The sequence below is a fragment of the Anolis sagrei genome, chromosome 1 (genome assembly GCF_037176765.1).
Source record: "Anolis sagrei isolate rAnoSag1 chromosome 1, rAnoSag1.mat, whole genome shotgun sequence".
Classification (NCBI taxonomy): domain Eukaryota; kingdom Metazoa; phylum Chordata; class Lepidosauria; order Squamata; family Dactyloidae; genus Anolis; species Anolis sagrei.
The window spans coordinates 836473-907432 of record NC_090021.1 but is presented as its reverse complement, the minus strand read 5'-3'; the positions used below and the strand labels follow the sequence as shown (position 1 = coordinate 907432).

The 70960-nt window shown below is 45.4% G+C and overlaps 3 protein-coding genes across 3 annotated transcripts in view; 2 read left to right on the top strand and 1 right to left on the bottom strand.

Annotated features, from left to right (window-relative positions):
- SLC30A3 (solute carrier family 30 member 3) overlaps positions 1–473 on the bottom strand; it is a 9102-nt gene extending 8629 nt beyond the window's left edge. The window contains exon 1 of the mRNA XM_067463187.1: positions 382–473. Coding sequence (XP_067319288.1) covers positions 382–473 — 92 coding nt within the window. The remainder of the gene's footprint in view (positions 1–381) is intronic.
- A 17026-nt stretch (positions 474–17499) lies between these two features.
- On the top strand, positions 17500–48112 carry LOC132761738 (uridine-cytidine kinase-like 1). The gene is made up of 15 exons (XM_060754821.2): positions 17500–17583; positions 17685–17860; positions 20983–21089; positions 21235–21405; positions 23908–23979; positions 24570–24759; positions 37378–37439; positions 37736–37752; positions 40231–40329; positions 40475–40568; positions 40692–40754; positions 42504–42626; positions 42729–42836; positions 42974–43130; positions 47491–48112. The coding sequence occupies exons 1-15, from the start codon at positions 17531–17533 to the stop codon at positions 47562–47564; spliced, it is 1566 nt and encodes a 521-aa protein (XP_060610804.2). The 5' UTR covers positions 17500–17530; the 3' UTR covers positions 47565–48112.
- A 3215-nt stretch (positions 48113–51327) lies between these two features.
- Positions 51328–70627, top strand: DNAJC5G (DnaJ heat shock protein family (Hsp40) member C5 gamma). Its single transcript, XM_060754844.2, has 5 exons — positions 51328–51713; positions 64730–64943; positions 65040–65193; positions 66117–66194; positions 69761–70627. Exons 1-4 carry the CDS (start codon positions 51601–51603, stop codon positions 66188–66190), a joined length of 555 nt encoding a protein of 184 aa, XP_060610827.1. The 5' UTR covers positions 51328–51600; the 3' UTR covers positions 66191–66194; positions 69761–70627.
- The last annotated feature ends 333 nt before the right edge of the window (positions 70628–70960 follow it).

Sequence of the window (70960 nt, the reverse complement as noted above, 5' to 3'; positions counted from 1 at the left end):
TCCCCTCATCGGAGCAAGAAGGCGCAGGGAAAGCCCTCCCGGCAGAGGCCCCTCCGCTCCCCTTCAGGACCGGCCTGCGTCACAGAAACCCCCTCCCGCTCCCACAGACCCCCCCTTCCCAGACCCCCCCCCCCATGCAAATGCCTCAGGACCTTCCGCACTGCCTCCCCCCCCCCCCCCACCCCACACAGACAAACACGCGAGTGGAATGGGGAAGAAAGGAAGCCGGTAATCCTCCTCCTCCTCTTCCTCCTCTTCTTCCGCCGCATGGTGAGGGATGGCGGGGGCTGCCGTCGGGGAATCCGCAGCCGCAGAATCCCACGAAGGAATCCCCCCACCCTACCCTACCCCACCCCACTCCCCTCCCCAATGCCCGTTCACCTCTTGAGCCGGATTCCCGGGTCGGAAGGGGCAGAGTCCACCCCTCGAGGGCCGCTGCCCACCAGCCGCAAGGTCTCCGTGGGGCGCGACATGCCTCCGGGGGCGCGTGGGAGGGAGACCCCACTCAAGCGGTGGCGACTGAGGCAAGGCTCGCCATGAGATGAGATCCCTCCCGGGTGGGAGCCGGCGCGGGGGGTGAGCGCTCGGTCCGCGCGTGTCGCGAGGCGTCCCTACGGAGCCGGAACAGGAGGGGAGGGAGGGAGGGAGGGGAGGAGGGAGCCCCCCCTGCACAGGCTCCGCCCCCTGCGTCCTGGGGAGGGGAGGGGGGAGGGGGAGGGATGGAGGACTTCTGGGCTCTCCCCCCCCCCCCCGCAGGACCTGCAGGTGAGGAGGAAGGAAGGAAGGAAGGAAGGGAGACTCTGTCCGTGGGAATGCCTGGTTTCCAGCCCCCTCCCCTCCTGCCTTTCGAGGGTCTCGTGGCCTTAGACATGGTTTGTTTCTGCGTGTTTCTAGCATTGTTCTGAATGCTTTGAGTGATGGTCCTGTGATCCCTGCTGCTGGGGGGAGAGTCTTCTTCTTCATGGCCCTCCTGGGTGGGTTTGGCTCTCCGCCGGACCTACTGCCCCCCCCCCCCCCCGCCCGGAGAGAGAGAGAGATCTCCAGCCAATTGTCCTTGTGGCGAGTATTATTAGGAAGGAAGGAAGGAAGGGAAGAAGAAAGAAGAATGAAAGAAGGAAAGAAAGAAAGAAAGAAGGGAGGAAAGGAAAGGAAAAGAAGGGGACGGGGAAGGAGAAGGAAGGAAGGTAGGAAGGAGAAGAAGGGGAAGGAAAAAAGAAGGAAGGAAAAGAGAAGAAGGAAGGAAGGAAGGAAAAAAGGGAAGAAGGAGAAGGAGAAGGAAGGAACGGAAAGAAGGAAAAAAGGGAAGAAGGAGAAGGAAGGAACGGAAAGAAGGGAAGGGGAAGGGGAAGGAAGGAAGGTAGGAAGGAGAAGAAGGGGAAGGAAAAAAGAAGGAAGGAAAAGAGAAGAAGGAAGGAAGGAAGGAAAAAAGGGAAGAAGGAGAAGGAGAAGGAAGGAACGGAAAGAAGGAAAAAAGGGAAGAAGGAGAAGGAAGGAACGGAAAGAAGGGAAGGGGAAGGGGAAGGAAGGAAGGTAGGAAGGAGAAGAAGGGGAAGGAAGAAAGAAGGAGAAGAAAGGGAGGGAGGGAGGGAGGGAGGAAGGAAGGAAGGAAGGAAGGGAAGAAGGAGAAGGAAAGAAGGAAGAAAGGAAGGAAGGGAGAAGGAGAAGGAGGAGAAGGGGAAGGAGAATGTATTTATTATTTATTTCTATTTCTTTCCCGCCTTTGTCTCGGGCCTTTCTGACCCGGAGGCGACTGAAGGAGAGAGTAATATACAGTTAAAAGCTATTATAACAACAATGGAAAACATTGAAGACGTGAGATAAAAAGTATAGAACCTGTAAAAAGGAAGGGGAAGGAAGGAAGGAAGGAAGGAAGGAAGGAAGGAAGGAAAGATTGATTGATAGATAGAAAGATGGAAGGAAGGAAGGAAAGAAAGATTGATAGATAGAAAGATGGAAGGAAGGAAGGAAGGAAAGATTGATTGATTGATTGATAGATAGAAAGATGGAAGGAAGGAAGGAAGGAAGGAAGGAAGGAAGGAAGGAAGGAAGGAGAAAGAGGAGAAGGGAGAGAGGGAGGGAAGGCGGGCGGGCAGGCGGCGCTTGATGCGGAGTCTTGCCTGGAGCCCACGGGAGGCGCTTGCTGGAGCCCCCCTTCCTTCCTACCTGGCTTCCTTCCTTCTGGGCCGGGCCCCCCGGGAGGAAGGAAGAGGCCGCCTCCCTCGGAGCCAGGCACCCACCACGGGGAAAAGAGGAGGAGGAGGAGGAGGAGGTAATTCGGAAGGAAGGAAGGGAGCCGAGACCTGGTGGAAAGAGTCAGTCGGGCGGGAGGTGGTAGGCGCGTGGGGTGTATTTTGGGGGGGAAGGTTATAATGGGGGGGGCGTCCCTGGCCCCCTTCTTCTTCTTCTACTTAGCAGGGAGGGAGGGGCCCCTCGAAGGGACCCAAGGGCCCAGGGCCATGCTGTCCAGAGGGAGGCGGCCCCGGTTTCGGACCCCATGCGGTGCCCTGGTCAAGACTATTCCCTTCTGGACACCCCTTTCCCTCTCTCTCTTTTTCTTTCTTTCTTTCCTTCCTTCCTTCCTTCCTTCCTTCCTTCCTTCCTTCCTTCCTTCCTTATTTTCTCCCTTCCTCCCTTTTCCTTTCTTCCTTCTCTCCTTCCTTCTTAATTTCCTTCCTTCCTCCCTTCTTTCCTCCCACCCTCCCCCATTTCGTTCCTTCCTTCCCCCTTCCCTGCCTTTTCCTTCCTTCCTTCCTTTCCTTCCATCCATCCTTCCTTCCTTCCTTCCTTCCTTCCTTGCCCCTCTCTCGCTTTTGTTCCGTTCCTGAAAATGGCTCCGTCTCGGGGGGGAAAAAAGAAGAATAATCCGACACAAGGTTTGCCCATCGGATCCCCCCCCCCCGTCCGCAGGGAGGGGGTGGGGGCCGCCCCGACATTACAATAACAACAAAACAACAACAATAATAGTGGACTGTCCCCTCGCTGCTTCCACGCTGCGGGCAGGGCACCACGCGCGGTTAAAAACACAGAGAGAACAACCCCCCCCCCCCCCGCCCAGGGCCACTCGAAACACAGGCAGATCCCACGGCAGGAAGGCCGAAAGGCAACGGAATCAGAGAAGAAGGAGAAGAAGGGGAAGAGGAGGAGGAGGAGGAGGAGGAAGCACCAGCACATTGGAACTCCAATGGGAGAACTTCGACCCTCCCTCCAGATGTTTTGAGGGTTAGGAATGATGAGAGTTGCAGTCCAAAACACCTGGAGGGAGGGAGGGAGGGAGGGAGAGAGGGAGTTGGCCCAGGCCTGCTGCATTAGAATCAATCACGCCATTAATAATAATAATAATAATAATAATAATCATCATCATCATCATCTATATAAATAAAAATGCAAGGTTCATTTGTGTTGATAATAATAATAATAATAATGATAACAATCTATATAAATACAAATGTCATGTTCGTTCGTGGATGAACATAACTCCAAAACCACTGGACGAATTGACACCAAATGTGGACACAAGACCCCTCTCAGGCCCACGAGTGACCATCACTCAGAAAAACACTGAAAAACACAGCAGAAGGGACTTAAAAAGCCCCAAAAAGCTAAATGGGGAAAAGCTAAATGACAATACAGAAAAGAAAGAAAGAAAGAAAGAAAGAGGGAGGGAGGGAGGGAAGGGGAGAAAAGAAAGAAAGAAAGAAAGAGGGAGGGAGGGAAAGAAAGAAGGAAAGGGAGAAGGAAGGAAGGAAAGAGGTAGAGAAGAAAGAAAGGAGAGAAAGAGGGAGGGAAAAGAGGGGGGAGGAAGGAAGGAAAGTTAGAGAAGGAAGGAAGGAGAGAAGAAAAAGGGAAAGAAGGAAGGAAAGAGGGAGCGAAGGAAGGGGGAAGATGTAGAGAAAGAGGGAGGGAAGGAAAGAAGGAAAGAGAGAAGGAAGAAAAGAGAGAAAAAAGAAGAGAAAGAAAAAAGGGAAAGGAAGGAAAGAGATAGAGAAGGAAGGAAGGAGAGAAGGGAAGACCTGAAGGAAGGAAGGAAGGAGGGGAGTGAAGGAAGGAGGGAAAGAAGGAGAGAAAGAGGGAAGCTTGGCCACAGCATCGCCTGGCGGGTACAGCTAGTGTATATAAATAAACATGTAATGTTCGTTTGTGGGATTAACATAACTCAAAAACCACTGGACGAATTGACACCAAATTTGGACACAAGACATTAATCAGGCCAACGAGTGACCATCATCCCTAAACACACTAAAAAAAAAAAACAACAGAAGGGATTTAAAAACAAAAAAAAGCAAAAAATACGTTATAATATATGTGCAAAACTACACATATACACATATACATCAATACACACACACATATACATATGCATACATACAAACACATATACACATAAATACACACACAAAACACATATACACAGACTGGACCAGTCTATATAAATAAAAACAACGAAAGAGACTTAAAAAGCAAAACAAATATTACAAGTCAGGACTTAAAAAGCAAAAAAAAAAGTCATGCACAAAACCACACACATATATACGCAAACACACATATAGACACACAAATATATAAATACACACATATATATACACACACAAAACACATATACACAAACTGGGCCACAGCAAGACTGGCGGGGGAGGGCTAGTTATTATTACAATTGTTGTTGTTGTTGTTGTTGTCCTTTCTCCCCGGCCCTGGCTCCTCTCCCGGTGGCTGGAGGCGGGTGTGTCAGGGCACAGCCAAACACACACACATTGAGAAAATGCCACAAGCACACCTATTCGTTCTACCGAAGAGACACCTCTTAGAAGGTATGCAGCACACGGGACAGAGAGTCAAACGCAGGGCAAGAGAAAAACATTCACACTTCATGTTTACAGTGCTTTTTAATTTTATATTATAGTACTAGCGGTCCCCTGCCAGGCGTTGCTGTGGCCAGTTGGTTGATCTGGAAAATAAAGTCATGAGAAAGTGTTGGTTTGTAATATATGTAATTTCTTTCTGCTTGTGGGTCAACAGCATTTCCTTTTTTTTTTTTTGTCCGTGTTGATGTGGAGAGTGTCTGGTTTGCCCACCCTGGAACATGCAACATATCATTATCCTTCTTTAGGGGTCCCTTTCAAATCTATGACACTATATCTCTCTCTGTGTGTGAATCATATCATCTATCTCTCTATCTCTATGGCTGGATGGCTCTCTGTCAGGAGGGCTTTGATTACGTTTTCTTGCCCTGGTGAAGGGAGTTGGACTGGATGGCCTTGAGTATTTTCTGTTGCTCAGGGGGCTTCTGTGAGGGAAGTTTGCCCCAATTCTATCGTTGGTGGGGTTCAGAATGCTTTTTGATTGTAGGTGAACTATAAATCCCAGCAACTACAACTCACAAATGACAAAATCTATTTTCCAAAACTCCACCAGTGTTCACATTTGGGCATATTGCGTATTCTTGTAGGGTTTGGTCCAGATCCATCCTTGTTTGAGTCCACAGAGCTCCCTGGATGTAGGTGAACTACAACTCCAAAACCAAAGGACACTGCCCACCAAAACCTTTTCTGTTGGTCATGGGAGTCCTGTGTGCCAAGTTTGGTTCAATTCCATCTTTGGTGGGGCTCAGAATATTCCTTGATTGTAGGTGAACTATAAATCCCAGCAACTACAACTCCCAAATGAAGGACATACATTGGGTTGTTAGGTGTCTTCTGTCCAAATTTGGTGTCAATTCGTCCAGTGGTTTTTGAGTTCTGTTAATCCCACAAACAAACATGACATTTTTATTTATATAGAAGATATACGTATATGCGTATTTTATGATCCTTCTGTTGATATAGAATCTGTCTATAGGCAGGCAGTCCCCAAGTTACGAACAAGGGAGATTCTGGAAGTTGGTTCTTAACTTGGATTTCTAAGTCAGAACAGGCACATTTCTCTTAAGTATAGCTCCATTTGTGTGAGTGTATGTGTGCATGTGTGTGTATATATACGTGTGTGTGTGTGTATGTATATAATAAACGTGTGTATGTATGTATGTGTAAATGTGTGCATTTATATAATATGTGCCTGCGTGTGTGTGTGTGTGTGTGTATGGCATATATCTGCACCCTGTGGCGTGTTCTTTGCTGCCTGTGCCTCTGTTTAGAAGATAATACTAATACTAATAATAAGAATAAGAATTGTATTATTTAATAATAATAATAATAATAATAATAATAATAATAATATGTTTAGAAGATTTCCCCTCACGCTCTGTCCCTTCCCTTGGATTTTGAAAAGTTTGGCTTCTTGTGGAAACAAGGATTGGGGAGAAAGCTTCACTGGAGACCCCCTTTCCCCCAGAATAATAATCATAATAATAATCTCTGGGTTGTTGTAGGTTTTTCCTGGCTGTATGGCCATGTTCTAGAGACATTCTCTCCTGACGTTTCGCCTGCATCTGTGGCAAGCATCCTCAGAGTAGTGAGGTCAGTTGAAATATTCCCACCCAGCTCCAGCAGACAAGAGTCCTTTGTCTCACCCTGGTCTTTCCGCAGATATATAAACCCATTTTCCTAGTTCCAACAGACCTCACTACCTCTGAGGATGCTTGCCCTAGATGCAGGCGAAACGTCAGGAGAGAATGCCTCTAGAACATGGCCATATAGCCAGGAAAACATACAACAACCCAGTGATTGTTGTAGGTTTTTCATGGTTTCTTCCTTTCTGTTGAAACATTCACACCTAGCTCCAGCAGACAAGAGTCCTTTGTCCCACCCTGGTCATTCCACAGATATATAAACCCTTTTTCCTAGTTCCAACAGACCTCACTCCCTCTGAGGATGCTTGTCATAGTGGCAGGCGAAACGTCAGGAGAGAATGCCTCTAGAACATGGCCATATAGCCCGAAAAAAACGACAACAACCCAAAATGGGTTTATATACCTGTGGAATGACCAGGGTGGGACAAAGAACTCTTGTCTGCTGGAGCTGGGTGTGAATGTTTCAACTGAACACCTTGATTAGCATTGGATGGCCTGACAGTGCCCTGGTCATTCCACAGATATACTATAAACCCTTTTTCCCAGTTCCAACAGACCTCACTCCCTCTGAGGATGCTTGCCATAGATGCAGGCGAAACGTCAGGAGAAAAATTGCCTCCAGAACATGGCCATATAGCCCGGAAAAACCTACAACAACCCAGTGATTCCGGCCATGAAAGCCTTCGAGAATAATAATCTCTCTTCCAGTAGTGGATTTCCCTCCCTCCCTTCCTTCCCAGGGAGAGATTCCCTTCCCTTCGTATTGTCTCAGCCCCACTGTTCTTAACTAGGAGTCGTTCGTAAGTCGGATGTGTGTAACTCGGGTACGACCTCTACTGAAATACATACACATATCCACACACAGATATTATTTCCACACGCACACATGATATTACAATATAACATTATAATACAATATACTACTACTACTAATAATAATAATACAATATAATAATCATATATTTTATATTACATGTAATATTGCTAATAGTATTACAACATAATGGTAGAATAGAGAATACTGATATTGTACTTTGGTAATAATGTAGTATATAGTATATAGTATATATATATATATTTAATGTGACAGGTAATACTCTACTTATAGTGATACTTCTGCAATATTTAATGTGACAGGTAATGCTCTACTTATATAATCCAATAATATTAATAATAATAATATAGTAATACTTTTGTAATATTTAATGTGACAGGTAATGCTGTACTTATGCAATCCAATTAATAATAATAATAATAATAATAATAGTGATACTTCTGCAATATTTAATGTGACAGTTAATGCTCTTCTTATATAATCCAATAAATAATATTAATAATAATATAGTAATACTTCTGTAATATTTAATGTGACAGGTAATGTGCTTCTTATATAATCCAATAATAATAATAATAATAATAATAATATAGTAATACTTCTGTAGTATTTAATGTGACAGGTAATACTCTACTTATGCAATCCAATAAATAATAATAATATTAATATTAATAACAATAATATAGTAATACTTGTGTAATATTTAATGTGACAGGTAATACTCTACTTATGCAATCCAATAAATAATAATAATAATAATAATAATAATAATAATATAGTGATACTTCTGCAATATTTAATGTGACAGGTCATGCTCTTCTTATATAATCCAATAATATTAATAATAATATAGTAATACTTCTGTAGTATTTAATGTGACAGGTAATACTCTACTTATGCAATCCAATAAATAATAATAATATTAATATTAATAACAATAATATAGTAATACTTGTGTAATATTTAATGTGACAGGTAATACTCTACTTATGCAATCCAATAAATAATAATAATAATAATAATAATAATAATAATAATAATAATAATATAGTGATACTTCTGCAATATTTAATGTGACAGGTCATGCTCTTCTTATATAATCCAATAATATTAATAATAATATAGTAATACTTCTGTAGTATTTAATGTGACAGGTAATGCTCTACTTATGCAATCCAATAAATAATAATAATATTAATATTAATAACAATAATATAGTAATACTTGTGTAATATTTAATGTGACAGGTAATACTCTACTTATGCAATCCAATAAATAATAATAATAATAATAATAATAATAATATAGTGATACTTCTGCAATATTTAATGTGACAGGTCATGCTCTTCTTATATAATCCAATAATATTAATAATAATATAGTAATACTTCTGTAGTATTTAATGTGACAGGTAATACTCTACTTATGCAATCCAATAAATAATAATAATATTAAAATTAATAACAATAATATAGTAATACTTGTGTAATATTTAATGTGACAGGTAATACTCTACTTATGCAATCCAATAAATAATAATAATAATAATAATAATAATAATATAGTGATACTTCTGCAATATTTAATGTGACAGGTCATGCTCTTCTTATATAATCCAATAATATTAATAATAATATAGTAATACTTCTGTAGTATTTAATGTGACAGGTAATACTCTACTTATGCAATCCAATAAATAATAATAATATTAATATTAATAACAATAATATAGTAATACTTGTGTAATATTTAATGTGACAGGTAATACTCTACTTATGCAATCCAATAAATAATAATAATAATAATAATAATAATAATATAGTGATACTTCTGCAATATTTAATGTGACAGGTCATGCTCTTCTTATATAATCCAATAATATTAATAATAATATAGTAATACTTCTGTAGTATTTAATGTGACAGGTAATGCTCTACTTATGCAATCCAATAAATAATAATAATATTAATATTAATAACAATAATATAGTAATACTTGTGTAATATTTAATGTGACAGGTAATACTCTACTTATGCAATCCAATAAATAATAATAATAATAATAATAATAATAATATAGTGATACTTCTGCAATATTTAATGTGACAGGTCATGCTCTTCTTATATAATCCAATAATATTAATAATAATATAGTAATACTTCTGTAGTATTTAATGTGACAGGTAATACTCTACTTATGCAATCCAATAAATAATAATAATATTAAAATTAATAACAATAATATAGTAATACTTGTGTAATATTTAATGTGACAGGTAATACTCTACTTATGCAATCCAATAAATAATAATAATAATAATAATAATAATAATATAGTGATACTTCTGCAATATTTAATGTGACAGGTCATGCTCTTCTTATATAATCCAATAATATTAATAATAATATAGTAATACTTCTGTAGTATTTAATGTGACAGGTAATACTCTACTTATGCAATCCAATAAATAATAATAATATTAATATTAATAACAATAATATAGTAATACTTGTGTAATATTTAATGTGACAGGTAATACTCTACTTATGCAATCCAATAAATAATAATAATAATAATAATAATAATAATAATATAGTGATACTTCTGCAATATTTAATGTGACAGGTCATGCTCTTCTTATATAATCCAATAATATTAATAATAATATAGTAATACTTCTGTAGTATTTAATGTGACAGGTAATACTCTACTTATGCAATCCAATTAATAACAACAACAACAACAACAACAATATAGCAATACTTCTGTAATATTTAATGTGACAGGTAGGACTCTACCTATGCAATCCAATATTATTAATAATAATAATGTAGTAATACTTCTGTTATATCTATCTATCTATCTATCTATCTATCTACCTATCTATCTATTTACGGGTTTTCTAACCCTAACCCTCTCCCACCCCGAAGGGGACTCAGAGCGGCTTACAAGATAGATATCTATCTATCTATCTATCTATCTATCTATCTATCTATCTATCTATCTATCTATCTATCTATCTAATCTATCTATCTATCTAATCTATCTATCTATCTATCTATCTATCTATCTATCTATCTATCTATCTATCTTCGGGGTGGGAGAGGGTTAGGGTTAGAAATGCCGTCAATAGGTAAACAAACCAACAGACATCCTCTCATCATCATATAGAGACATAGACATGGAAAGAGAGAGAGAGTTGGGGGGGGGGCGTGGGATGAGTCTTACCTGCTCCGGGGCCAGCCTCACCTGGGCGCCTCCCCACCTCCCTGGAGACCCCCCCCCCGGGACCCTTGGTTTCCTTCCTTCCTTGGGGATGAGGCTGAGAGAGCGCGGCTTCCGGCCCTGGCCGCCCCACTGACGAAGGACCCCAACGGCCCCTCCCACGCGCAGGACACGCGCCCTTTGGCCACGGGGGGGGGGGGGAGGGAGGGAAGGAGGGAGGGGCTGCCGCGGGAGGAAGAGGAGGAGGACGCTTCTCACTCAAAGCCGAGTAGATCCAGCCACCGGCCCCTCGAGGCCATCCAGTCCGACCCCCTTCTGCCGAGGAGGGCACCACTCGATCCCTCTCGGCAGGTGGCCACCCAGGCCCCCCTTCTTAAAGACCCTCAGAGAAGGAAGAGACCCCCTCCGCCCCAGCCAGACAGTTCTATTCTCAGTTTATGGATCCCTCCCCCACCTTTGCTGTCCAGGTGACAGGGAATCCTCTACTTATGCCATCCAACAATAGTAATCATAACAGAGTCATATTTCTGTAATTAATATCATTATAATTATATTATTCTGTAATATTATGGTGACCAGTAATATTCTCCTTATGCAGTCCAATAAAATAGTAATAATACAGTGATGTTGTTGTTGTTCATTCGTTCAGTCGCCTCCGACTCTTCGTGACCTCATGGACCAGCCCACGCCAGAGCTCCCTGTCGGCCGTCACCACCCCCAGCTCCCTTAAGGTCAGTCTGGTCACTTCAAGGATGCCATCCATCCATCTTGCCCTTGGTCGGCCCCTTTTCCTTTTGCCTTCCACTTTCCCCAGCATCATTGTCTTTTCTAGTTGACCTCATGGACCAGCCCAGGCCAGAGCTCCCTGTCGGCCGTCACCACCCCCAGGGTCTCCTTCAAGGTCAGTCCAGTCCCTTCAAGGATGCCATCCATCCATCTTGCCCTTGGTCGGCCCCTCTTCCTTTTGCCTTCCACTTTCCCCAGCATCATTGTCTTCTCCAGGCTTTCCTGTCTGTCCAATATAGTGATACTTCTGCAATATATAATGTGACAGGTAATACTCTACTTATGTAATCCAATAATATTAATAACTAGCTGTCCCCTGCCATGCGTTGCTGTGGCCCACATGGCTATTCTGTGTGGGAGTTTTGGCCCAATTCTATCGTTGGTGGGGTTCAGAATGCTCTGTGATTGTTTGTGAACTATAAATCCCAGGAACTACAACTCCCAAATATCAAGATTATATTTTCCACAAACTCCACCAGTGTTCACATTTGGGCATATTGAGTATTGGTGTAGAGTTTGGTCCAGATCCGTCATTGTTTGAGTCTACAGTGATCTCTGGATGTAGGTGAACTACAACTCCAAAACCAATGGACACTGCCCACCAAACCCTTCCAGTATTTTCTGTTGGTCATGGGAGAACTGTGTGCCAAGTTTGGTTCAATTCCATCGTTGGTGAGGTTCAGAATGCTCTTTGATTTTAAGTGAACTATAAATCCCAGCAACTACAACTCCCAAATATCAATATTATATTTTCCCCAAACTCCACCAGTGTTCACATTTGGGCATATTGAGTATTCGTGTGGAGTTTGGTCCAGATCTATCACTGTTTCAGTCCACAGTGCTCTCTGGGTGTAGGTGAACTACAACTCCAAAACCAAAGGACGCTGCCCACCAAACCCTTCTAGTATTTTCTGTTGGTCATGGGAGTTCTGTGTGCCAAGTTTTTTTTCAATTCCCACGTTGGTGGGGTTCAGAATGCTCTTTGATTGTAGGTGAACTATAAATCCCAGCAACTACAACTCCCAAATGACAAAATCAATATTTTTTTGAGTGAAGGGCATACATTGGACTGTTAGGTGCCTTGTGTCCAAATTTGGTGTCAATTCGTCCAGTCGTATTTGAGTTCTGTTAATCCCACAAACGAACATTATATTTGTATTTATATAGATAACATAGCAATTCTTCTGTATTATTATGGTGACACATTACACAAACCAATAAAATAACAATAATGTAGTAATATTTCTGTAATATTATGGTGACGAGTAATATTCTACTTATACAATCCAATAAAAAAGTAATAATATAGTAATACTTCTGCAATATTTAATGTGAAAGACAATACTTGTCTTATACAATCCAATAATAGTAATAATAATAGAGCAATACTTCTGTAATATTACGTTGACACCTTACACAAACCAATAAAATAACAATAATGTAGTAATACTTCTGTAATATTATGGAGACAAGTAGTATTCTACTTATACAAAACTATAAAATAATAAGAATAACAATAACAACAATAATATAGTAATACTTGTGTAGTTTTTAATGTGACAGGTAATGCTCTTCTTATACAATCCAATAATAGTAATAATAATATACCAATACGTCTGTAATATAATAGTGACGTATTATACAATCCAATAAAACAACAATAATGTATTAATACTTCTGTAATATTATGGTGACAACTAATATTCTGGGTTGTTGTAGTTTTTTTTCCGGGCTATATGGCCATGTTCTAGAAGCACTCTCTCCTGACGTTTTGCCTGCATCTGTGGCAAGCATCCTCAGAGGTAGTGAGGTCTGTTGGAAGTAGGAAAAAGGGCACCTGATGAACCAACCTGGACACAGCATATTATTATTTGAGAACACAGAAATGCTGGACCACTCTCACAACCACCATGTCAGACTACACAGGGAAGCCACTGAAATCCACCAGAAGCAGGTGGACAATTTCAACAGAAAGGAGGAAACCATGAAAATGAACAAAATCTGGCTACCAGTATTAAAAAACTCTAAAATTAGAACAGCACAACAACAGAGAGGAAACAAAAAAGGACATCTAATCACCTCTCAACGAAAGATTGCCCCAGGCACTGCCAGGCCATTATATGCTAATGAAGGTGGTCAGCTGAAATATTCCCACCTAGCTCCAGCAGACAAGAGTCCTTTGTCCCACCCTGGTAATTATTCCACAGATATATAAACCCATTTTCCTAGTTCCAACAGACCTCACTACCTCTGAGGATGCTTGCCATAGATGCAGGCGAAACGTCAGGAGAGAATGCCTCTAGAACATGGCCATAGAGCCCGAAAAAACCCACAAGAACCTAGTGAATCCAGCCATGAAAGCCTTCAACAATACAATGTAGTAATACTTCTGTAATATTTAATAGGACAGGCAATACTCATGCAATCCTATAAATAATATTATTAATAATAATATAGTAACACTTCTGTAATATTTAATGTGACAAGTCATACTTTACTTATGCAATCCAATAAAAATAGTAATAATAATAATATATAAAATATAATAATATATATATACTTATGTACTATTATAGGGACACATTATATAATCAAATAAAACAACAAAAATATAATAATACTTCAATTATTTTATTGAGACAAGTAATATTCTACTTATACAATCCTATAAAATAATAATAACAATGATGATGATAATATAGTAATACTTCTGTAATATTTAATATGACACGTAAGACTCTACTTATACAATCCAATAATAGTAAAAAGAATAATATATAATAATATATATACTTATGTACTATTATGGGAACACGTTATACAATCCAATAAAACAACAATAATATGGTAATACTTCAATTATATTATGGAGACAAGTAGTATTATACAATCCTATAAAGTAGTAATAATACAGTAATACTGTATATATATATATAATATTACAGATAATACTCTACTTATACAATCCAATAAAAACAATAATAACATAGTAATACTTCAATTATATTATGGAGACAAGCAATATTCTATTTATACAATCCTATATAATAATAATAATAATAATAATAATATAGTAATACTTCTGTAATATTTAATGTGACAGGTAATAATAACAACAACAACAATAATAATAATATATTACTTCAATAAATATTATGGAAACAAGCAATATTCTATTTATACAATCCTATATAATAATAATAATTATAATGTAGTAATACTTCTGTAATATTTAATGTGACAGGTAATACTCTACTTATACAATCTTATATAATAATATTAATAATAATAATAATAATAATAATAATAATAATAATAATAATAATGTAATACTTCAATTACATTCTGGAGACAAGCAATGTTCTACTTATACAATCCTATATAATAATAATAGTAATAATAATAAAATTGTAATTGTTGTTGTTGTTCATTCGTTCAGTCGTCTTCGTGACCTCATGGACCAGTCCACACCAGAGCTCCCTGTCGGCTGTCACTACCCCAGCTCCTTCAAGGTCAGTCCAGTCACTTCAAGGATGCCAACCATCCCTCTTGCCCTTGGTCGGCCCCTCTTCCTTTTGCCTTCTGTTTTCCCCAGCATAATTGTCTTCTCTAGGCTTTGCTGTCTCCTCATGATGTGGCCAAAGGACTTCCACTTTGCCTCTCGTCTCCTTCCCTCCAGTGAGCAGCCGGGCTTTATTTCCTGGAGGATGGACTGGTTGGATCTTCTCGCAGTCCAAGGCACTCTCAGCACTTTCCTCCAACACCACAGCTCAAAAGCATCTCTCTTCCTTGGCTCAGCCTTCCCGAAGGTCCAGCTCTCACATCCGTAGGTGACTACAGGGAAGACCATGGCTTGGACTAGGCAATGGATCTTGGTTGCCAGTCTGATGTCTCTGCTCTTGACTATTTTGTCGAGACTGGACATGGCTCTCCTCCCAAGAAGGAAGCGTCTCCTGATTTCCTGGCCACAGTCTGCGTCTGCACTCATCTTCCCACCTAGAAATACAAACCCTGTCACGGCCTCCACGTTTTCTCCCTCTATTTTCCAGTTGTCAATCATTCTTGTTGCCATAATCTTGTTTTTTTTGACGTTGAGCTGCAACCCGGCTTTTGCGCTTTCTTCTTTCACTTTGATGAGAAGGCTCCTCAGCTCCTCCTCGCTTTCGGCCATCAGAGTGGTGTCATCTGCATATCTGAGGTTGTTAATGTTTCTTTCAGCAACAATATAATAATACTTCAATAATATTATGGTGACTAGTAGTATTCTGCTTATACAATCTTATGAAATAACAACAACAATATAGTGATACTTCTGTAATATTTAATATGACAGGTAATACATTACTTATACAATCCAATAATAGTAAAAATAACAATATATAATAATATATATACTTATGTACTATTATGGCGACACGTTATACAATCCAATAAAAGAACAATAATGTAGTAATACTTCTGTAATATTATGGAGACAAGTAATATTCTACTGATACAATCCTATAAAATAGTAATAAAATCATAATACTTCTGTAATATTTAACGTGACAGGAAATACTCTACTTATACAATCCAATAATAGTAATAATAATAATATATAATTATATATATAATGTGATGGGTAATGCTCTATTTATACAATCTGATAAAATAGTAATAATATAGTAATACTACTGTAATATTTAATGTGACAGGTAAGACTCTACTTATGCAATCCAAGAATAGTAAAAATAATAATATCTAATAATATATATACTTATGTACTATTATGGGGACACATTATACAATCCAATAAAAGAACAATAATATAGTAATATTTCAATTATATTATGGAGATGAGGAATATTCTACTTATACAATCCTATATAATAATAATAGTAATAATATAGTAATACTTCTGTAATATTTAATGTGACAGAAAATACTGTACTTTATCAATCCAATAATAACAATAATTTGGTAATACTTCAATTATATTATGGAGACAAGCAATATTCTACTTATACAATCCTATATAATAATAATAATAATAATATAGTAATAGTTCTGTAATATTTAACGTGACAGGCAATACTAATAATAATAATATAGTTATACTTCTGTAATATTTAATGTAACAGGTAAGACTCTACTTATGCAATCCAACAATAACAATAATAATATAGTAATAATTATATTCTGGAGACAAGCAATATTCTGCTTATACAATCCTATAAAATAGTAATAATATAGTAATAATGTATTGTCGAAGGCTTTCATGGCTGGAATCACTAGGTTCTTGTGGGTTTTTTCGGGCTATATGGCCATGTTCTAGAGGCATTCTCTCCTGACGTTTCGCCTGCATCTGTGGCAAGCTTCCTCAGAGGGAGTGAGGTGATATAGTAATACTCTTTATATATAATGTGACAGGCAATACTTTACTTATACAATCCGATAATAATAATAATAATATAGTAATACTTCAATTATATTATGGAAACAAGCAATACTCTACCTATACAATCCAATAATAATAATAATAATAATATAGTAATACTTCTGTAATATTTAAAGTGACAGGCAAGACTCTACTTATGCAATCCAATAAATAAATAAATAAATAATAATAATATAGTACTACTTCAATTATATTATGGAAACAAGCAATATTCTACTTATACAATCCTATAAAATAGTAATAATACAGTAATATTATATATATATATATATATATATATATATATATATATATATATAATGTGACAGGCAATACTCTACTTATACAATCCTATATAATAATTATAATAACAGTATTATTTCTGTAATATCTAAATTGACAGGCAAGAGTCTACTTTATGCAATCCAATAATAATAACAATAACAACCATAATAGTCGCAATGGGAGAGAGTGACAATGAGGAGAAGGCGAAAGGCCTGGTGGAAACTCCATTTCCCAGGGTGTTTTGCCCTTTTGTGTATTTTTTGGGCCCATTTTTCCTTGGACTCCGCTCCGGGCTGCAGTCCGAACTATGAAAGCGGGCGAGAGGGGTCCCTGTCACTTGCCTCGCGCGCGGTGGCTGACGGGAGCCGGAGCCCAGTGGGCGGGGAAAAGGGGGCGTGGCTGCTGTGGCGACGAATGGCACGTGCGCATTCCCCTGGGCCACGCCCCTTTCCCCTTCCCGTCATGCTCCACGCGCGACAAGATGGCGGCTCCTGAGGAGAAAGAGCGGCTGGCTCCGGTCCTGAGGCGCGGAAGGTAAGCGAAGGAGGGAAGGAAGGAGGCAGGGAAAGGAGGCCTTTCTCTCTCTCTCTCCCTTCACCCACCCCGTCCTCCCTTCTCCTTTCTCTCCCGGGCAGCCGCCTCCTGCCTCCTCCTCTGCCGTCTCCCTCTCCATCTCCTCGGAAGCGGACGACGAGCCAGTCCAAGACGGAGCCGCCGCTACTGCGCACGCGCAAGAGGACCATCTACACCGCCGGCAGGCCCCCCTGGTACGACGAGGCCGGAACCCCCTCCAAGGAGGCCTTCGTCATCGGTGAGCCCTGACTACAACTCCCACAATCCCCCACCACCGCTAGGCTCCTGGGAAGTGTGGGACTTGGAGTCCAAAACACATGCAAGGAGGGAAGGAGGGAGGACCCAAGTTGGGCCATGTCTGCCCTTCCAAAGAGGGGACAAATAATAATAATAATAATAATAATAATAATAATAATCTGTCACAAGCCAGTCAAGGGGGTCCCAGTGGTGACTGGCACACTGGGTGGGCTTCCAAAGGGGAGAATTTTTGTTAAAAAACTCAAAAATTACAACAGCAAAACAACAGAGAGTAAACCATCAGGCACTTCAAATCACTCTAAACAAAAGATTCCCCCCAGGCACTATTTTATTTATTTATCGTGTCATCCGCAACCAGAACATTGTATTACATTTCTAACAGAACAAAACAAACAAACAGATTAAAAAAAACCCACAAAGTTTGCAAGCTTGGTAGTTGATTAAATGTCCTTTGACCAGGATCTGGCCCCTTGGAGTGCCTCTGGTGTTGCCGCAAGAAGGTCCTCCATTGTGTAACAAACAAACAAACCAACCAACCAACAAACAGACAAAACATGAAGTTTGCAAGCTTGGCATTCTATTAAATGTCCTTTGAGCAGTATCTGGCCCCTTGGAGTGCCTCTGGAGTTACTAGAAGAAGGTCCTCCCTGATGCATCATGTGGCAGGGCTCAGGGTGCATTGCATCAGGTGGTCAGTGGTTTGCTCCTCTCCGCACTCGCATGTCAAGGTTTCAACTTTGTTGCCCCATTTCTTGAGCTTGGCTCTGCATCTCGTGGAGCCAGAGCGGAGCCTGTTCAGCGCCTTCCAAGTCACCCAGTCTTCTTCGTGTCCAGGGGGGAGTCTCTCATTTGGTATCAGCCATTGGTTGAGGTTCTGGGTTTGAGCCTGCCACTTTTGGACTCTCGCTTGCTGAGGTGTTCCAGTGAGTGTCTCTGTAGATCTTAGAAAACTATTTCTTGATTTAAGTCGTTGACGTGCTGGCTGATACCCAAACAGAGGATGAGCTGGAGATGTCTCTGCCTTGGTCCTTTCACTATTGGCTGTTACTTCCCGGCAGATGTCAGGTGGTGCAATACTGGCTAAACAGTGCAATTTCTCCAGTGGTGTAGGGCGCAGGCACCCCGTGATAATGCAGCATGTTTCATTCAGAGCCACATCCCCTGTTTTAGTGTGGTGAGATGTGTTCCACACTGGACATGCGTACTCAGCAGCAGAGTAGCATAGCGCAAGGGCAGATGTCTTCGCTGTGTCTGGTTGTGAATCCCAGGTTGTGCCAGTCAGCTTTCATATGATATTGTTTCTAGCACCCACTTTTTGCTTGATGTTCAGGCAGTGCTTCTTGTAGGTCAGAGCACTGTCCAGAGTGACTCCCAGGGATTTGGGTGCGCTGCAATGCTCCCGTGGGATTCCTTCCCAGGTAATCATCCTCAGAGCTTGGGATGCTTGTCTGAAAGGTGAAAGGCACGTGTCTGTGTTTTAGATAGAGTAGGGATCAGTTGGTTTTCCCTGTAATAGGCAGATAGAGCACATAGAGCTTCGGAGAGCTTCTGTTCACCCAAATAATAATAAGAAATATATTATTAATTTTATGGTCTTGGTACCAACTGTAAACCGTCCCGAGTCGCCTGTGGGCTGAGAGGGATGGTATATAAATGCAATAAGTTAGTAAATAAATAATAATGCAATCCCAGGTTCATGAAATGTATAGGCTAATTCACTAAATGAGGGGAGAAATAATAATAATAATAATAATAATAACAACAACAACAACAATAATCTATATAAATATGGGACTTGGAGTCCAAAACACCTGCAGAGAGGCAGGTAGAGAGGGAGGGCCCAAACTAGGCCATGTCTGAGCTTCCAAAGAGGGGAGATATAATAATAATAATAATAATAATAATAATAATAATAATAATAATCTATATAAATAAAATGTAATGTCTGATTGTGGGATTAACAGAACTCAAAAACTCCCTGCAAGTGTATCATGACTCCAAAACTCCACTCTTCCCTTGAGAAAAGGAGCCCAAAGTGTGCAGAATCCTCCTTTCCCAGAGCAGGTCTGACGCTCTCCATGGTGCACGACCTCTCTCCTTCCCAATGAAGCAGAGCATAGCATGTGAACAGTGTCTCTGTCACAAGTTTTGGAATGTTAGAAGATCTCTTATATAACAATATTTCTTCGGATGCTGTCCCAAAGTTGTAAATTCCTGACAGGTTGTTTGGCCAACTAAAACATCCTTGCTCCGTCTCAGTTTCCTGGACCAATGTTGACTCTTTTTTATTGGTGTTGATAACGCAAGGCTTGTGTTGACTTCCTTCTTAACATTGTAAACATTTCCTTAAGTTAAAGAGCTATTGTATTGTTGAAGGCTTTCATGGCTGGTATCACTGGGTTGTTGTAGGTTTTTTTGGGCTATATAGCCATGTTCTAGAGGCATTCTCTCGTGACATTTCGCCTGCATCTATGGCAAGCGTCCTCAGAGATAATGAGGTCACTACCTGTGAGGATGCTTGCCATAGATGCAGGCGAAACGTCAGGAGAGAATGCCTCTAGAACAGTGGTTCTCAACCTGTGGGTCCCCAGGTGTTTTGACCTACAACTCCCAGAAATCGCAGTCAGTTTACCAGCTGTTAGGATTTCTGGGAGTTGAAGGCCAAAACATCTGGGGACCCACAGGTTGAGAACCACTGCTCTAGAACATGGCCATATAGCCCGAAAAAACCTACAACAACCTTAAAGAGCTATTGTCTCAGATTAATGTAAACATGCTGTTTCCCCCCAAAAGTTCAACAGTTAATCATTTGTCACAGTTCTTATCAATGTTTGCAGTTTACTATGGCAGGTCAACCATTTCAGTTCTCATTAGCAACTTTTAATTACAGTTCCAGCAAGCAGGTAATTTTTCATTGCAGGCCTTAATATTTTAGAATGGTGTCTCCAAAATTATTAGCTCACATTCATTCATCTTTCATACAATTCCATTCAAACCGTATATCTTATTCACATTTATCAAATCTGCACATCCTATTTTAATGTGACATCTGTTCAGAAGGGTAAATGATACACCTGCCCATTTCCTCCTCCCCCCATCCAGGTTTGTGTGGGGGCAGTGCGTCCGGCAAGACCACAGTGGCCAACAAGATTATTGAGGCGCTGGACGTTCCCTGGGTGGTGCTCCTGTCCATGGACAGCTTCTACAAGGTGGGGCCAGGGTTGCTGTCCACTCCCAGGGAGGTGCAGTGGGGTGGGGGAGGGGTGCAGTGGCCATCCTGAGCAGGCCCCTTCCCGCCGGTCCCTGGGGGCCCTCTTCATCCTTTCTCCCCCCCCCCTCCCAAATTCCTCCCAGGTGCTGAACAAAGAGCAACAAGAGGCAGCCGCTCGCAACGAGTACAACTTTGACCACCCAGATGCCTTTGACTTTGACCTCCTGATCAGCGTCCTGCGGAGGCTCAAGGAGGGCAAGAGCGTCAAAGTCCCCGTCTACGACTTCACAACACACAGCCGGCGCAAGGAATGGGTGCGTCAGGAGGGGAAAAGGGGGGCTGCATGCATGCATATAAGGGTTTTGTTCCTTGGAAGCCCAAAGGGAGCTGGCCTTTCCTGGACGTCCTAGAGAATCACACTTGGACCAGGAGGAAGGGCTCAGCAACTGTGTGGGCACCTGGAGTCTGCTTTGGTTAGAGTCTGCCTGGAAATGATGCTGTGTCCAGTTCTGGACAAAGCACTTCAAGATAGGGATCTTCTTGGGAAGGCGGAAGGCATCCTCTGAGGCTTCAGGCTCCTGCCTGCACCAGCCTCGCTCAGCCTTCTTTGAGGATTGCCTTCACGACACAGTTCTCTGAAGGGAGAAGGTCTAGGCAGGAATTCACAACTAAGCTTTCTCTCCTTCCACTGTTTAAAGGGCAGGCGGGGGGGGGGGGGGATTTGCCCACTCCACCTCTGTTGAAGGGCATCCAAAGAAAGGAGATCTTCAACAACAACAACAACACTTTGTTTATATTATGCCCTTTCTATCTCCCCGGGGACTCAACATTCAATAAGGCAAACCTTCAATACCTCATGAAAACAAACAAGTACAGATATAATAATCTCAAATAAGCCCACCTGTTGCAACTCAGGGTAGTTTTTACCTTGCTCCAGACACGACCACACCAAAGCTGTAGGCTTTGTAGTTTATTGAGGAAAAGGCAAAATCAAAACAGAGTAGATGAAATGCATAAAATCCATAGGCAGATCAAAGGCTTAAATGCAAGGACACAGTTCCCAAGATCCAAAGGCAAAAACCTGAAGCATAATCCTTTAGCAATGGTCAAACTAGAGTCCATGGAAAACAGTTGAAAACAAGGCCCAAATCCCAGACTCAGGGAGACAGAAGCGTGCTGCTAAAAGCCAAAGTTAATCCACAGAAGTTTTCATGAGAAGAGCTATGTTGGACTGACAGCCCCTGCTTTGTCAGCTACAAGGCTAAATACCCTTCGCAGACATGAACGCATTGCGTTGACCCTTGGCCCCCTTGGCTTCTCGTTTGCTGGCCAAACGAGAGCATCTCTGGAACCTTAATTGTAGATGATCTTGCCTGCTCATTAATTCATTATCTTCAAGGCTATGTAACCCCTTATCTTGGCCCAGCTGGACCGGATCACTGAGAAGGCAAAGACGTCTCCACCTGGCCGTGTGGGAATTCACTCTCGTTATCAGTCTCACTAACATTCTTTTCCCCTGGGAACTGACTTGCTATTTCCCCTTCAGCAGCCCCACCATCAGTCCTGTCTGAAACATGTACAGAAATCTGTAACCCATCATCTCCCTCATCATCCTGTAGGAATTCTGGCTCACAGAGCTCAGCTTCAGACTCAGTCAAGCTGAGTCGCAACACCGCCTATGAAAACAACATTAAAGCCCAACATCAATAAATTAAACAAAACATAATCAAACAAAAATTGTATAATGACATAAATTATATCGTGACAAGGCAGTCCATAGAATCATAGTTCTGTCTTCTACTCTTAAGTTCTCTTACCGTAAAAAAGTAGCTACTCATAATGTTTACAAGGAATCCTTTTTTTGTATTGTCGAAGGCTTTCATGGCCGGAATCACTGGGTTGTTGTAGGTTTTTTCGGGCTATATGGCCATGTTCTAGAGGCATTCTCTCCTGACGTTTCGCCTGCATCTATGGCAAGCATCCTCAGAGGTAGTGAGGTCTGTTGGAATTAGGAAAAAGGGTTTATATATCTGTGGAATGACCAGGGTGGGACAAAGGACTCTTGTCTGATGAACCAACCTGGACACAGCATTTTATTTGAGAACACAGAAATGCTGGACCACTCTCACAACCACCATGTCAGACTACACAGAGAAGCCACTGAAATCCACAAGAAGCAGATGGACAATTTCAACAGAAAGGAGGAAACCATGAAAATGAACAAAATCTGGCTACCAGTATTAAAAAACTCTAAAATTGCAACAGCACAACAACAGAGGGGAAACAATCAGGAACATCTAATCACCTCTCAACAAAAGTTTGCCCCAGGCACAGTCAGGCCATCGTATGCTAATCAAGGTGGTCAGTTGAAACAATACCACCTAGCTCCAGCAGACAAGAGTCCTTTGTCCCACCCTGGTCATTCTACAGATATATAAACCCTTTTTCCTACTTCCAAGAGACCTCACTACCTCAGAGGATGCTTGCCACAGATGCAGGCAAAACGTCAGGAGAGAATGCCTCTAGACCATGGCCATATAGCCCGGAAAAACGTAGAACAACCCAATCCTTTTTTTCCTTCTAAATTGACTCCACTGCTTCGTTTCCTGGTTTCATAAAATAAGCTCCTTCCACTTTTGTGACCCTTCAGATATTTAAGGGTTGTGCCATTTGTGGGGAGACAAAGGGTCAGCCTTCCTCTCTTGAGCCTGGCCTCTCTGGTGGGCTGTGTGTGTTCCTTTGGGGGGTGGGGGTGGGGTGGGGCGTGGAGGACCTCTCCAAGGTGCTGATTCTTCCTTCCCTCTCTCCTTTCCCAGAAAATCATCTACGGGGCCAACGTCATTGTCTTTGAAGGGATCCTGGCCTTTGCCAACAAGGAGCTCCTGCAGGTATGGAGCAGGCAAAGCGGGGGAGCCTTGTGTTTGGAGAAGGGCTTGGCAGGGTGGACCCCCCCCCCTCCACCTTCAGAGGAACTATGGGGAACTGGCCTTGCGCTTTGGCTTGATTTGGGGTTGGGAGGGGGGTTGTTTCAGGCTCCGGCTATCTGGAAGACCCCCCCCCCATCCCACCCCATTCTCTCCCTCATATTTATTTATTTATTTATTTACTTACTTACTTACTTTATTTGTATACCGCTCTTCTCAGCCCTTAGGCGACTCAGAGCGGTTTACAACAATTTAGGTATACACTTTTCCTATTTCTATCTCACCTATGGTTTCAACATTTTAGCATTTTATCCCGTGCGCCCGCCCCGCCCTTTGTGTTTGATTTTTATTATGTCATTCTGCACTGTTTATTTTATTTTGTTATTTTATGTATTTTGTCACGATATAGTTTTTCTGTTGTTTTGTGTCTAATTATGCTGCATTATTTTTGGGCTCGGCCTCATGTTAGCCGCCCTGAGTCCCCTTCGGGGAGATTGTGGCAGATTATAAATAAAGTTTATTATTATGATTATTTATTAATTATTGCCTGGTAGCTCCTGGACATGAAAGTGTTTGTGGACACCGACTCAGACATCCGCCTGGTGCGGCGGCTGAAGCGGGACATCATGGAGCGTGGCCGGGACGTGGCCGGTGTCATCAAGCAGTACAGCATGTTTGTGAAGCCCTCCTTTGAGCAGTACATCGAGCCCACGGTGCAGGCGGCGGACATCGTGGTGCCCAGAGGTGAGTGGAAGAACGGAAGGGTCAGGCAGGAGGGTCACTGGCTTTGTGTGCCTCTGAAGGGCAGTGTCTTGGCAGGGGGGGTGGGCATGTGTCTGTCTTGCTGAGCTGCAAGGAAGACCAGCTTGGATCAAAAGGGAAGGTTGGACTCAATCCCCGTTGCTTGCCTTTGCTTTGGGTTGGCCAGCAGTGACTGTGTGCCTTGTGGCTGGCCTTTGACAGGAGGTTTATGGAAGGATTGAGCTGGGCGGGACCTCAAGGGTGCAACCCTCTGCCATCCAGGAACATGCAGCTAAAGAACTAGGGAGGTTGGGTGGGGTGAGGGGGGTGAATATGAGTTTTCAAGGCTGTTTGAGTGTATTTGCTGTATCTGTCACTATTTAATTATTTTTTAACTTTTGCACCTTTGTAACTTGTCTAGTGTGGAAAGTTAGACGCCTTGAGTCTAAGGCAGGGTATACATAGACAATAATAATAATAATAATAATAATAATAATAATAATAATAATAATAATGGCCACCACTCTCTTGGTTCGAGCTCACCTGGAAATAATGCTGTGTCCTGAGAAGGGCCACCAATTTAGTCCAAGGCCTGGTAGCCAAGGCCTGTGAGGAACATCTAAGAGCGCTGGGTATGTTTAGCTTGGAGAAGGCTTGGGAGGGATAGCCAATAGTCCAGAGGACAGGAGCAGAATTCAAAACGATCTTGACAGATTAGAGAGATGGGCCAAAACTAACAAAATGAAGTTCAACAGTGACAAATGCAAGATACTCCACTTTAATTTCAATAGGTACTGCTCTGGCGGGAAGGTAATTGCGCTCCATTCAGTCATGCTGGCCACCCCTCTGCCACCCAGGAACATGCAGCTAAAGAACTAGGGAGGTTGGGTGGGGTGAAGGGGGGGGGGTATGATTTTTCAAGGCCATTTGAGTGTATTTGCTGTATTTTAAATCTGTTTTTATCACACTTGTCACTATTTAATTATTTTTTAACTTTTGCATCTTTTCAACATGTTTAGTGTGGAATGTTAGATGGCTTGAGTCCCCACAGGGAGAAATATATAATGTAATATAATATATTGTATATTCATATAGTTTTTATAATATTATAATATAATGCAATATAATAATAATATGATATTATAATTATATATTCATATTATATGTAATATTGCTAATAATATTACAATATAATGGTATAATACAATTTAGTAATATTTAATACTGATATTGTACTATGCTAATAATATAATATGTTGTATGTATATATATCTTGTAAGCCGCTCTGAGTCTCTTTCGGGGTGAAAAGGGCGGCATATAAATGTCGGAAATAAATAAATAAATAAAAATAAACAATAATAATCACAGGGAAAGCCACCACACTCTTTTGCTTTGGTTCGAGCTCTCCTGGAAATAATGCTGTGTCCAGTTCTGGGCAAATTCCTTCAAGATATGCATCTTGGAAAGGTGGAAGGTGTCCTGAGAAGGGCCACCAAAGTAGTCCAGGGCCTGGTTGCCAAGGCCTATGAGGAACATCTAAGAGCATTGGGTATGTTTAGCTTGGAGGAGAGAAGGCTGATATGATAGCCTAGGTTAAACACTTGACAGGATGTCCCATTGAGAAGGAGGGGGCAGGCTTGTTTTCTAGGACCAGGACACAGTGGAGCCATAGATTCAAATGGCAGGCAAAAAGATTCCACCTAAACATTTGGAATAATAATAATAATAATATCATCATCATCATCTTTATTTATACCCCGCCACCATCTCCCCTGACGGGGACTCGGAACGGCTTACGTGGGGCCAAGCCCGAACAACAAATTACAATACAAAAAGTACAAATTGCAATAAAATAAGCAACATAACATTATTTATAAAACATCAAAGCATATAAACAATATACACAGAACATAGAGATCAGACATAATGACAGAGTAAGAGATGTTCAAAGGTGGAATCTGCTTCTGCCTGGGAGTCCAGTGGAGTCTGCTTCTCAGGATGTTCTGGAACAGGCTGGATGGACATCTGTCTGGAGGGCTTGGGTTATACCTTCCTTCATGCCAGAAGGGGTCCTGGCCCAGCGTACCTGTCCAAACGTTATCTCCCCCTATGAGCCATCTCAGAGATTAAGATCGCCCTGCTCTCGGTCCCACCTTCTTTGCAAGTGTGGTTGGTGGGGATGAGAGACAGGGCCTTCCTTCTCAGTGGTGGCCCCTTGGTTGTGGAACTCCCTCCCTAGTGATATCAGGGCAGCCCCCTCCCTCCTAGTGTTTAGAAAAAGAGTCAAAATCTGGCTCTGGGAGCAGGCGTTTGGAAAATAGAGCAGTGCAGGAATGTTAGTATGGAATAGGTGCCATTTGACCACGGATTGGCCTTTACACTATGACTCTGGATTATGTCATAGCAATTCCATATTCATTGGAATTTATTTATTTACTAGCCGCGCCCTGCCACGCGTTGCTGTGGCCCACTCTGTGTATATGTGTTTGTGTGTATATATGTGCATTTATTTATTTATTTATTATTTATTTATTACTGCCGTTTCTCAGCCTAAATTGGCGACTCAGCGCGGTTTACAACACTACAACAATCAACAATATTCAGTTTAAAAAGCATAAAAAACAACATACACAATACACAATATTGGGCCACCAATAACAATCCAATGCATCTCTTAACTAGAACCGCAATCCAATTTCATCGTCCATGATTACCAATCCTTAATCATCAAATACATTGCACCAATATATATTTGTGTATATGCGTATATATGTGGTTTTGCGCATGTATTGTAATGTATTTTTTGCTTTTTTGGCTTTTTAAGTCTCCTTCGCTGTGTTTTTCAGTGTTTTTCTGAGTGATGGTCACTCGTTGGCCTGAGAAGTGTCTTGAGTCCAAATTTTGTGTTGATTTGTCCAGTGGTTTTTGAGTTATGTTAATCCCATAAACAAACATTGCATTTTTATTTATATAGACTAGCCGTCCCCTGCCATGCCTTGCTGTGGCCCACTCTGGTGGTCATGGGGGTTTTGTGTGGGAGGTTTGGCCCAATTCTATTGTTGGTGGGGTTCAGAATGCTCTGTGATTGTAGGTGAACTATAAATCCCAGCAACTACAACTCCCAAATGTCAAGATTCTATTTCCCCCAAACTCCCCCAGTGTTCACATTTGGGCATATTGAGTATTTGTGTAGAATTTGGTGCAAATCCATCATTGTTTGAGTCCACAGTGATCTCTGGATGTAGGTGAACTACAACTCCAAAACCAAAGGACACTGCCCACCAAATCCTTCCAGTGTTTTCTCTTGGTCATGGGAGAACTGTGTGCCAAATTTGGTTCAATTCCATTGTTGATGGGGTTGAGAATGCTCTTTGATTGTAGGTGAACTATAAATCTACAACTCCCAAATGACAAATGAACTCCCAAATGACAAAATCAATTTTTTGGAGTGAAGGACATACATGGGGTTGTTAGGTGTCTTGTGTCCAAATTTGGTGTCAATTTGTCCAGTGGTTTCTGAGTTCCGTTAATCCCACAAACAAACATTTCCTTTTTATTTATATAGATTTATTATATACTGCATTTTTCAGCCCAGGGACGACTCTGGGTGGTTCACAATTGGCAACAATTCCATGCCACAACAATTATAACGATTAAAACAATCATAAAATAGTGTTAAAAACATTATGCTTATTATGTTTTAATGTTCAACTTATATTTTAATGTGTGGTATGCTTTATTTATATTTTGATGATGTGGTATGCTTTAAGGCAGGATAGAAATATTTCTCTTGAATGGTGCTGCCTGGATCTGGAGGCAGTTCCACTTCATTCTGGTTTGGATTGTATTCTGACTTAAGAGTTTCTACCGTGACAGATTGCAACCTTCATTCTTCAAGTTTTGAATGTGCTTGTTTCCCCCTTTTGCTTCAGAGTTTCTGTCAGCAGACAAGATGTCCTCAGAATGCAAACTGTGAACAGTTTGTCTTCCGTGGCATCTTGTGAATTTGGAAAAAAAAAAGGTTGCAGTGAACATTCCCTCCAAATGTGGCATTGTGATCGGTTCCATCAAATGCTGTCTGATGCCAAATGTTGGAAAACAGTCCCTCTGTTTAAGTATGACACTCATCATGTCAGGTGGACCAGTCTATTTTTTTTTTGCTGTAATACTTACAATCCTAGAATCCTAGAGTGGGAGGAGACCTGGTGGGCCATCATCTAGTCCAACCCCATTCTGCTTTGAAGCAGGAAAATCGCATTCAAAGCACCTCTAACAGGTGGCCATCCAGCCTCTGTTTCAAAGCTTCCAAAGAAGGAGCCTCCACCACACTCCCTCTGGGGCAGAGAGTTCCACTGCTGAACGGCTCTCACAGTCAGGAAGTTCTTCCTCATGTTCAGGTGGAATCTCCTCTCTTGGAGTTTGAAGCCATGGCTCCATTGTGTCCTAGTCTCCAGGGAAGCAGAAAGGAAGCCTGCTCCCTCCTCCCTATGATGTCCCCTCACATATTTATACATGGTGATCATGTCTCCTCTCCGCCTTCTCTTCTTCAGGCTAAACATGCCCAGCTCTTTAAACGGTTCTGGCCCAGTTTACTTGTCTGAACATATCCCACTGCACTCCACCCAGGGCCTTAAGATCATCTGGGGAGACCCTGCTCGCTGTCCCCCCATTGTCGCAATCGTGTTTGGTGGGGACAATAATAATAATAAATAATAAAACTTTATTTATACCCCGCTACCATCTCCCCAAGGGACTCGGTGCGGCTTACATGAGGCCGAGCCCACAATACAACAATACAAGCAATAACAGACCCAATACAAAGTAGTTAAAATAAATTTCATACACAAATAGCATAAACATTAAACAAGGTACAGTGCACATTTAAAATCTATGGTTGGGCCAAATGTACGTAATTGAAGTTTAAAAAATAATGCTAGGCATGAACAAGATAGAGGAGGTGGGGCGTTGAAGGAGATATACAAGCAGTCCTAAATTGACATAAAGTGCTTTTGGAGGACATAATGCTAAGGGTTCATTATTCTGGGAAGGCACACTGGAATAACCATGTTTTCAAGCTCCTCCGGAAGACTGCCAGAGATGGGGCATGCCTGATATCTTTAGGGAGTGAGTTCCAGAGTCGAGGGGCCACCACCGAGAAGGCCCTCTCTCTCGTCCCCACCAATCGTGCTTGCGATGCAGGTGGGAGCGTGAGAAGGGCCTCTCCAGATGATCGAAGAGACCATGTGGGTTCGTACACAGAAGTGCGGTCACGCAGATAGGCAGGTCCCAAACTGTTCAGGGCTTTGTAGGGTCCGGAAAATGGACGGCAGCCAATGGAGCTCCTTGAACAGGAGGGTTGACAGCTCCCTGTAAGGAGCCCCAGTTAACAACCTGGCTGCCGCCCATTGGATCATCTGAAATTTCCGGGCCGTTTTCAAGGGGAGCCCCACGTAGAGCGCATTACAGGAGTCCAATCTGGAGGTGACTAAGGCATGAACCACCCTGACCAGATCCGCCTTCATGAGGTATGGTCACAGTTGGCGCACGAGTCTTAATTGTGCAAAGGCCCTCCTGGCCACCACCAATGCCTGAGCCTCAAGCGTAAGTGATGAGTCCAGGAGGACACCCAAACTGTGACAAGGGACAGGGCCTTTTCTGTGGTGGCCCCTCGGCTATGGAAATTAGATCAGCTGCATCCCTCTTGTCCTTCCGGAAACAAGTCAAACCCTGGCTATGGAATCAGACTTTTGGCGAGTAGGCTGACTTCCTAATGTACTGACCTATATAGAATGGATGGACTGCCCCTGGATAATGTTTAACTCGGTGACCGCTGACTGTTGCCTGTTTTTATACTGCTTTTATATTGTTTATATGGTTCTATACTGTTTATACTGCTTATATTGCTGTTTTATTATATTGTTGTTAAATTGTAGATTCATGTTTTGATGTGGGTGCCATGGGTGCCGTCCTGAGTCCCTCTGCGAAGTTTGAGATAGGATGGGATAGAAAAGCCCTAAATAAATAAATAAATAACAAACCGCTCCTCATGGGGCTTGTTCTCCAGACCCTTGATCATTTTAGTTGCCCTCCTCTGAATCCTAGAATCCTAGAGTTGGAAGAGCCCTCCTGGGCCATCCTCCAGTCCAACCCCATTCTGCCAAGAAGCAGGAATATTGCATTCAAATCACCCCTGACAGATGGCCATCCAGCCTCTGTTTCAAAGCTTCCAAAGAAGGAGCCTCCACCACACTCCCTCCGGGGCAGAGAGTTCCACTGCTGAACGGCTCTCACAGTCATAGAATCCTAGAAGAGTGGGAAGAAACCTCCTGGGCCATCATCCAGTCCAACCCCATTCTGCCAATAAGCAGGAATATTGCATTCAAAGCACCCCTGACAGATGGCCATCCAGCCTCTGTTTCAAAACTTCCAAAGAAGGAGCCTCCACCACACTCCCTCCAGGGCAGAGAGTTCCACTGCTGAACGGCTCTCACAGTCATAGAATCCTAGAAGAGTGGGAAGAGACCTCGTGGGCCATCATCCAGTCCAACCCCATTCTGCCAAGAAGCAGGAATATTGCATTCAAAGCACCCCTGACAGATGGCCGTCCAGCCTCTGTTTAAAAGCTTCCAAAGAAGGAGCCTCCACCACACTCCCTCCAGGGAAGGCAGAGAGTTCCACTGCTGAACGGCTCTCACAGTCAGGAAGTTCTTCCTCATGTTCAGATGGACACATTCCAGCTTAGAGTCAACATCTCCCTTCAATTGTAATCCACTCTTTACCTAAAGATCTCAGGGGAAGTGCATTACATTGCATTTTAGGAAGGAAAAAGTTAAGCAGTTTAGATGCATCTTGTGTCATTAGACATGTTCAAACGGCATGAATGTGGGGAAATTGGGCCCAACAGCCGGCGCGGCTTGTGAGGGAGCAGATGGGCCCCGGCTGTTCTCTGTCTCCCGGGCTGAGGAGCGTTGGCGTTGCGGAGGAGGAGGTGCCAGCAGGGAAAGGCTGCGCGCACAGCTTGCCTCTGTCACAAACAACACCCACAAACGGAGAGGGAGCCCAGGCAGAAGCCTCCCTCCAGGACGGCAGTCTTAGAAAACGGGGATCCCAAGGGCCATCTAGTCCAACCCCCTTCTGCCACCCAGGGATTACTTACTTACTTAGGCAATACCTCGTAGTCCAAGGATGATGGTCCTCCAGGGTGGGTCCGTACGTGACTGTGGAGCCCTATTCTTTTTTTTAAAGTAATTTCTATTAAGTATTTTATATAGTTACAAGGAAAGTGGGAGAATATTTGCAAGGAGATAGAAAAGTAGGAAATAGTAACATAAAATAAAGAGAAAAAAGAAAAAAAAGGGCAGTATATGTATACTTAAGAGTTAAGTTAAAATATATATATTCTAAAAGTTAAAAATAAAAATAAAAAAGTGAAAAATCATCTGGATGGAGGTGTCTTCCTTTTCTCTTTCTTCTATTTTTCTTTATTTGAAAAACTCTCTCTCCTTCTATCATATGAGGTTTTGTTTCAGTTATTTTAGATTATTGTCTTATAATTCTTCCCTTTTAAATAGTCTGTTACTTTCGTCCAGTTTGTTTCTTTTATCAGCGTGTCTTTGTAACTATCTAGATCAGGGGTCCTCAAACTTTTTAAACCAGGGGCCAGTTTACTGTCCCTCAGACCGATGAAGGGCCGGACTATAGTTTTTTTAAAAAAAATCAATTAAAAGATTCCTATGCACATTGCACATATCTTATTTTGCTGTGTGGAAGGACCCTTCGAGGGGGTTCTTTCTAGACCTCTTTAGGCAGTAATTCCAGGAGCAGAGAATGGGAAATCTTCCTATTTCTAGTCTGAACAAAATCTAAAATTATAACTGTAAATAAAGAACAACACTCAAACACAGGGGAACTCCAGACAAGAAACAATCAGGGCCAGCTAATCATCTCTCAACAAAGGATTCTCCCTAAAAACTGTCAGGCTATGAAATGGCAATCAAGATGGCCAATTGAAACATTCATACCTACCTCCAACAGACAAGAGTTCTTTCTCCCACCCTGGATCTTCCAAGATTTTCCTGGTTAAAGGTTTTCCTCTGACATGAAGTCCAGTCGTGTCTGACTCTGGGGTGTGGTGTTCATCTGGATTTCTAAGTCGAAGAGCCAGCGTTGTCCGTAGACACCTCCAAGGTCATGTGGCCAGCATGACTGCATGGAGCACCAGGGCAGCCTCCCTTGGACAGCGTGAGCCTGCCAAGGGAGGAGCAGGCCCGCGCAGCTTACTTGCGAGTAAAGCACCTCGCGAGGTGCTTTACGCGCAAGTAGACCGCGCAGCGCAGCCTCCCTTGGCTGGCTCAGGCTGTCCATCAGACCCGATGGACAACGTGAGCCTGCCAAGGGAGGAGCAGGCCCATGTGGCCTACTTGCGAGTAAAGCACCTCGCGAGGTACTTTACGCGCAAGTAGACCACGCGGAGCAGCCTCCCTTGGCTGGCTCAGGCTGTCCATCAGCGTGATGGACAGCGTGAGCCTGCCAAGGGAGGAGCAGGCCCGCGCGGCTTACTTGCGAGTAAGGGAGGCTGCTCCGCGTGGTCTACTTGCGTGTAAAGCACCTCGCGAGGTACTTTACGTGCAAGTAGACCACGCGGAGCAGGCTCCCTTGGCTGGCTCAGGCCCGATGGACAGCGCAAGCCTGCCAAGGGAGGAGCAGGCCCGCGCGGCTTACTTGCGAGTAAAGCACCTCGCGAGGTGCTTTACGCGCAAGTAGACCATGCGGAGCAGCCTCCCTTGGCTGGCTCGCGCTGTCCATTGGGCCTGACGGATAGCGTGAGCCAGCCAAGGGAGGGGCACTGTGTGTGGGGGGGGGGCGCTCCTCCTCCACGGGCCGGATCAGGGCCCTTGGCGGGCCGGAAGTGGCCCGCGGGCCGTAGTTTGGGACCCCTGATCTAGATAGTAGATATGTAAGTCTGTCCATGTTTCTAGTGTCGACTACTTTTTGTTACCAATCTTCTATTTCTGGTATTTTCTCTAGTTTCCATAATTTAGCATAGCAAATTCTCACCACTGTTGTTAGCAAAAACAATAATTTGTCCGTATTTTTTTCTGTTTTTGGTTTCATCATGCCCAGAAAGAATAATTCCGGTATTAATTCCTCTGCAGCAGAGTAGTATAGCGCAAGGGCAGATGTCTTCACTGTGCCTGGTTGTGATCCCCAGGTTGTGCCAGTCAGCTTTCGTATGATATTGTTTCTAGCACCCACTTTTTGCTTGATATTCAAGCAGTGCTTCTTGTTTGTCTCCCTTATTTGGAGTCTTTTAAGCAGAGGTTGGATAGCCATCTGTCGGGGAAGCTTTTATTGTGCCTTTCTGTGTGGCAGAAGTTGGACTGCATGGCCCCTGGGAGTCGCTTCCAACTCTAGAATCGTTTTTTTGTTTTTGTTTTTGCAATTTGAATGCATTAGGTCTTTGTCCTGCTCTTGAGTAGCAGCAAACTATTTTCCGCATGGCCTCCACAGTCTCATTGTGGGGCTGAGGTCTGAGCTATGAAGGTAGAAGCCAAAGCCAAAGCCACATCAGCCTGGGATGTTGGCCTGCAAAGGGATCTTGTCGCACCTTGAGACTAATGGGAAGGATTACCTTGGCTGCAGCCCCTTCTTTCTGAGGGCAGCCTGGATAAAGCCCCCGCTCGTCATTGCTAGTTGCAAGGGGACGAGGGTGGCTCATCCTTTGCCAGCTGACATGCCCCACGTGGCCCACCCACAACAGCTTGTCTTGAACAAAGGAAGCTTTCAGAACATTTTTTTTTAAAGTAAACACTTGTGAAAAGCATCCCTGGTCCAAAGCAGAATACGCCAAGCACAGCCTGGGGAGTCAGGAGTGGGGCTTCCCTCCTTCTGGAGCAACCCGTTTACTCCCCAAAGCCTGTCTGCATACATGGGGTGCTTGCCTGCTGGCTGAATGAGGGCGAGGTGGGGCGGGGGTCTCCCAAGAGACCCCTAACTTCAGTGCCCTTGTGCCTCCCATGGGGTGCTGGGCCCAGGAAGAACCTCATCGTGTGAGGAAGGGCAGTGTCTCAAGCCATCTTCCCAGGCCTTCCTGGTTGCGCTGGAGGGCTGGAAACACAAAGCCCTCTAAGAGTCATTGAGGAAGCAGGCGATGTTTTGCTGGGAGAAGAGAAGGCTGAGGGGAGACAGGACAGTCATGTTTACGTATTACAGGTTTAACCCAGTGTTGCAGTGGGTAAAACCGCTGAGCTGCTGAACTTACTGACCGAAAGCTTGGTGGCTTGAATCTAGGGAGTGGGGTGAGCTCCTGCTGTTCGGCCCAGCTTCTGCTAATCTAGCAATTCGAAAATATGCAAATGTGAGTAGATCAATAGGTACAATTCTATTTTGACGACCTCCCCAGTGTAATTATATGATTGTATTTTAGTATTTTAATATTTTAGTGTATTATGGGATGTGAATGTTTTTAAACGCTTGTCTGTGATACTGTTGTTGTGAACCGGCCTGAGTCCCTCTGCGGAGGTGAGAAGACCGGTATATAAAAGTTCTAAATAAATAAATACTGCTCTGGCGGTATGGTAAATGCACTCCATGCAGTCATGCTGGCCACCTGACCTTGGAGGTGTCTACAGACAACGCCGGCTCTTTGGCTTAGAAATGGAGATGAGCACCAAGGTCCCAGAGTCGGACACGATTGGACTTAATGTGGTGAATGAGGCAGGCTTTTTTTGTGGCTCTTGGGACACAATGGAGCAGTGGACTCGAATTGCAGGGAAAGAGATACCACCTAAACATTAGGAAGAACTTCCTGGAGGTCCCATCTCTTTGGGAGTGGAATGGCCCTTGAGTTGAGTCTTCTTCTCTGGAGATTTTGAAGCAGAGGCTAGGTGGCCGTCTGTCTGGAGGGCTTTGCTTGTGCTTGTCCTGCCTGACAGAGCAAAGGGAGTTGGGCTGGATGGCCCTCACAGTCCCTTCCACCACCACCTTGGTTCTCTGAATGGCTCGCCTTCTTTCTCAAGGAAAGGAGGGTGTGGTGGTGTATTGAAGCCTGTGGCGCGCTGGGCCTGGGAGCAGAACACAAGAGGAGGAAGCGTGAGGAAGCAGGCCTGCATGGTCTGCTGAAGAGAAGATGGGGGGCGTGGTGGTGGTGTCATGAGGCCCTCTTTCAATAAATATCTCTGTCAGGGCTTCTGGAGAGAGGCATCGATAGGCCTCTAGTGCTCAAAGAGGAGGACCGGGTCTCCTGCTTTTGACCGATGGAGCCTTGGAAGAAGCTTCCCAACAGGGAGAGTCGTTCAGCTGTTGAAGGTGTTGCTTAGAGAACCGCAATGAGTCGCCGTTTTAGGCTGAGATATTAGCGGTATACAAGTGTACTAAATAAATAAATAAATAAAATAGAGAAGTGGCAGGTCTCCTTCCCTGGACGTCTCTCCAAAGCGGTTGGATAGAGCTCTGTTGCTGGAGTTAGTTGCTCTTGGGGGAGGGAGGTGGGCCCTGTGCTGCTCAGGGGGTGGACCTGATGGCCTCTGGGGACCCCTTCCAGCTCTAGGCTTTTATGGGGCAACCAGTGCCTCTGGTTCTGAAGCTGCCTCCTTCAAGGGTGCCTCTTCCCAAAGGGGGAAATAACTCCATGGCCACCTCAGCAAAATTCTACCTGTCTGCCAGACTGGCATTGTTTTGGAGTCCTTGCAAGGCACCTGGGGCACATCGTGCCATTGCAGTTGCATATGGTGTCAGGGACACAGGATGAGCCATACAGCTTGATATTATTATTATTATTACTAATAATAATTATTTATACCCTGACTCCATCTCCCCCAAGGGGACTGGGGGGGGGGGGCTTACATAAGGCCATGCCCATCACTTTAGTAGAACTAAGACTGCTGCACACCGCACACTGCACTTACTTTATAATCCTGCATATCTCCTACCACATCAGCACTTTTAATCTTGTACCCATTACTCTGGCCCGGCCCAGTTTTATAGTGTCTCGATGTTATTGTTTATTGTTTATTGTTTATATTGCTTAATCTGTTTTTAATTTTGATTTTGCTTTAGGTGTTCATTGTTGTGTTTTGAGGCCTTGGCCTATGTAAGCCGCATCGAGTCCTTTGGGAGATGCTGTTGTTGTTGTTGTTCATTCGTTCAGTCGTCTCCGACTCTTTGTGACCTCATGGGCCAGCCCACGCCAGAGCTCCCTGTCGGCCGTCACCACCCCCAGGGTCTCCTTCAAGGTTAGTCCAGTCACTTCAAGGATGCCATCCATCCACCTTGCCCTTGGTCGGCCCCTCTTCCTTTTGCCTTCCACTTTCCCCAGCATCATTGTCTTCTCTAGGCTTTCCTGTCTCCTCATGATGTGGCCAAAGGACTTCCACTTTGTCTCTAGTATCCTTTGGGAGATGCTAGCGGGGTACAAATAAAGTAATAATAATAATAATAATAATAATAATAATAATAATACAGTAGAACACAATATAAACACAAAAAACACAACAAAAATCAGAAAATAAAGTACATAAAATGCAAAGCCAATATAAGTAAACGACACAGCAGCATAAAATCAAACAATAAACCACAATTAATCACACTGGGCGCCTGTCTCCCTCCCTCTTTTTCTTCCAGGAGGAGAGAACTTTGTGGCCTTGGACCTGATTGTTCAGCACGTCCACAGCCAGCTGGAGAAGGTGAGCGAGGGGAGGGCTTCCTTGGCACCCCCACTGACCTCCCAGAAGCGGAGCCGGTAGGCTCGGTGCCTCGGAGTTCCCAGCCTGGCTTTGGCCTCTTCTTCCTGCCTCTCTCTCTGGATTGGGAGGAAGCAGGCTGGGGCAGGGGGAGGCAGACCCCACCCCACAGGCAGGTTGGAGCCCTGGCAGTGACTCTCTCTTTCCTTCCTCCCCACTTCTTGCCCTGACAATGGCCTTGCTTCCTCCTGGCTGCACGGGCTCCTCCTCTGCTCCTCCTTCCTTCCTTTCTTTTGCAGCGGGAAATCACCGTCAGGTATGTTGTTCCATTTATTTATCATGTCAGGAGTGAACCAAACAGTTGTATTGTATGTAAAAAAAATACACACACATACACAAAGTTTGCAGACTTGGTATTCCATTAAATGTCCTTTGACCAGTATCTGGCCCCTTGGGGTGCCTCTGGTGTTGCTGCAAGAAGGTCCTCCCTTGTGCATCATGTGGCAGGGCTCAGGGTACATTGCAGTGGTTTGCTCTTCTCCACACGCGCATGTTGTGGACTCCACTTTGTAGCCCCATTTCTGAAGGTTGGCTCCGCATCTCGTAGGTGCAGCCTGTTCAATACCTTCCCTGCAGATAACTTGCTCCTATTTTTATCTCATTGGAGTCTTTGAATTGTTTTTATCCTGTACATGTGGCCCGCCCATTGTTATTGTGGTTGTGCTTGTTGGAATGTTATTTTATGACTGTGTTTATAATGTTTTTTCTTGATGTAATTTGATGATGTTGTTTATTGTTTATGCTCTGGTTTTATCTTGTAATTTGTTGTCCGGGCTTGGCCTCATGTAAGCCACTCCGAGTCCCCATCGGGGAGATGGTGGCGGGGTATAAATAAAGTTGTTATTATTATTATTATTATTATTATTATTATTATTATTATTATTATTATTCCAAGTTGCCCAGTCCTCTGTGTGCCCAGGAGGAAGTCTCTCATTTGGTATCAGCCATGGATTGAGGTTCTGGGTTTGAGCCTGCCACTTTTGGACTCTTGCTTGCTGAGGTGTTCCAGCAAGTGTCTCTGTAGATGTTAGAAAACTATTTCTTGATTAGGTTCTTGTGGGTTTTTTTCGGGCTATAGGGACATGTTCTAGAGGCATTTTTTCCTGACGTTTCGCCTGCATCTATGGCAAGCATCCTCAGAGGTAGTGAGGTGATTTAAGTCGTTGGCGTGCTGGCTGATACCCAAACAGAGGATGGGTTGGAGATGTCACTGTTCCCTTGAGGAAGAGAGACTGCATCTCCTCACTTGTTCCTCCCTCCAGGCTTTTCTTGCCAGGCCTCAGGTCAGGACAGCAGGAGAGCGGCAGAGCTGATCTGCAGGCAGAGTAGGGAACCTGGCGGCACTTGCTAGGCTGAAGGAGGGGGAGGCAGCAGGTCTCTTGGGTGCCCAGTGCATTGCAACCTTGTGTGGGAGGCTGGAGGAATGCACTTGGTCTCCTTTGGGTCTTCCCTGGTGTCCCCTTCCCCACTCTTTCTCTGTGTGTATGTGTACATGGAGGGGGGAGCAGTGCTATTTGCGTACACACACGTGCACACAGAGTTGTAGGTGGGCGAGGAGCAGAGGAACTCCCCTCCTCTCTCTCTCTCTCTCTCTCTCTCTCTCTCTGTTCCTTCAATGTGCCCAGGGGTGTGTCAGGCCAGCCTTGGGCCAATTAGGGTCCAGAGAAAAAGCACATCTGCCCAATTAGTCCAACCATTTGTGCTCTGCTGTCGAACCAAGGCATCCGCACTCCATCATATTTGTGCAAGGTGGAGGTCAGATAGTTGGGAGTAGGAATTTTTTGATTTTAATGTTGAATTATGTGATTTTAAGGTTATATTAAGATGCTTTTAATTCTATGTTTTAATTGTTTAAAATGTCTGTTTATCTTCTCTGGTTAATATGATTTTAATGGTTTAATATATAGTTACGTTATCTTGTGAGTTATTATGCTTTGGTTTTGTATCTATGTTGCCATTGAATTTTGCCATTACTCGATGTACACCTCTTGGAGTCCCCCCAAGGGTGAAAATAGCCATATATAAATGCAGTAAAGAAATAGTAAATACATAAATAAATATTTGGTTTCTATAGCAGAGCAGTGTGGCATAGCCAGTGCTCTACATGAGTGTATGGCAGGAAATACCCAGGATGCCCTGGTTTTAAGAAAAACAAAAGCTCACTTGCATTGTTGCAGGTAATACATCTCAGAGAAAAGCAAAGATCCATAGACAGAACTTGGGTTGAAGAGTCCCTAAGGCTGCTTCTCATGCCTTGAAGCAAAGAGGGGGCCCGGTGGTGTTCCCTTCTCAAATAAACAAAGCACTAAAGAAAGAGGAAGTGCCTCCTACATACAGACAGGAAGCAAGACACCTTGAGTGACGTAGATCTAGGGAATAGAAGGGTCAAGCAAGGCAGGGGGCCTCCAAGACAGAGCCTCCTCTCTCCCTAATGGCTCTATTATAGGCTTGGGCCAACTAGGTGTTTTGGACTTCAACTCCCACCATTCCTCAGGCCCCTTCCTTTTCCCTCTCAGCCGCTTAAGCTCAGGAAAGGGCCTGAGGCTGTGAGGAAGTATGGGAGTTGGAGTCCAAAACACACCTGGAGGAGGGCCCAAGTTGGCCCAGGCCTGATCTATAGTCAAGTGTTGACACTTCTTTACTTCCCACAGTCAGGAGGGGGATGGTGTTGGTGGGTGTTGGTAGCCCCTCCCTCTTGTGAACCCCTCCTCTTCTCCCCCCCTCCCCCCCGCAGAGCAGCCCTGGCCTCCGCCCACCAGGGCCAGCCCTTGCCAAAGACCCTGAGCGTCCTGGAGAGCACCCCGCAGGTCCGGGGGATGCACACCATCATCAGGTAGGAAGCGGCAGGGCTGGGCTGGGTGGGGAGAGAGAGGCGGTCAACCTGGCAGCCGTCTCGGGGGTGTGGTGGGTGGGGGGCAGCGACTCTGAGGAAGCCACGTGTGCCCTTTGGGTGCCCTCTCCCTCTGCCTGCCCCACAGGAACAAGGACACCAGTCGGGACGAGTTCATCTTCTACTCCAAGCGCCTGATGCGCCTCCTGATTGAGCACGCCCTCTCCTTCCTGCCCCTCAAGGTCAGCGCTGACCACTTCATATTTGGGGGGGGGGGAATATTGGGAGGCAGAAGCAGCGTCTCCTCCTCCCCCCAACCCTGAGCCTTTGCCCCCTCTTTCCCTCCCTCTCTCGCTCCTTTGCAGCCGGTGACCGTGGAAACGCCACAGGGGACAGTCTACGAGGGGAAGCGCTTCCACCGGCAGCGGGTGAGCAGAGCTGGGTTCCCCAAAGGCCCATGTGGAGGGGGGGCTTCCCTGGACTGCGCACAGGCCCCTCTTAATAATAACAATAATAATAATATTAAAAACTTTATTTATATTCTACTCTGTCTCCCCAAAGGGACTCAGGGCAGATTCCAATCATTAAAAGGCAAACATTCACATCAATACATCCATACTAACAAAACTTATACAACCCAACATAATAATAATAATAATAATAATAATAATAATAATAATATAAAAAAAACTTTATTTATATTCTACTTTATCTCTCCAAAGGGACTCAAGACGGATTCCAAACATAAAAGGCCAACATTCACATCAATACATCCATACTAACAAAACTTATACAACCCAACATAATAATAATAATAATAATAATAATAATAATAATAATAAAACTTTATTTATATTCCGCTCTATCTCCCCAAAGGGACTCAGGATGTATTCCAAACATAAAAGGCCAACATTCACAACAATACATCCATACTAACAAAACTTATACAACCCAACATAATAATAATAATAATAATAATAATAATAATAATAATAATAATGCATTATTTATACCCCGCCACCATCTCCCCAAGGGGACTCGGAGCGGCTTACATGAGGCCAAGCCCAACAACACATCAATACAACAAAACACAATTATCAAAAACAATACAATTAATATAACTCACATATAAACAGTAACACACAAGGATTTTAAAAACCTATGGAAGAGTGCCTCATTCATGGTTTCTGGCCTGGAGTAGTAATAGTAATAGTAGTAGTAGTCCTAATTATTATTATTGTGCTATTGTCAATGTTTATTGCTTATTTTTGTTTATGAGATTTATTTTAACTATTTTGTACTGTTGTTTGTTATTGCTTTTATTATTGATGTATTGAGGGCTCGGCCTCATGTAAGCCGCACTGAATCCCTTGGGGAGATGGTAGTGGGGTATAAATAAAGTATTATTATTATTATTATTATTATTATTATTATATAAAACTTTATTTATACCCCGCCACCATCTCCCCAAGGGGACTTGGAGCGGCTTACATGAGGCCAAGCCCAACAACACATCAATAAAAACAAAAAAGCAATAAGCAAATACAACAATACAATTAATATAACTCACATATAGACAATAACACGCAGAGATTTAAAAACATGCCTCAAGTCTTCTGTGCCTGCCACCCAGGTCACTTGGCTCGGGGTGTCCAAGCGATCCTGGCTTGGGGTGGGGCCCTTTGCAAAGGGACTTGCCTGAACCACACAGAGCGGATACTAAAAAGAAAACGGGTTCCTTAGAACTAGGAGACCCCGGTGGCACAGTGGGTTAAACTGCTGAGCTGCTGAACTTGCTGACCAAAAGGTCACAGGTTTGAATCTGGGGAGTGGCATGAGCTCCCTCTGTTAGCCCAAGCTTCTGCCAACTCAGCAGTTCCAAAACATGGAAATATGAGTAGATCAATAGGTATTGCTTCTGTGGGAAGGTAATGGCACTCCATGCAGTCATGCCGGCCACATGACCTAGGAGGTGTGTAGGGATGCCAGCTCTTCGGCTTAGAAATGGAGATGAGCACCAGAGTCCCAGAGTCAGACATGACTGGACTTAATGTCAGGGGAAAAAACGTTGCCTTTACCTAGAACTAGGAAGACCAGTGTTTACTAATGGCATCCCTGGGATGGACGGGTGGGCAGGTGGGCTGTGTGGCTAAGACCCTCCCTCTGCCGCCGGTCAGATCACGGGCGTCTCCATCCTGCGTGCTGGGGAGACCATGGAGCAGGCCCTGACCGCCGTCTGCAAGGACATCCGCCTGGGCAAGATCCTCATCCAGACCAACCATGACACTGGAGAGCCGGAGGTGAGAGTCGAGGTGGGGGGGCTTGCATGGGGAGGAGGCTTTGAGGGCAAGGAAGAGAACAAGTTGACCTCTTCCTCCTTTTCCTCCCCTCCCTCCTGCCAGCTGCACTACCTCCGGCTGCCCAAGGAGATTGGCGAGGACTATGTCATTCTGATGGACAGCACGGTCTCCACGGGGGCCGCCGCCATGATGGCCATCCGTGTGCTGCTGGTGCGTTGAGGCTTCTTCTTGGGTCTGGACAAGGGGCAGTGAGGGATTGGCGTTTGGGCTGACAGGGCACGGGGAGGAGGCTGCTGCCCCCTGCCCTCTGGCTGACCCCTCTCACAGGGGTGTCATCCCTTTGGCAGGACCACGAGGTGCAGGAGGACAAGATCTTCCTGCTCTCCCTGCTGATGGCGGAGATGGGGGTGCACTCGGTGGCCTACGCCTTCCCCCGCGTGCGCATCATCACCACCGCCGTGGACAAAAGGGTCAACGAGGAGTTCCACATCGTTCCTGGCATCGGTGAGTCTGGAGAAGAAGGGGATTCTGGGACTCTGAATAATTATCGTGTCATTGTGCATCTTCCCAAGAAATTAAATGCCAGCCCCAATCACATTACGGATTTCATAGAATGCTAGAATCCCAGCCATCGGTTTTTAATTTCTTGTGTGTTATGGTCTACCTGTGAGTTATACTAACTGTATAGCCATGGCTTCAAACTACAATTTATTTATTTATTTGCTTTATTTTTATACCGCATTTTTCAGCCTAACTTGGCGACTCAGTGCGGTTGAGTCGCCGAGTTACAAGAGAGGAGATTCCACCTGAACATGAGGAAGAGCTTCCTGACTGTGAGAGCCGTTCAGCAGTGGAACTCTCTGCCCCGGAGGGAGTGTGGTGGAGGCTCCTTCTTTTGAAGCTTTTAAGCAGAGGCTGGATGGCCATTTGTCAGGGGTGATTTGAATGCAATATTCCTGCTTCTTGGCAGAATGGGGTTGGACTGGATGATGGCCCATGAGGTCTCTTCCAACTCTAGGATTCTAGGATTCTAAGAACTTCCTGACTGTGAGATCCGTTCAGCAGTGGAACTCTCTGCCCCAGAGGGAGTGTGGTGGAGGCTCCTTCTTTGGAGGCTTTTAAACAGGCTGGATGGCCATCTGTCAGGGGTGCTTTGATTGCAATATTCCTGCTTCTTGGCAGAATGGGGTTGGGCTGGATGATGGCCCATGAGGTCTCTTCCAACTCTTTGATTCTAGGATTCTATGATTCTATTGTTTATTTTTGTTTACTACTTGTTGTTTTCATTATTGCTTGTTGTTTTTGATGTATTGTTGGGCTTGGCCTCATGTAAGCCACTCCGAGTCCCTTGGGGAGATGGTGGCAGGGTGTAAATAAAGTATTATTATTAGTATTATGATTATTATTATTATTAGAATCCTAGAGTTGGAAGAGACCTGGTAGGCCATCCAGTCTAACCCCGTTCTGCCAAGAAGCAGGAATATTGCATTCAGATCACCCCTGACAGATGGTCATCCAGCCTCTGTTTAAAAGCCTCCAAAGAAGGAGCCTCCACCATACTCCGCGGCAGAGAGTTCCACTGCTGAACAGCTCTGCCAGTCAGGAAGTTCTTCTTCATGTTCAGATGGAATCTCCTTTCTTGTAGTTTGAAGCCATGGCTCCCTTGCGCAGATGGTCATCCAGCCTCTGTTTCAAAGCTTCCAGAGAAGGAGCCTCTACCACACTTTGGGGCAGAGAGTTCCACTGCTGAACAGTTCTCCCAGTCAGGAAGTTCTTCCTCATGTTCAGATGGAACCTCCTTTCTTCTAGTTTGAAGCCATGGCTCCCTTGCACAGATGGCCATCCAGCCTCTGTTTCAAAGCTTCCAAAGAAGGAGCCTCTACCACACTCCGCGGCAGAGAGTTCCACTGCTGAACAGCTCTCATAGTCAGAAAGTTCTTCCTAATGTTGAGATGGAATCTCCTTTCTTGTAGTTTAAAGCCACTTTTCCATTGCGCCCTAATAATTATAATAATAATAATAATAATAATAATAATAATAATAATAATACTTTGTTTATATACCACTCCATCTCCCCGAGGGGACTCAGAGCGTTTCCCAGGTAACATCACAAAACATACAAAGTAAAAACAACATAACCATAAGTTTAACAAAACAAAATATCAGCATAAAAATTGTCGCCATAAGACACATATATTAAAAGTGTCCTAGTCTCCAGGGCAGCAGAAAGGAAGTTCAGTCCCTCCCTCCTTTATTTATTTATTTATATTTACTTAGAATTGCAAAAGAAAGCAAACGTCCTTCCGCATTCTAATCATTATTACACAACCTCGGTGTGAAACCTGTTGGGCGAGTGGGCTTGTTGACAAAAGACTCTCTCCATGAATACATAGCAGAGGAACTTATTAGCAGCAGCGTGAACCCGCACAAGTTGCCCAGAGGGATGCAGAGAACACACAGACCAATGTGATCTCTTCCATGGAAGGCTTTTCTTTGGAGTAAAATAATATAGTTGCACTATTTACAGGAATAGCTTGACTCTGAAGGAGCTGGGGAAGGTGACGGCCAACAGGGAGCTCTGCGTGGGCTGGTCCATGAGGTCACGAAGAGTTGGAAATGACTGAACGTATGAACAACAACAAATTTACAGGAACTAGGTTTCCATAACACCAATAACAACAACAACAACAACAACAACAACAATCTTTATTTATACCCCGCCACCATCATCTGCCCAAAGGGGACTCGGAGCAGCTTACATGAGGCCAAGCCCAACAATATAAAATATAAACAACACAATAACATCACAATAAAATAAATAAACCAATGAAGTAAAATAAACAGTACAAAATAACATAATAGAAAATCAAACCCAGTGGGCGGGCCAAATGCACGACATAAAATGATAAAACTCTGGATGAGATAGCAATGAAAAGGGACACAAATATAAACACACACATAGTAGCTTTACACACAGCAGCCTTCACACTGGAGCTTTCTCACACGAGGCTTCTCTCACACAGGTTTGCCTCACTCCTCAGGATGAAACTAGCTTTGGCCCACTGACTCTTAATAGGCTTCAGCCTTCTCACTCAGTGCTTGACTCACACTTTTGTAATCAAAAATACCCAGTTAATTTTTAATATTTCTGACAAAGCCACAGAGTTCAATATAGCCAGAGATCTGGGTAAAAGCTCATTCTCAGCCTATTGGTTCTTGTTAATAATAATAATAATAATAATAATAATAGTAATAATGATAATAATAATAATATTGATATACTGCTCTATCTCCCCGAGGGGACTCAGAGCGGTTCCAAAGTAACATCATCAATACATACAAAGTAAACAACATAAACATAAAATTAACAAGGCAATATAAGCATAAAAAATGACAAGAGCACATATATATTTGAAATAATCCTGCCTGTTCAAGGCCATTTAAAAGGCCGGGCCGAGGCTAGTGCGATTTTAGAGGGCCCGGGAAAGTAGGTAGAGTCTATGGCTGTTCATTTCCAGGGTCTGATAGGAGGAAGTGACCTGGGTAATTGGTAGAAAAAAGATTTGGCCGTATTCAAGAGTATCTGGGGCAGAGCTAGAACTAGTTGTTCTCGAAGGCTTGTTGAAACCTTTCTTATGAAAGGAGAGGAGGGATGGGGCCTGTCTTATTTCTCCAGGAAGGGCGTTCCTGTCCTGTTTTGCTCTTAAAAAACAGCCTCAACACAAAATGGAAAGTAAAAGAAAAATGCTCTACTCCAGCAAACAAAACAAGGAAATGCAATTGGAAAAGAAAACAAGGAAGTCTTACTACAGACACCGATGAAAGCCTTTTGCAAAAGTCCCAGCAAAATCAGCAGACAAGAAGGCACAGATCACAAATTTATTTATTTATTTATTTATTTATTTATTTGGGGTTCTTTTACCCCGCCCTTCTCACCCCGAAGGGGACTCAGGGCGGCTTACAACTACCTCTGAGGATGCTTGCCATAGATGCAGGCGAAACGTCAGGAGAAATGCCTCTAGAACATGGCTCTATAGCCCGAAAAAACCCACAAGAACTTAGGATTGATTGATTTGCACGTCTTATCCCCTCTGAAAATTTCCATCCCAATTATATCCTACCTAGCTCATGCCCAGCATTATTTTTAAAATTTTTAATTTTACATTTGGCCTAGCCTTAGGTTTTAAATGCTTGTTGTGTTACTGTACTGCTTATATTTTATTTATTTTTGTTTATGAGATGTATTTTAACTGGTTTTGTATTGTTTGTTTGCTATTGTTTTATTATTGATGTGTTGTGGGCTCGGCCTCATGTAAGCCACACCGAGTCCCTTGGGGAGATGGTAGCGGGATATAAATAAAGTTTATTATTATTATTATCTTAAAGTATCATCCTATGCCATGGAGCCCCTGTGGCGCAGTGGGTTAAACCCTTGTGCCGGCAGGACTGCTGACCAAAAGGTTGGTGATTCAAACCTGGGGAGTGGGGTGACCTCCTGTCTGTCCTATACCATCTGCCAGAGGGTAACAAATAAAAAAAATGAATATCCAGAGTGAGATGGATCCTTGAGAATATTCTGGGAATGATGAAGTCCTTCCAAAGAGGGGACGGAGAGGGCAATCCATCATTCTCTGGGCAGTCGGTCACCCTGTGGAGCACCTTCCTTATTGTTATTGTTATTGTTATTGTTATTCCTATATGCTTCTGTGCAATTAGCAAACACTATGCAGATGCAAACCATAATGCAGGGTGTATGTGTGTGTGTGTGGGGGGGGGGGGCTGGCCTGGCCCCAGTCACACTCAGGCCCCCGGAGAAGATCCGGGCTTCACCTGGGACTAACGCGGCTCCTGTCTTTCTCCCCAGGTAACTTTGGGGACAGATACTTTGGCACCGACAGCACCTTGCCCTGGTACGACAGCGAGAGCATGGACTGCTGACTTGGCCCCGCTGGGAGGGGCCTCCCTCTTGGCCGGACATGGGGGGCTGTGACGATGCGGGGGGGAGGGGGTCTCCCCCAGGCCAAGCCTCCCCAGCCCCAAAGCAACGGACAGATGGACGGATGGATGGACGGACCCCTCCTGCTGCGCACGTGTCCTGCCAGGGGCCGGGAGGAAGTGTGCCAGTCCCTCCTCAAAGCCACTCCTGGTATTTATGGGTATTTATGGGGAGGGGGTTCCTCTGGTGGTGCTCTGGAGGGAGAGAGTGGTCCTCCTGGGGTCCCTCTTGCTCCGTGGGGCTCTGGGCTTCCCTCCGGCCGAGCCATTCCTGGGAGCCTGGACCACTTCCAGTTGCCCTGACCGCAAGGGGCTTCCCTCCAGACATCCAGAGAGACGGACACTCGGCCCTGCCCATGGTTGGGTTTTGGGGGTCCTCTTGATGCCTCCACCCTTTGGGAGCAAGGCCCTCCCCCCGGCCTCTTTCTCAGTACTGTACTCACCCGCCTTCCCTGCTTTTGTACGAAGAAATAAATTCCCAACCGCGCCTCCCCCGGACTCCATCTGTGCAGGACACACCGCTCTGGTTTGCGCACTCTGCCCGTCTCTGTGTGTGCAAGGGACTCACCACTGATATTTCCCTCTGTCCTGGGTGGACTTCAGCACACCTCCTGGCCCTTTTGTGGGGAGAGTCAGTGGTGGGGGGGGGGGGCGATTATTTATTTATTTATTCCTTTCCCTTTCCCCTTCCTTTCTGTTTAAGCAGCTGAGGAGGAAATGAAAGGGGCCTGGGGGGTGAGCAATGGTGGGAGTTGCACCCCAAACACCTGGAGGGAGGGAGGGCGGGCCCAAGTTTGCCCATGCCAGGACTGGAGACTTAGATATACAATCAGGTAGCAGACTCTCAGGGGCGGAGGCCTTTGTGGGGAGGGACATGAAAGCACAGGCATCTCCTTAAGGGCTGCCTACATTGAAGAGACACCCCCTCGTCCCTGTCCCGGGCAGCAAACAGGAGCAGGACCGGACTCTCCTGGTCAAGAGGAAAAGCAGGGTCTAAATAAACATAAGCTCCCCTGTGTTGTCGAAAGCTTTCATGGCCAAAATGAATGGGTTGCTGTGAATTTTCTGAGCTGTATGGCGACGTTCCCTCGGGTCCCTCAACCTCTGAGGATGGCTGCCACAGATGTGGGCGAAACGGCAGGAGAGAATGCTTCTGGAACAGATCCAGGCAGCCCGGAAAACTCGGCAGCCCATAATGTCCTTTTCAATTATCTGCATGGAGGCTAGAAGCGGTCGCTAGAAAGAGAAGGATAGTCCATTGTGCAGGTGGGGAGGGTGAGTTGAAAGAGAGAAACCATTTCCCCCCTTTGTCATTCCCCTCACCTGTGTCCCCCATCCCAGAAACAACACTCCTTTATTGGGTTGTTGTAGGTTTTTTTGGGCTATATGGCCATGTTCTAGAGCAGTGGTTCTCAACCTGGGGTCCCCAGATGTTTTTGGCCTACAATTCCCAGAAATCATAACAGCTGGTAAACTGGCTGAGATTTCTGGGAGTTGTAGGCCAAAAACATCTGGGGACCCCAGGTTGAGAACCACTGTTCTAGAGGCATTCTCTCCTGATGTTATGCCTGCATCTATGGCAAGCATCCTCAGAGGTAGGTGTCACCTTACTGCCTCTGAGGATGCTTGCCATAGATGTAGGTGAAACGTCAGGAGAGAATGCCTCTAGAACATGGCCATATAGCCCGAAAAAACCTACACTAACACTCCTTTATGATATGGGAAAAGGTGGGAGGGATCACCAGCAAAAACTAGGGAAACCATAGAGTTGGAAGAGACCCGGTGGGCCATCCAGTCCAACCCCATTCAGCCGAGAAGAAGGAAAACCGCATTCAAAGCACCCCCGACAGATGACCATTCAGCCTCTGCTTCAAAGCCTATAAAGAAGGAGCTTCCTCCACACTCCGGGGCAGAGAGTTCCACTGCTGAACAGCTCTGAGAGAAAATTCAGGTGGAATCTCCCTTCCTGTAGTTTGAAGCTATGGCTCCATTGCGTCCTAGTCTCCAGGGAAGCAGTAAACAAGCTTGCTCCCTCCTCCTCCCTGTGGCTTCCTCTCACATATTTATACATGGCTCTCATCATATCTCATCTCAGACTGCTCCCTCCTCCCTAGGACTTCCCTTGGCCTCTTGATCCATGGTCCTCATCATGTCTCCTCTCATCCTTCTCTTCTTCAAGCTAAACATGCCCAGCTCTTTAAGCCACTCCTCATAGGGCTTATTCTCCAGACCCTGGATCATTTTAGCTGCCCTCCTCTGGACACATTCCAGCTTAGTTAGAGTCCACGTCTCCCTTCAATTGTGTTGCCCAGAATTGGACCCAGTGGGATTCCAGGTGTGGTCTAACCAAAGCAGAATACAGCATGGGGAGCAGGACTTCCCTCGATCTAGACACTGAACTCCTCTTGATGCAGGCCAAAATCCCATTGGCTTTTTTGCCACCACATCACATTTTTGCCACCACATGGTTTCCTGGCTCATGTTTAACTTCCTCCCCATGAGGACTCCAAGATCTTTTCCCCACATCCTGCTCTCGAGCCAGGTCTCATTGTCCCCCATTCTGTCTCTTTGCATTTCCTTTTTTTCTGCCTAAGTGGAGTCTCTTGCATTTGTCTCCATTGGACTTCATTGTGTCAGTTTTGGCCCATCATCTCTCTCATCTGTGAAGATGATAATAATAATAATAATAATCATCATCATCATCATCTTTATTTATACCCCGCAACCATCTCCCCAATGGGGACTCGTAGTGGCTTACATGGTAACATATTACAGCAAAAATAAAACCAAAACATAAACAACAAACAACATCATCAAAATTACAAAAAATACATTTAAAAGATCCCATTGAATTCTGTTCTAGAATATTGACTATCCCTCCCAGTTTGGTTTGTTGTTCATTCGTTCAGTCATCTCCGACTCTTCGTGACCTCATGGACCAGGCCACGCCAGAGCTCCCTGTTGGCCGTCACCACCCCCAGCTCCTTCAAGGTTTGGTATCCCAGTTTGGTATCATCTGCAAACTTGATGATCCCGCCTCCATGTTTTCCTCCTTCAAACCCCCCAACCTTCCATTTAATGAAGTATCCTTCTCTGTCTCTGACGCCCAGGTAATGGAACAGTTCCAAACATCAGAATAATAATTATGGGAGTTGCAGTCCTACCTGTGTGCATCCGCATTAGCAATGCACTGGTTTGCCAATGAGACTAAGGGCAGGCCTGGGCCAACTTTGGCCCTCCCTCCAGGTGTTTTGGACTGCAACTCCCACCATTCCTAACAGCTGGTACCAAAACACCTGGAGGGAGGGCCAAAGTTGGCCCAGGACTGGTCTATGGATTGTCCCATTCACCCCATTAAGCCTATTGCTCTGGGACCCAAACCTGCAATGGGAGTGTGTACTGTTGTCCCATTTACACCATTGAGCCTATTGTTCTGGGGTTAGGTGTGTACAATGGGGGTGTGTACTGGAAATCTCCCTCCCTCCCTCCAAAAAATAGGAAGAGGGCGTGTCTTCCCATTGGCTCCGCCTCCAGGGCAGGAGGCTGATTGTTGACATTCTTATCCTCCACTGCCTGCCATTCCCCCTCCGGCCGCGTGGCGTCGCCATAACCCTCGGCGGGGAATGCGGAAGTGGGGCCCCGCTTTGCTGCCTTCTTTCCCCCTAGGTCCTCGTTGCGCATGCTCCTGGAGTCTTAGGCCCTCACTGCGCATGCCTCATGGTTGACATTATCCTCCACAGCCTGCCATTCCTCCTCCGGCCGCGTGGTGTCGCCCTAACCATCGCGGGGAATGCGGAAGTGGTGTGCCGCTTTGGTTCCCTCCTTCCCCTTAATCCCTCACTGCGCATGCCTGGTAGCTGGGTTGGGCCTGGGCCGCTCCTTCTGCGCGTGCGCACTCTCACTGAGGCAGAGGAGTCGAGTGGAAGCAGGCCCGGCCCTTCTCCCTTCCTTCTCCCCTTCCTTCCTTGTGTAGGGCGCGATGGCGGAGGGCGGTCGGCCCCAGCGGAAGATGTCCCGCGCCGGAGAGAGCCTCTACCGGGTGCTGGGCGTGGAGAAGGGCGCCTCCTCAGAGGACCTCAAGCGGGCCTACCGGTGGGTCAAGCGCTCCTCACTCGAGGGCAGGCCGCGGCCTACCTGGGCCCTCACTCACTCGAGATGTTTGGGACTACAACTCCCACAATTCCGGGAGGCTGCTAGGAATTGTGGGAGTTGGAGTCCAAAACACTTGGAGGGAGGTCCCAAGCTGGCCCAGGCCTGCTCTAGGATTGACGTTCCTGTGCAGAGTGTAATGATGTATTGTTTTGTTGGGTTGTTGTAGGTTTTTCCGGGTTATATGGCCATGGTCTAGAGGCATTTTCTCCTGACGTTTCGCCTGCATCTATGGCAAGCATCCTCAGAGGTAGTGAGGTCTGTTGGAACTAGGAAAATGGGATTATATATCTGTGGAATGATGACCAGGGTGGGACAAAGGACTCTTGTCTGCTGGAGCTAGGTGGGAATGTTTCAGCTGATCACCTTGATTTGCATTCAATGGCTTGGAAGGCCTGGGAGGAATCTTTCATTGAGAGTGATTTCATGTGCCTGTTTGTTTCCCCTCTGTTGTTTTGCTGATGTAATTTTTGATGTAATTTGAGAACACAGAAGTGCTGGACCACTCTCACAACCACCATGTCAGACTACACAGAGAAGCCACTGAAATCCACAAGCATGTGGACAATTTCAACAGAAAGGAAGAAACCATGAAAATGAACAAAATCTGGCTATCAGTATTAAAAAAACTCAAAAATTACATCAGCAAAACAACAGAGGGGAAACAAACAGGCTGTGGCCCACATGAGGGGATTCTGTGTGGGAGGTTTGGCCCAACTCTATCGCTGGTAGGGTTCAGAATGTTCTGTGATTGTTGGTGAACTATAAATCCCAGCAACTACAACTCCCAAATGTCTAGATTCTGTATTGTCGAAGGCTTTCATGGCCGAAACCACTGGGTTGTTGTAGGTTTTTTCGGGCTATATGACCATGGTCTAGAGGCATTCTCTCCTGATGTTTCGCCTACATCTATGGCAAGCATTGGGTCTTCTTTGAGGCCTAAAGATGGGCTCAAAGCCAACCTTAAAATCTCTGGCATAGACACTGAGAACTGGGAAGCCCTGGCCCTTGAGCGCTCCAGCTGGAGGTCAGCTGTGACCAGCAGTGCTGCAGAATTTGAAGAGGCACGAATGGAGGGTGAAAGGGAGAAACGTGCCAAGAGGAAGAAGGCGCGTCAAGCCAACCCCGACCGGGACCGCCTTCCACCTGGAAACCAATGCCCACAATGTGGAAGAAGGTGCAGAGCAAGAATAGGGCTCCACAGCCACATGCGGACCCACAAGGAAACCCATAATGGAAGACCATCTTACTCGTCCAATGAGGTATCGCCTAAGAAGAAGAAGATGGCAAGCATCCTCAGAGGTAGTGAGGTCTGTTGGAAGTAGGAAAATGGGTTTATATATCTGTGGAATAATGACCAGGGTGGGACAAAGGACTCTTGTCTGCTGGAGCTAGGTGTGAATGTTTCAACTGACCACCTTAATTAGTTGGCTGTTGTAGGTTTTTCGGGCTATGTGGCCATGTTCTAGAGGCATTCTCTCCTGACGTTTCACCTGTATCTATGGCAAGCATCCTCAGAGGTAGTGAGGTCTGTTGGAACTAGGGAAAAGGGTTTATATATCCGTGGAATGACCAGGGTGGGGCAAAGAACTCTTGTCTGCTGGAGCTAGGTGTGAATGTTTCAACTGACCACCTTAATTATTTGGCTGTTGTAGGTTTTTCGGGCTATGTGGCCATGTTCTAGAGGCATTCTCTCCTGACGTTTCACCTGTATCTATGGCAAGCATCCTCAGAGGTAGTGAGGTCTGTTGAAACTAGGGAAAAGGGTTTATATATCTGTGGAATAATGACCAGGGTGGGACAAAGGACTCTTGTCTGCTGGAGCTAGGGGGTGAATGTTTCAACTGACCACCTTCATTAGCATTTAATGGCTTGGAAGTGCCTGGGGGGAATCTTTTGTTGAGAGTGATTTGATGTGCCTGATTGTTTACTCTTTGTTGTTTTGCTGTTGTAATTTTAGAGTTTTTTAATACTGGGAGCCAGATTTTGTTCATTTTCATGGTCTCTTCCTTTCTGTTGAAATTGTCCACATGCTTGTGGATTTCACTGGCTTCTCTGTGTAGTCTGACATGGTGGTTGTTGGTGTGGTCCAGCATTTCTGTGTTCTCCAATAATATGCTGTGTCCAGGTTGGTTCCTCAGGTGCTCTGCTATGGCTGACTTCTCTGGTTGAAGGAGTCTGCAGTGTCTTTCCTGTTCCTTGATTCTGGGCAATGCGGCTGCGTTTGGTGGTCCCTCTGTAGACTTGTCCACAGCTGCATGGTATCCGGTAGACTCCTGCAGAAGTGAGAGGATCCCTCTTGTCCTTTGCTGAACGGAACATTTGTTGGATTTTCTTGGTGGGTCTGTAAGTGGTTTGTATGTTGTGTTTCCTCATCAGCTTCCCTCTGCGGTCAGTGGTTCCTTTGACATGATGGTTGCTACGTTCTTGCTACGTCCAAGTATGTCCTTTGCTACCACCAAACGCAGCGCCCAAACACGAATCAAGGAACATGATTGGTGCACAGCCCTGTGGTTTCCCAGTGTTATTTACCTGCCAGAGACACTCAGCGCACAGAAGGTGTGTCACTAGCGGGGCTTTCCTTGGAATGCCTCCTTCCCTCCCTCCCTCCCTTCCTGGTGTTTGTGCCAAGGGAGGATGCTCTCAGGGCAAGGCCAAGGCCAAGGCAGGCACCCCACCCTTCGGTCCCAGCCCAGCTCCAAGTGTAAAGGTCAGCTGGTACAGGATTGTGTCGTCAAAGGCTTTAATGGCCGGAATCACTGGGTTGCTGTGAGTTTTCTGGGCTGTATGGCCATGTTCTAGAAGCATTCTCTCCTGGTGTTTCGCCCACATCAATGAGAGGCATCCTCAGAGTTTGTGAGGTCTGTTGGAAACTAGGCAAGTGGGTTTTACTCATGTATGTCTATCTATATAAAAATGCTCTGTGCATAATGAGTTCCTTAAAAACGAAAGAACCAATGAACGAAATCACACCAAATTTGGCAACAAAACGTCTCACAACACAAGGAGTGACCATCATTTGGTCATTTGGGAGTTGTAGTTGCTAGGATTTATAGTTCACCTATAATCAAAGAGCATTCTGGACTCCACCAACGATGGAATTGAACCAAACTTGGCACACCGTTCTCCCATGACCAACAGAAAACACTGGAAGGTTTTGGTGGGCAGTGTCCTTTGGTTTTGGAGTTGTAGTTTACCTACATCCAGAGATCACTGTGGACTCAAACAATGATGGATCGGGACCAAACTTGGCACAAATACTCAATATGCCCAAATGTGAACACTGGTGGAGTTTGGGGAAAATAGAATCTTGACATTTGGGAGATGTAGTTGCTGGGATTTGTAGTTCATATACAATCACAGAGCATTCTGAACCCCAACAACGATGGAATTGAACCAAACTTGGCACACAGTTCTCCCATGACCAACAGAAAACACTGGAAGGTTTTGGTGGGCAATGTCCTTTGGTGTGGGAGTTGTAGTTCACCTACATCCAGGTAGAGCACTGTGGACTCAAACAATGATGGATCTGGACCAAACTCTACACAAATACTCAATATGCCCAAATGTGAACACTGGTGGAGTTTGGGGGAAATAGAATCTTGACATTTGTGAGTTGTACTTGCCAGGATTTATAGTTCACCCACAATCACAGAGCATTCTGAACCCCACCAATGATAGAATTGAGCTACACCTCCCACACAGAACCCCCATGTGGGCCACAGCAACGTGTGGCAGGGGACGGCTAGTATATATATAATTCAGTAGACTCCCAGTTAACCCATATTACCCATGGAGATTGGTATGCGTAAGATAATGATGATGATGATATACAGTAGCTAGGCCAGCTAATCACATCCCAAAAACATTTTTCCCCAGGCTGTAAGAAGCCAGACTTTGAAACTATTAGACCATTAAATGCTAATCGAGCTGGTAAACTGCAACATTCACACCTACCTCAAACAGACAAGAGATCTTTCTCCCACTCTGGACATTCCACAGATAGATAAACCCTATTTTCCTAATTTCCAACAGACTTCACAACCTCTGAGGATTCCTATCTATCTATCTATCTATATATCAGTAGACTTCCAGCTAACCCATATTTCCCCATGGAGATTGGTAATAACAACAACAACAACAACATACAGTAGCTGAGCCACCTAATCACCTCCCAACAAAGGATTCCCCCAGGCAGTAAGAAGCCATACCTTGAAATTGTTAGGCCATTAAATGCTAATCAAGAAATGCTAATTAAGAAAGTGAATTGAAGTAATCAAGGTGGCCAATTTAAACATTCCCACCTACCTCCAACAGACAAGAGTTCTTTCTCCCACCCTGGACATCATTCCACTGGGATATCTATAAACCCCACTTGCCTAGTTTCCAACAGAACTCACAGCCTCTGAGGCTGCCTGCCATAGATGCAGGTGAAACATCAGAAGAGAATGCTTCTGGAAATGGCTAGGTAGCCTGAAAAACTTATAGCAACCTTATGCAGGATTTTGCCTTGGGGGGAGATCATAGAATCCTAGAATGCTAGAGTTAGAAGAGACCTCCTGGGCCATCACCCAGTCCAACCCCATTCTGCCAAGAAGCAGGAATATTGCATTCAAATCACCCCTGACAGATGGCCATCCAGCCTCTGTTTAAAAGCTTCCAAAGAAGGAGCCTCCACCACACTCTGGGGCAGAGAGTTCCACTGCTGAACAGCTCTCACAGTCAGGAAGTTCATCCTAGAGTTGGAAGAGACCTCCTGGGCCATCATCCAGTCCAACCTCATTCTGCCAAGAAGCAGGAATATTGCATTCAAATCACCCCTGACAGATGGCCACCCAGCCTCTGTTTCAAAGCTGTTTGTCCTCTCTGAGCAGAAGGGGTTGCTTTCCCTCTGGGACTTATTTATTGTATTTTATCTTATCAGAAGTGAACCAAGGGTACAGTTTGAATGTATTTGCAAACAGAAACAAAGTTTGCAAACTTGGAATGATGTTAAATATCCTTTGACCAGTAGCTGGCCACTTGGAGTGCTTCTGGTGTTGCTATAAGAAGGTCCTCATTCATTGTGCATGTGGCAGGGCTCAGGCTGCATTGTAGTATATGGTCCGTGGTTTGCTCTTCTGCGCACTCCACTTTGAAGCCCCATCTCTTAAGGTTGGGTCTGCACAGTTTGTTCAGCGCCTTCCTTCCAAGTGGCCCAGTCTTCCGTGTGCCCAGGAGGGAGTCTCTCATTCTCCCTTTGGGAGAGCGATGGGGAAACAGGGAACGTTTTGCTCCCTGCCTTGCGCTTCCTTTTTGCTTCATGCGCTGCTCCAGGGCGGAGTGCGGATTTAATCTGTGCTGCAGCTCCTTGGTTTACTCCTGTCTAGACTCAGTAATTAGGGAATTAGCGGCCTGCCTTCCTCTCGACACTGGAGCAGGCGGTTCTCAAGGTTTTACAGTTTGCAAACCTCGTTTTGAAGACAAAGTTTTGTTGTGGAGCCCCAAGAAACGTTAGAAGCATAGAATAATAGAATTGGAAACTCTATTATTGGAAATTATTACATTTGGCCCAGCCATAGGTTTTTAAATGCGTCGTGTTATGGTTAATGTTCATTGCTTATTTTCTGCTTATGAGTTTATTTATTGTTTTGTATTACTGTTGCTATTGTTTCTTGTGTTATGGGCTTGGCCTCATGTAAGCCGCACCGAGTCCCTTGGGGAGATGGTAGCAGGGTACAAATAAAGTTATTATTATTATTATTATTACCCTGCATCCAGAGAGCATTGTGAACCCCACCATTGGTGGATCTGGGCCAAACTTGCCACACAGACCCAACACTTTGAAATAACCTGTGCATAGCCAATTCCCCAAGCTAGAATATAATATAATGTAATTCATTCATTCATTCATTCATTAGGCAATCCCTCGTTGGACGAGTAAGATGGTCTTCCATCATGGGTTTCCCTGTGGGTCCGTATGTGGCTGTGGAGCCCTATTCTTGCTCTGCATCTTCTTCCGCAGTGAGGAGGGCATTGGTTTCCAGGTGGAAGGCGGTCCCGGTCGGGGTTGCTTGACGTGCCTTCCTCCTGGCACGTTTCTCTCTTTCACCCTCCACTCGTGCCTCCTCGAATTCTGCAGCACTGCTGGTCACAGCTGACCTCCAGCTGGAGCGCTCAAGGGCCAGGGCTTCCCAGTTCTCAGTGTCTATGCCAGAGGTTTTAAGGTTGGCTTTGAGGCCATCATTCAATCTCTTTTCCTGTCCACCAGCGTTCCGTTTTCCGTTCTTAAGTTCAGAGTAGAGCAACTGCTTTGGGAGAGGGTGGTCAGGCATCCGGACAACGTGGCCAGCCCAGCGGAGTTGATGTTGGAGGACCATTGCTTCAATGCTGGTGGTCTTTGCTTCTTCCAACACGCTGACGTTTGTCCGCTTGTCTTCCCAAGAGATTTGCAGGATTTTCCGAAGGCAGCGCTGATGGAATCGTTCCAGGAGCTGCATGTGACGTCTGTAGACAGTCCACGTCTCACAGGCATAGAGCAGGGTTGGGAGGACAATAGCTTTATAGACAAGCACCTTGATATCCCTACGGATGTCCCGGTCCTCAAACACTCTCTGCTTCATTCGGGAAAATGCTGCACTTGCAGAGCTCAGGCGGTGTTGTATTTTGGTGTTGATGTTGACTTTGGTGGAGAGGTGGCTGCCAAGGGAGCGGAAATGGTCCACATTTTCTAATGTGACACCATTAAGCTGTATCTCTGGCATTGGAGAGGGGATGGCTGATAACTGCTGGAACAGCACTTTGGTTTTCTCGATGTTCAGTGACAGTGACATTATATAATGTAATATAATGTTTACATATTACATACTATATTATATATCAAGTATATATATTAGGCATGGGCCAAGCCAGAGGCAGATGGATGGAGAGTGTTTGTGTGAACATATTCACACAGTGCAAAAAAAAAGAAAAGGGGGGGGGGAAATAAATAAATAATACAATATGTAAAATGAAGAACAATTTTAACCAACATAAACTTAACAATATTTCAGTGAAAGGCGCCCAGGGGGCATCTAGTCCAGCCCCTTTCTGCCTGGCAAGAAAAGCACAATCAAAGCACCCCCAACAGATGGCCACCCAACGTTTGTAATAATAATAGGAGCAACCCCAGGGGCCATCTTTTTTTAATTATTATTTCGGGGTTCTTTTACCCCGCCCTTCTCACCCCGAAGGGGACTCAGGGCGGCTTACAAAAGCAAAGGCACAATTTGATGCCTGCATCATAGAACAATCAAACACAAAATTACATCAATTCACAGTTAACAACAATTCAAGCATTATATTTCTTGCATTTATTATACCCATAAAATCAATAAAACCAATACAAACCCAATTCCTCCTCCTACATGGTCAGCGTTCGCTAACTCATAGTTCTAATTTGCGTTCCACTTCGTCAGTCCTGTTGGTCTTACTCGCCTGATTGTCTTATTTAATTGCCAGAGTGCCCAAAGGCCTGGTCCCATAACCACGTCTTCACTCTCCTCCTGAAGGAGAGGAGGGATGATGATGCCCTGATTTCCCCCGGGAGTGAGTTCCACAGGTGAGGGGCCACCACTGAGAAAGCCCTGCTCCAGCCTCACTTGTGACAGTGGTGGGGTCGAGAGCAGGGCCTCCCCAGATGATCTCAGACTCCGAGGTGGGACGTAGAGGGAGATACGTTCGGACAGATACACTGGACCGGAACCAGTCCCACCCCCTTCTGCCTTCATGTAGGAAAAGCACAATCAAAGCGCCCCATATAAATTGCCACCCAGTCTTCGTAGTAGTAGTAGTAGTAGTAATCATCATCATCATAGAATCATAGAATCAAAGAGTTGGAAGAGACCTCCTGGGCCATCATCCAGTCCAACCCCATTCTGCCAAGAAGCAGGAATATTGCATTCAAAGCACCCCTGACAGATGGCCATCCAGCCTCTGCTTAAAAGCCTCCAAAGAAGGAGCCTCAACCACACTCCGGGGCAGAGAGTTCCACTGCTGAACAGCTCTCACAGTCAGGAAGTTCTTCCTAATGTTCAGATGGAATCTCCTCTCTTGTAGTTTGAAGCCATTGTTCCATTGCGTCCTAGTCTCCAAGGAAGCAGAAAACAAGCTTGCTCCCTCCTCCCTGTTGCTTCCTCTCACATATTTATACATGGCTACCATATCCCCTCTCAGCCTTCTCTTCTTCAGGCTAAACATGCCCAGCTCCTTAAGCCGCTCCTCATAGGGCTTGTTCTCCAGACCCTGGATCATTTTAGTCGCCCTCCTCTGGACACATTCCAGCTTGTTAATATCTCATCATCATCATCATCATCATCATCATGTTGGAAATGGAAACTATGTTCTTGTCAACATCATAAGAGGAATTTTCCAGGGAGACTCATTGTCCCCACTGCTTTTCATCATTGCCAGGATCCCTCTGTCAACAATCTTACAAAAAAACAAACCTAGGCTTGACAAAGTTGAAGGAAAAGTTGACAAAAAGAAGAAGATCTGGTTCTGGCTCACAAATGGAGCCCTGAAGAAGGAGACAGAAGAAGGCCTGATTCTTGCAGCCCAGGAGCAAGCCATCAGGACAAGGGCCATTCAAGCCAGGATGGAAAAATCAGCGGATGGCCCAAAATGCAGACTGGGCAAGGAAGCGGAGGAAACCATGGAGCATCTCCTCAAGAAAATCACACAGGTGGACTTTGAGCTGACTTGCATGTTCATAGTTTCTCTCTTCAAGAATCACTTATAATAATAGCAGAATCCCCAGGGTCGCCCAGTCCCAAGGGCTCCATGGAGCACAGTTTGAGAAGTCCTGCTCTTGTCGAGGAAGGAGGAATGCTAATTTCTTAATTGTTTGCCTTCTTCAGACACTCGGCCCCAGGGCCGCTTTCATGTCCGAGGAGAGTCAGGATGTGAGTCAAGGGCTCGGCTTGGCCAGGGCTAGGACTTAGAACAATAGTTCAGGTGACAGGAAGGAGATCCCACCTGAATAGTGTCAGGAAGAACTTCTTGACCGTAAGAATAGCTGTTCAGCAGTGGAACTCACTGCTTGGGAGTACTTTGGAGGCTTTTAAGTAGAGGTTTATTTATTTACTATTTATTTACTAAATTTATACACCGCCCCTCTCAGCCCAAGGGCGACTCGGAGCGGTTAACAATCGGCGACAATTCGATGCCAGAACATAGAATCATAGAATCAAAGAGTTGGAAGAGACCTCATGGGCCATCCAGTCCAACCCCATTCTGCCAAGAAGCAGGAATATTGCATTCAAATCACCCCTGACAGATGGCCATCCAGTCTCTGTTTAAAAGCTTCCAAAAAAGGAGCCTCCACCACACTCCAGGGCAGAGAGTTCCACTGCTGAACGGCTCTCACAGTCAGGAAGTTCTTCCTCATGTTCAGATGGAATCTCCTCTCAGTTACAACAAAATAAAACAATCATTAATACTTTAAAATGCTAACAATATAAACATATAGATCATACACAGCATTTATTTATTTATTTATTTATTTATGTATTTATTTGGAGCTTTTATAACCTGGTCTTCTCGACCTCCGAAGAGGGACTCAGGCTGGCTAACAGCAGAAAATTCATACACAAACAGAGTAAACAAAACATTAAAACATTATCGAAGCGTCTCCATCTCAGATCATTGTCCGGTTGCGTCATCAGTTGTCCATAATATCATACAAGAGAGGAGATTCCATCTGAACATGAGGAAGAACTTCCTGACTGTGAGAGCCGTTCAGCAGTGGAACTCTCTGCCTTCCCCGGAGGGAGTGTGGTGGAGGCTCCTTCTTTGGAAGCTTTGAAACAGAGGCTGGATGGCCATCTGTCAGGGGTGATTTGAATGCAATATTCCTGCTTCTTGGCAGAATGGGGTTGGACTGGATGATGGCCCAGGAGGTCTCTTCCAACTCTAGGATTCTATGAGGCTGGATGGCCATCTGTCAGGGGTGATTTGAATGCAATATTCCTGCTTCTTGGCAGAATGGGGTTGGACTGGAGGATGGCCCAGGAGGTCTCTTCCAACTCCTTGATTCTAGGATTCTGTAACTTCCTGACTGTGAGAGCTGTTCAGCAGTGGAACTCTCTGCCCCGGAGGGAGTGTGGTGGAGCTCCTTCTTTGGAAGCTTTGAAACAGAGGCTGGATGGCCATCTGTCAGGGGTGCTTTGAATGCAATATTCCTGCTTCGTGGCAGAATGGGGTTGGACTGGAGGATGGCCCAGGAGGTCTCTTCCAACTCTTTGATTCTATGATTCTATGAGGCTGGATGGCCATCTGTCAGGGGTGATTTGAATGCAATATTCCTGCTTCTTGGCAGAATGGGGTTGGACTGGATGATGGCCCAGGAGGTCTCTTCCAACTCCTTGATTCTAGGATTCTGTAACTTCCTGACTGTGAGAGCCGTTCAGCAGTGGAACTCTCTGCCCCGGAGGGAGTGTGGTGGAGGCTCCTTCTTTGGAAGCTTTGAAGCAGAGGCTGGATGGCCATCTGTCAGGGGTGATTTGAATGCAATATCCCTGCTTCTTGGCAGAATGGGGTTGGACTGGATGGCCCATGAGGTCTCTTCCAACTCTTTGATTCTAGGATTCTATATATCTATACCATATTTGGGGAGGCCTGTTCAAAAAGCCAGGTTTTCACCATTCTTTGGAAGGACAGGAGGGAGGGGGCCGATCTTATCTCTCTAGGCAGGGTGTTCCACAGTCGAGGGGCCACCACCAAGAAGGGCCTGTCTCTTGGTGTGGAAGGTGGGAGCGAGAGTGGGGCCTCCCCAGAAGATCTTAGCGTTCTAGAGGTTGGCTGACTGTTGCGGGGAGAGCTTTGATGGTGCTTTTTCTGCCTGGCTGAATGAAGAGGGTTGGACTCGATGGCCCATGTGGTCTCTTCCAGGATCCAGAAAGGCTCCCTAAACCCCATGATTGATGGTCTGGAGACACAAGATTTACCCTTTGGTGGCAGAACAGGGAGACCGTCCACCTCCTCCCACAAAACACACACAGAGCGCAGCAGACAAAAGAACCAGGCGGAAGTCTCCCATATGAGGGTGTTTCCTCACAGCTTGTGCAAACAAGTCCAGCTTCTTACGGGAAAAAAATAAAGGAAAGGAAACAAGGAGGTCGGTTGCTTTGTCCGAGGAAGGCCGGAGCATCCCTACTGCCTGTTAGGAATGATGGGGGCTGAAGTCCACAACACCTGGAGGGCTGAAGCTGGCCCGTGCCTGGTTTAGATGCACCTGTAGTCAGTATGTCGCTGTTGACCTTTGCCTCCATCACTGCTGCGGGAAAGGGATAAGCAAGCCTTCTTCCTTTCTGAGCTTGGCCAGAGACCCCTCCTCAAGAGTTTCTCCCGCTCATCGAACCCTAGAGTTGGAAGAGACCTCCTGGGTCATCCAGTCCAACCCCATTCTGCCAAGAAGCAGGGATATTGCATTCAAATCACCTCTGACAGATGGCCATCTAGCCTCTGTTTTGGCAGTTTAACGATAATAGTAATAATAATAATAATAATAATAATAATAATAATAATAATAATATTGTCGAAGGCTTTCATGGCCGGAATCACTGGGTCGTTGTAGGTTTTTTCAGGCTATATGGCCATGTTCTAGAGGCATTCTCTCCTGATGTTTTGCCTGCTGTCAGGACATTATTCAAAGCTTGAGAAAATAAGCATTTGACTCCTGCCCTGCCAACATACCTGAAGCAAGGTCAGCGTCAACAAAGGAATCTGGAGGAGGAGAGCAGTCCTGCGAGGAAGCGTTAATCAAGAGGAATTGTTCACAGGAGGTGGAGAGGGCTATGGAAGGGGAGGAGAGGAGAAACACGATAAAAGGGTTTGAATGGAAAAGGGAAATTAGTAGTGTTATTTTTTTCCCTCGTCTGTGTAGAAGCAATAAAGCTGGCTACCTCCACATTCTATGTGAGTACTGTTTGTTTGCTAGACCCTACGAGCAGGATTTGACACCTGCATCTATAGCAAGCATCCTCAGAGGTAGTGAGGATGCTCAGACGTAGTGAGTAGGCACCTCACTACCTCTGAGGATGCTTGCCATAGATGCAGGCGAAACATCAGGAGAGAATGCCTCTAGACCATGGCCATATAGCCCGAAAAAAACTTACAACAACCCAATAATAATACTATAATAATAATAATAAAACTTTATTTACACCTTGCTCCATCTCCCTTGGGGAGTCGGGGCAACTTACATGAGGCCACGTCCATTAGTACAAAAAAAAACCAATATTACACAAAAGCATAACAAAACCAGAAAATAAAATACATACAATGCAAAACCAATATAATAGACGACACAGGAGCTGTGGTGTTGGAGGAAAGTTCTGAGAGTGCCTTGGACTGCGAGAAGATCCAACCAGTCCATCCTCCAGGAAAGAAAGCCCGGCTGCTCACTGGAGGGAAGGAGACGAGAGGGAAAGTGGAAGTCCTTTGAAGGCCACATCATGAGGAGACAGCAAAGCCTAGAGAAGGGAATGATGCTGGGGAAAGTGGAAGGAAAAAGGAAGAGGGGCCGACCAAGGGCAAGATGGATGGATGGCATCCTTGAAGTGACTGGACTGACCTTGAAGGAGCTGGGGGTGGTGACGGCCAACAGGGAGCTCTGGCGTGGACTGGTCCATGAGGTCACGAAGAGTCGGAGACGACTGAACGAACAAACAACAACAACAGGAATATAAAATCAAACATTAAAATACAAAAGAATTACACTGGGCAGGGCCAAATTCAAAGATAACCTTTTTATATAAACTTTTCCCATGTTTTTCACGATAGAACCAGTGAGGAAATGACATTTATGACCCAGGAACAAACATCGTGTCACATAGTATTCTTTGAATGTGAGTCAGGGTTAGGAAGTCTTCCGCAAGCGTGTCCAAACGGGTCTGCTTTGGAGTGAGACGTTGTCTTCTTTTTCCTCCTCCTCCTCCCAGGAAACTGGCGCTGAAATACCACCCGGACAAGAACCCGGACAACCCAGAAGCGGCCGAGATGTTCAAGGAGATCAACAACGCCAACACCACCCTCAGCGATGAGAACAAGCGGCGGATCTACGACGAGTACGGCTCCATGGGGCTCTACGTCTCGGAGCAGTTTGGCGAGGAGAGCGTCAAGTACTACTTCCTCATGTCCAAGTGGTGGTTCAAGGTGGGCTCCTCCCTGGGGGGGGGGGGGAGTGGGGAAGGGGGGGTCTGGCACCCCTTGCCCTCGGCCTTGACCCTTCTCCCCCTTCGTCCCCTCCAGCCGCTGATGGTCTGCTGCAGCCTGGTCACCTGCTGCTGTTGCTGCTGCTGTTGCTGCTTCTGCTGCGGGAAGTGCCGCCCCCCGGAAGACGAGGAGGCCTACAAGTACGTCAACCCCGAAGACCTGGAGGCCCAGATCCGGGCAGAGGACGAAGGTGAGACGTGGGGGGCAAGGGGGGGAAGACACACAGGGGTGTGGGGAACGTGGGTCTCCCTGGGGGCTTCTTTCCCTTTTGCTTATTTATTTATTACTAGCTGTCCCCTGCCACACGTTGCTGTGGCCCAGTCTATGTGTTTTGTGTGGGTATGTGTGTGTGTATATTTTTGTATATATGTGTATATATGTGTGTTTGGGCGCATGTGTGTGTGTGTGTGTGTGTGTGTGTGTATATATATATATATATATATATATATATATATATGGTATTTTTTGGTTTTTGGCTTTTAAATTCCCTTCCTCTGTGTTTTCCAGTGTTTTGATGAGTGTAGGACATACATTGGGTTGTTAGGTGTCTTGTGTCCAAATTTGGGGTCAATTCGTCCAGTGGTTTTTGAGTTATGTTAATCCCACAAACAAACATTACATTTTTATTTATATACACTAGCCGTCCCCTGCCATGCGTTGCTGTGGCCCACATAGGGGTTCTTTGTGGGAGGTTTGGTCCAATTTTATCATTGGTGGGGTTCAGAATGCTCTTTGGTTGTAGGTGAATTATAAATCCCAGGAACTACAACTCCCAAATGACATAATCAATTTTTTTGAGTGAAGGACATACATTGGGTTGTTAGGTGTCTTGTGTCCAAATTTGGTGTCAATTCGTCCAGTGGTTTTTGAGTTGTGTTAATCCCACAAACGAACATAACATTTTTATTTATATAGCTTTAGTTATATTCCGGGGACTCAGGGCGGAGCACAACATCCCAAAGGTAAACATTCAATGCTAGGACATGAACTCATTATATGCATACGTAAACATTAAAAACATCCACCTCAACATTAAGATGCACTGTTTGAAATGCACTTTGCTCCGTGTCTCAATGCTGTGACCCCCTTGACCCCCCCTCCCGGCTCCCCCAGGTGCCATCCGGATGCAACCCACAGCCGGCGCCTCCGTGCACACCACAGACGAGACCCAGACCCGCAAGCCCTGACCAGGTGAGCAAGAGGGAGAGGCCTGGCCTGGGGGCACAAACAGGCCCCGCCCTTCGCCGTCCAGTGGCTTGCATGGGAGGGGTGTTTGATGTGGCTGGGGATGCCTCCATGAGCGGACACAGCACGACAGGGACTGACCTCCACCGTCCAGTAGTTTGGGTTGGGGGGGGGGGGTCTCTAAGTGTGGCTGGGGATGCCTCCTTGAGTGGACGCAGCACAAGAGGAACTGACCTTCATCGTCCGGTAATTTGGATTGGGGAAGGAGGTCTTAGTGTGGCTGGGGATGCCTCCACGAGTGGACGCAGCACAAGAGGGACTGACCTCATGTCCAGTGAGGACTGCACAGCCCAGGACACACACAGACAGATGGGAAAAAGCTTAAATATACACCTGCCTGTTTTCTGTCTTGTCATTGTATTTAAAAAGCCAATGGGATGTTGGCCTGCATCTAGTCCAGTGGTTCTCAACCTGTGGGTCCCCAGATGTTTTGGACTTCAACTCCCAGAAATCCTAACAGCTGATAAACTAGCTGGGATTTCTGGGAATTGTAGGCCAAAACACCTGGGGACCCACAGGTTGAGAACCACTGGTCTAGATCTAGGGAAGTCATGCTCCCCATGCTCTATTCCACTTTGGTTAGACCACTTTATCTGGAATATTGTGTCCAATTCTGGGCACCACCATTCAAGAGAGATATTGGGAAGCTGGAATGCGTCCTGAGGAGGGAGACTAAAACGATCCATGGTCTGGAGAACAAGCCCTATGAGGAGCGGCTTAAAGGGCTGGGCACGTTTAGCCTCCAGAGGAGAAGGCTGAGAGGAGACTTGATGAGGGCCATATATACTGATGTGGGAGGAAGTAATAAAGAGGAAGGAGCAGGCTTCCTTTCTGCTGCTCTGGAGACTAGGACACACTACAGGAAAGGAGATTCCACTGAACGTTAGGAAGAACTTTCTGACTGGGAGAGCTGTTCAGCAGTGGAACTCTCTGCCCCAGAGTGTGGTGGGGGCTCCTCTTTGGAAGCTTTAAAACAGAGGCTGGATGGCCATTTGTCGGGGGTGATTTGAAGGCGATTTCCCTGTTCTTGGCAGAATGGGGTTGGACTGGTTGATGGCCCACCAGGTCACTTCCAACTCTAGGATTCTATCATGATCAACCTAGAGAAGTGAGCATGTGCAGATTGGAAACTAAAGGGCAGGACAAGGGCTAATGCACATGGAAACTATAGAGCCAGGGGCTGAGAATAAAGTACTGGAAATCCAACCAAAAGATGAGGGCAGCGGTTCTCAACCTGTGGCTCCCCATGTTGTGACTCAGCTGGAATCTCAGAGTGATAATGTCAATGATTCTGATGAGGAAGATGGGATTCAGATTCACAGTCAGGTGAAAAGCGATGATGTCCCTGTGACAGACGAGGAAGAACAGGGTGCAGAAGTTCAGTTGTTTCCCACAGCAAGAGATGACGCTGTTGATAATGAAACTACTGAGAGCAGGGGTCCTCAAACTACGGCCCAGGGGCCAGATGCGGCCCTCCAAGGTCATTTACCCGGCCCTTGCTCAGGGTCAACCTAAATCTAAAACGACTTGAAAGCACACAACAACAACAACAACAACAATTCTATCTCATCAGCCAAAACCAGGCCTACACTTCCCATTGAAATACTAATAAGTTTATATTTGTTAAAATTGTTCTTCATTTTAATTGTTGTATTGTTTTTATGTAGTTTTTTGAACTTTTATTTATTTATTTATGTATTTGGGGTGCTTCTACCCCGCCCTTCTCAACCCCTGAGGGGGGGGACTCAGGGCGGCTTACAAAGGCACAATTCGATGCCTAACAATTACAACATACAATGCGATATATAATACACAAATTTACCACATAATACTACAAATAATATATGTGTAGTGTGCATAGGAATTCATTCATGTTTGTTTCAAATTATAATCCGGCCCTCCAACAGTTTGAGGGACTGTGACCTGGCCCTCTGCTTAAAAAGTTTGAGGAGCCCTGACTGAGAGCCAGGTGCATTCTGATTCAGGAAGAGAGGACAGTTGTTCTCAGCCAGATAATGAGCAAGAAAGCACTAACGAACAGATTGACCTTGATGAGGCCGGAGCTTTAGATCGAACTGATCGCTTGGAATTTAAGGTTCGAAGGAGTGTGAGAATCACTAGCAAGAGAGAGAAGGGAGGCCAGCGGCCAGAGGAATACTTTCATGTTTTCCAAAGGTTCGAAGGAGTGTGAGAATTGCTAGCAAGAGAGAGAAGGGAGGCCAGGGGCCAGAGGAACACCTTCGTGTTTTCCAAAGGGTATTAAACAGGCTGTTTGAAAACACTCCAGTGTCAGAGCAACTTCTCGCTTCAGCCAAGAGACTTAGGATTTATCTGGCAGTTTTCATGTTCATGGTTTCAGGACTTTGTCATGTTCTCATGGGACTTTGCCTTGCTTGTGTCTTCGTGGATCCTGTTCTCCAGTGCTACCTGGTATTGATCTTTGGAACTACACTTTTTTGCCTTTTTGAACTTTTATCTTTTACTTTAATAAACCATAAAGACTACTGCCTGTGTGCTCTTTGGTGTCTGAAGCATAGGATCATAGAATTCTAGAACCAAAGAGTTGGAGGAGACTTGGTGGGCCATCATCCAGCCCAACCCCATTCTGCCAAGAAGCAGGAATGTTGCATTCAAAGCACCCCTGACAGATGGCCATCCAGCCTCTGTTTCAAAGCTTCCAAAGAAGGAGCCTCCACCACACTCTGGGGCAGAGAGTTCCACTGCTGAACGGCTCTCACAGTCAGGAAGTTCTTCCTCATGTTCAGGTGGAATCTCCTCTCTTGTAGTTTGAAGCCATTGTTCCATTGCGTCCTAGTCTCTCTCTAGGGAAGCAGAAAACAAGCTTGCTCCCTCCTCCTCCCTGTGGCTTCCTCTCACATATTCATACATGGCTATCATATCTCCTCTCAGCCTTCTCTTCTTCAGGCTAAACATGCCCAGTTCCCTAAGCCGCTCCTCATAGGGCTTGTTCTCCAGACCCTGGATCATTTTAGTCGCCCTCTTTCTCTGGACGCATTCCACCTTAGAGTCAATATCTCTCTTGAATTGTGGTGCCCAGAATTGGACGCAATATTCCAGGTGATTCCAGGTGAAGCAAGGTGATCCTACTCTGAAGTGTGACACCTGAGGTATTTTGGCCTTTAACTCCCAGAAATCCTCACAGCTGGTCAATTGGTTGGGATTTTTGGGAGTTGTAGGCCAAAACACTTGGAGAGGGACCTACAGGTTGAGAACCACTGGCTTAGGGCTAGGCAGACTTCATCAGGAGCTAAACCATTCTTCAAAGGCCCATTGGAACATCCCAGTCTTTCTGGAAGGTGGGCAGGGTGGGGGCTAATCTTGTGTCCCTGGGGAGACAGTTCCAGATCAATGGAAGCTGCTTTCCCAAGTCTCCTCTTGCAGGGCCCACAGCAGAGGGAGCTTTTGCCCAGGTGCCCCTCATGCGTGTGTGTGTATGTGTGTGTGTTCATGAGGTTCCTCCTCCTCTCTCTCTCTCTTTCTCTTTTCTGCAGGGTCGTGCTGCCGGTCACCCCAGAGCCCCCCACTTTCTGCAGCCATTCCAGAGAGGCCCGGTCCCTGAGCGCCGGCTCCGGCCTGCCACTGGACTCTGGGGTGGATGGGCCAGCGTTCCCTCTCCCCCTGGACTGTGAGGCCTGACATGGGGGGGTGTATGCTTGGCCCCCCGCCCCAAGGTGGGGTGAGGGCCTCGGTCCCCGGGCCCCTCCCAGGCCCCACTAGCCTTCTTCTTCTCAGGGAACAGCGCCAAGGGCTTGTGCGGATCTCGCCCAAGAGGAAGAGGAGGAAGAGGAAGAGGACCCTCCTCTCTCTGCCTCTCTCCCCAGAGCCAAGAAGCGGCTGGCTCGTGGGGCCCCCTTGGCCTGTCTTTGTGTGGCTTCCCTTCCTTCCTGCTTTCCTTCAGGCCAGGGCTGGGTGGAAAAGAGGGGCTGGGGTGTCCCCCCCTCCCCCCCGCTCCCTGCCCTGCTTGCCCCTCTCAGGCCAGGCTGCCCTGTCCTTTACTTATGTGGCCTGGGGTGCTGACCAGTGCTTGACCATGACGACGAGCGAGCGGGGTGTATGTGTGGAAGGGGCAGCCCCGTCCCCTCCCTCCCTCCCGCCTCGGTGCCAAACTGCATCCCGTGGGGCCCAGAGGAAGGGCCGAGGCCTGAGTCCTGCCCTTTGCGATGGGGGCCTCGGAAAGGCCACTCCGGCCACTGGGAGGCGGCTGCTGCTGCTGCGCCTTGGCCGCCCGCTCCTGTGGGGCAAGCCCTGCAAGAAGGGCCCTCTTCACACTGTGACAAACGCATTTTATTATGATAATGATGATGATGATGATGTCAAGGGTTTTGATCTTCTGCACAATTAAAGGTTTCCAAAAGAAAGGAGGAGCGCCTTCCGCACTGGTCTCTCCGTCCGTCCATCTCTCGGTCCGGTTCCATGCTTGGACATTCCGGTCGAAAGTCTCCTTTGCGGAGAGAAAAAGCAGGGGATAAACAAACAATAACAATAAAAGTCTCATTTTCAGAGAAAAGTTGGGGATGAATAAACAACAACAATAAAAGCCTCCCTTGCAGAGAGAAAAAGCGGGGCATAAATAAACAACAACAACAATAAAAGTCTCCTTTGCGGAGAGAAAAAGCAGGGGATAAATAACAACAACAATTATAAAGAGAAACAGGGAATAAATAAACAACAACAACAATAATAAAGAGAAA

Bases quoted from the DNA above. Each gene is read 5' to 3' on its own strand.
- LOC132761738 (XM_060754821.2), top strand. From the start codon at position 17,531: ATGGCGGCTCCTGAGGAGAAAGAGCGGCTGGCTCCGGTCCTGAGGCGC. The intron at 24,760-37,377 runs GTGAGTGGAAGA...TTTTTCTTCCAG, and splicing joins GGACATCGTGGTGCCCAGAG to GAGGAGAGAACTTTGTGGCC. The intron at 43,131-47,490 runs GTGAGTCTGGAG...CTTTCTCCCCAG, and splicing joins CCACATCGTTCCTGGCATCG to GTAACTTTGGGGACAGATAC.
- DNAJC5G (XM_060754844.2), top strand. From the start codon at position 51,601: ATGGCGGAGGGCGGTCGGCCCCAGCGGAAGATGTCCCGCGCCGGAGAG. The intron at 51,714-64,729 runs GTGGGTCAAGCG...TCCTCCTCCCAG, and splicing joins GACCTCAAGCGGGCCTACCG to GAAACTGGCGCTGAAATACC. The intron at 64,944-65,039 runs GTGGGCTCCTCC...CGTCCCCTCCAG, and splicing joins TGTCCAAGTGGTGGTTCAAG to CCGCTGATGGTCTGCTGCAG.